Below are 60948 nucleotides of genomic sequence, written 5' to 3'. Positions count from 1 at the left end.
TTGCGCCTTGATGCTTTACGTTGTTTTTAGGCGCTATTCCCTCTTCAGATATACAATATATGCGAAATATTTGTATGTATATTTAAAAAGTATATATATACAGAACATAATTTTGTTTATCAGAATTACCTTAGTTTTTATATTCTGTTCTCACTTGTTTGTTTGAATTCGCTTACTTACCACTGGTCGCTATTATCACACGGGCAGCAACCAGGTAGTCAGCATCTGTATATACAGATAAGTGATTATATTTTAGAGAAGTAAGAATGGGACTTTTCTGTGCTTGATCATTCTGTAAGATAAACCAAAGCAGTTCGAATACTAAAAATACTATAAAACGGGTGACTTTGGAAATGTATAAACAAATACAAAACCTATCAATAAATGATTCTGAAGGATCGCTTTTGAGTGCATTATTTCATAGGTAGTGATTGAAAAGGGTTGAATCAATTCGCACATTTTCTATATTGATTTTAAAAAGTTGGAGTATGGTATCGTTTCGTATGATCTTAATTGTAAGCTTCGATTTGATTTGTTGACAGTTAAGATATCCTTTGTTGTTCGTAAATTCCTTCGCAATTCATTGGACACCTGAACATTAAAAATACTATCAACTGTCCTGCTAAATTTAACCGGGAATCACATGACTTAATTACGTCTGTTACCCCTCATGGAGGAGCATAGGCTGATCACCAGCATTCTCTATCCAGCCCTGTCTTGGGCAGTCCTTCCCAGTTGCTATTCATCCTTTTGATGTCTGTTTGCGATTCGCGATTCATTGTGTTCTTTGGCCTTCCTCTTTTCCGTTTATCTTGGTGATTTCATGTTAGCGCTTGCCTGGTGATGCACTGTGATGATTTCCGTAATGTATGTCCTATCCAATTCCATCGTCTTTTGAGTTCCATATGTTCTTCAATGGTAGGAATGTAGCTCTTGGTTTTCCAGTCCTCGCCTTTAGGTCTGCATCAGATCCTCCTTGTTCATCGATAACGCTGCTGTTCAAGTACGTGGGAGTTTCCGCCTGTTCTAGAGTTTTCCCATCAAGTGTGATTGAGTTGATGTTCTCTGTGTTGTATTTGTTGATATTGCTTTCTGTCTTGTGTATGTTGAGGCTTACTGATACAGAGACTGCTGCTACACTAGTTGTCTTCATGTGAATTTGTTGATGTGTGTGTATGGGATAAGAGGCGTAGGTCATCTTCGAAGTCCAAATAGTCTAGTTGCATGCAAGCTGCCAATTGTATTCTGTGCTTCCCTTTGAGATGTCGAGGTCTTCATAATCCAATCAACTACCACGGTTTTGTTTACAAGTAAGGACTACCATTTCTTGGCAAAAAGCTATATAATCTGAGGTCTTCCCAGCATTTTGTTTCATAAGTAAGGATGTGAAAATGTTTTTCGTAAAATCAAAATATGTTATTTGTTTACCATTTATTAAACAAATCAGTCCATCGTATTTTTAGTATAGAGGTTTGAAGAGATTACTGAAATCCCAGTTTTACATCACATACTGACTTTGATTAGACAATCACTGGAAACCAGGAAACACTGGACAGCTGTTCCACCTTAATATTGAACTCATCAGTCTGGACATCCATTACCCCACTAGATATCGAACTCAAGACCTTCAGATCCTTTGGATATCAGGAGAGAACTGACTGAAATCCGAAATATAAACAACTAAATGCTAACGTTTTGGTATGAAATCTGAATTCTAGCCAATAGATTTTTCGAATTTATGATCTCTTAACATTTAAATGTTATAAGTTGAATAAATATGAATTGTAAAGTTTTAGAGATCACCTAATTAGGCTGATTTCTTTACGGTTTCCACAAAAGAATTTCTGTCCTGGGGTAAAATAATTTTGATATTAATCTGAACGGATGTTTCCTTTGTTTTTTTATACTGTTATAGTTGGTTAGGCTTGTAATTTCTTACTACCACCGTTAAAACAACTGAAGATAGTCATAGGCTGGTTTGTTTGGTATTATTAGTGATATATTTATATTGTTTCATGAATCTACAGTATAATGAATTTTTTATTAAATTGTATTTACTTGACACTTGTTAAAAAGTAAGTTCAGGTTGTATGTTTATTACTACATAGAAGTTATCACTCGGATGCTTTCATCGAGACTTAAATACAACATACATTTGTTTAAAGCTATAACAATATTTCGATAAAACATCTTATTGGATATATTTCATTCATGATTGTAATTTGAACTTTCCACTGCTGAATTCACGGTGGTCGAAAAGATCAGCCTCTGTTAGTGATATTGACATCATCTAAATATGTCTTAATACTGCCTGTAGATAAGTTATCGCTTAATTTAATAGTATTAACCAATGGATTATAAGATGCCATTTAATCTTGTGTTCATCGTATGTTATTTCAGTCATAGTTTTCACTACATCCGTCAAATCATAATCTTTGTTGTAAAAAATCCAAACTTTTATTGCATAACATTAGAACACTGGCTAATAAATCGTTTTGCTTACTTAGTATTTTACAACTTACAATCCATCTACTTACAAGTAGGTAAATTCTAGTATTAATGACATGTTTTGATGCGTCTAAATTTCTAAAATTATTTCATCTTATCCAGTTAACGATATTTTGGGTCGCGGATACTCGCAAACAGGAAAGAACAAGTACCTGATTCCCCAAGGTTTCAAATGATTTTCTTACTGATAGCTGTCCATCACAGGAAACGTTTGCGAATTAATTGTTTGATGACGTTACTTCCTAAATGACATCAATCAATTGAAAAGGTACCGTTATCATTCCTCATAACCTAATCAGAAACTAATTCAAATGTATCTGAGAGTTGCTGATTTTTTATAGGATGATATTAAGTTATTGTCGATAAAATCACTACGTTTATGGAATATAACAACATCGGTTGATCAGTTTGTAAATATTTCTCGTGATGGACGGCAACTAACTAGAGGATCATTTAAATCCGCAAAGAAGTAGACGGTTGTTTCTTCTCTTTCGAAACTAATCAGTCTTCGAAAAGTCACTCATTTGGGTAACCAGTATGGAGGCAGTCTGGAAGTACACTAGGTATTACTAAGCCGAGACATGACATCAGTTCATGAAATCACTGACTGCCCATGTGAGCCGTTCTGTTCTTTGAAGATTTCAAAGTCAAGATCTATGAGATTACTATGATAGTATTCATTTTATTGAGTATCATATATTTGATTAAAGCAACGAATGTCCGGTTTAAAATACGAAAATTTGCATCAAGTCCCTTTTAAGTGACAGTATTTTCAACATATATACATGATACATGAATTTCAATGTAATCCGCTCTTGTTTCTCTGTAAAATCCATAAGAAGGTAAAAATGCTAACTATGGTAATAGTGTGGTGTGGGTTACTTATATCGACACAAGTAGTATATAACGGTGGTCAGGCATATAATATATTTTAGTGGAAGGTTGATGAGGAAAGAACGGGAACGGAACGCGATTGGTATGAAAACGCATGAACAATGAAATCTGAGGCAATGAATTGATGTTTGCAACAGAACAAACAAGTTTGGGATGATGGGTTGATATTTTGCAAATTAACGATTTACTATATGGTTCTCAGATTTTATTGAGGTGCTCTGTAATTTTGTGCTCAAATACATTCGATTATCCCCACTCGTTTTCTTGTTCACTACATTAGTTCCACTTGAGTTATTCAGAATGTAGATTCGCGATAGACTTTAAAGGTTTTTCAAAGCTCGTGACATCCTTGCACCAATAACATATATGATAAGCTCGTTAGATAAAATCTAAATAATATAAACTTTACTCCAATTATTGTACATTCGGAAAATGTATGGCTCAAAGGTTTCAGTAGGTCACCAAGTTGTTGAAGACCTTTGGTTATAGAACCTGAAACCGGTAACACTGGCTCGATTGAACCCAATATTTTTCTTCTTCCACATCTCTGGAAACCAGAGTAAGAGAAAAGATTACTGAAGAGTAGTTTCGTCCTGGTTTGGCATGTATCACTAGAAATCAAGACTACGATCTCTAGGTCTTGTGATGTGTGTATGTGTGCTATATTTAGACCATTTAGTTGGAAGATAGTAGTTTGAATTTTTATTTTCAACTAATTCATCACACAGAATGACGACCATTGTATTGAGTAACTGCTTTTTATTCCATAAAATAATAGTTGAACCAACTTCAATTTTCACAAAACTCTAAGCCAATCATTGATTAATGTATTTGTAACTCATTGAATTTTCTATTATTTTAACAAATTACGTTAACGAATCTCCAACAATCATCTCAGCTGATAGATGGTAAAAATTAGCAAGAAACAAAAAAAGAAACATACAATACAACTGAATCAACTTGATTCGGGAATATACACAATTTCAACCACCACTCTCTACTTCTATCCATTTAACTAATTTTGAAAAAAAAACACAATTGTCATAGTTAAACATGCATTATTTACGCAAAAAGTAAACACGATGTATAGGGGTGACAACTATGAGTTTCAACTGGCATAAAAAGTCCTATGATGATTTAAAAAACACCATGGAAATAAAAGATAAATCACACCATTATTGATTGAATTGATAAAATCAAATAAAGTGTGCTTTTAAATACGATCGAGTTTTATCGATTTACAAGGCTTCAATTTATAGAAAATTAACACCGTTGGATGCCGGCTTAGTGGTCTAATGGTTAAGTGCTCGCGCGCGAAGCCAGTAGGTCCTGGGTTCGAGTCCCGCGGGGTGCGGGATCGTGGATGCGCACTCCTGAGGAGTCCCATACTAGGACGAAACGGCCGTTCAGTGCTTCCAGGTTTTCCATGATGGTCTAGCTTCAACTGACTCGTGATTTCAATCTGTGAAAATTTCTAAAATCTTCACAAACCCCTTCTGATTATAGAGAATACACAAATAAAACCAGGTTATATATATATAGAAAAAGAGAGCTAGCAATTACGGAGGAAGTTCAGTCGTAGAGTGTTGATATACAAATAGAAAAGATGATCCGCGGCATGCATAGTTCGATAACAAACGTCATACGATTTAACTGGAGTTAGATATAGGACCCCAAAAAGCTCTCGAGAATTCTCGTAGAAAGTCTCCAACAGCTAAGAAAAAGCTGAAATTACTTCGTCCGTTTAGCATTCAATATAAATTTTATGAAGTCAAAAAACAATAAATTATATGTCATATCTTTATCGGATGATTACCAATTTAGTTAACAGTTTTAGAACGTCTTCAAAAGCTCCAAGAGTATCAAGATCAAGCATAAACCAATGCATACCCTTGTACCTAAACTGGTTTTAGACGTAAAGCTTGCCTTTACGCTTTCTCGTATATTCGATTTGCGATTCAAGTGTAGGAAATTTCTGGAGAGCTAGGATACAGTTAGAAATTAGAGTTAAGCGTTCAAATACCAGACGTATAACACGTAACATTGAGTGATTGATTTTGAAAATGTTTATAATCACAATAAGTGAGTAAACACTTTTGAGAAGTTCCATAATATGCAGAATAACGTGTCCAGTACTTTCTGGTTTTCAGTGATATTCTGATTGTTATTATTTTATGGTGAATACCAGCTACAGATCAGGTTTAGCGTTAAAACTATAAATTATACGAATTCAAGGTAAGAAGACCTATAGAATAGTGAACTTATTCATCATCATTTATCTTTATTATCTTCAAACATACAATGTAGAATCACTGAATTAGGACATCCAAAGGATTTAAAAAATAATAATAGTATTTTTGGGAATCAAAACTAGTTTTTGGAATGTTTTCATTCCTAAGAAGTTAGATCTCATGCACTCATATCTAAAATGTATGAATTGAAGTATTTTAAACTTGATCTGCAAATTTATTTTTAATTAGCTAAACTGCCTCACACAACAATCAAGATGATCTCCAGTGCTATTACAAGTATGTGGGCGGTTGACACTTCCAGATTACATACACTGTGGAAAAGTATTTCTTCTTGAAGCACATGAATTAGTAATAGCTATGATGACTTGATATCATGATCACAGAACTCAGGAGGTAACTACTAGAGGTCGGTCGCAGTGGAATTTTCAGAGAGGTTTTCCAAATGTTACTTCATCAATTTAAAGGCCTTATCACCTATAACAGAAAAAAACTTCCATCATTGTTTCTAAATTAAAATGGTTAAACGTTTTAGTATTTAAAGATGATTTGATTATTCTGGTTCTTTTCAAATTGAATTCTGTTAAGATAATGTATTGATGAAGATTCTTATACAGGGTGAACTATAGTAGTAAGGTTTATTTATTTTATTTTATTTGAACACATAAATATTGGTACAAGAGGACACCAAATATATATACACCACACAAAACAACGAGAATTTGAAGAGAAGGGAAAAAAAGGTGAGGAGCGTAAAAAAGGACAGTAACGAACAGATTAGTGCAAGGTAGCGTAATAATAATAATAATAATAATAATAATAATAATAATAATAATAATAATAATGGGGGAGACGGAAAGGTACAATCAGAAGAAATCTTTCAGTTAAGTAAGTTGCAACCAATTTTTGTGAAGAAAGTAAAAGAAGGTTACAACAGGATCGCCGCTGGCTTCTATTCTGAGCCATATCTGATAACGTCTCTAGCCACGGTGTCGCACCATCTCTCGGACCCCAACCAGGGAGTCGTGAAGGACCAATAGAAGCCAGCCCTTTGCAGCTTCCTTTCATGCCACGACACCATGTCATGCACTGACCACCTCTCCGCTTCTTCCAACCAGTCCCAGAGTCGGCAAATGATGCACGACGTGGAATTCTCTGGGACGACATTCGGAGAACATGTCCAAGCCACCGAAGTCGGTGTTTCAAGATGGTGACACCAATTGAATTATCATCTCTGTGCTCGAACACACGATGCCGAACCTCTGCATTACTAATGATGATATTTACTGAAAACTCTATTCTCGATTCGGAGTAGTAAAGTAGTAAAAAAAACTGTGTTTGATATAGGCTTCATGGTATTTGGCATTTGTCAATAAGGTGTACCTATAATCTTGAGAGGTCTGGTGTTCTATGATGATTGTGATCTCATGTCACCTAGCCTAGTCAAAGACGTTACCATTGATTTAAGAAGAATTTAATACGGATGACATTTGTCACTATTAAAAGTTTAAAATACATCACATTCAAAATTGAGTTATTCACAATGAAATATTTATTTATAAGCCTGATCTTTAATATTTAAGTAGAAATTTTTTTCATGAAAAATATACCAATCATAATGATCCGGATCATTGACTAGCTAATTAGAAACAATATGAATACTTCAAATTTATTTTTTTTGAATTCACAATTAATTATTATTGAAATCTATTAAGATAGATGATAATGATGATGATGAGACTGAATTTATGAAATTACAGATTGTTTGATTGAATCATTTAATTTTCTTCAACAATGACATAATCATATGCTTCTTTTTTTCAAAAAAAAAGAAGAAAGATTGTCTCATAGTAAGGTTATTGATTCATTGTGAATAGTAATTACCTACTTAAATCGATTATGTAAGTTGAACATAATTAAAACAAATTAGTTGAAAATTTTAAAAGAGAGGGAGAGAGAGTGTGTGTGTGGGGGTGGGGAGAGAGGGAGAGAGACAGAGAGTGAGAAAAAAAAGAAAGAGAAACAATTTTGAAATTTCAATAAATCAAAAGTGTAATCTACAATGTGAATAAAGTTTGTATAAATTAAGATCAAATTGAATATTCATTATTCATAAAATGAGAACGGAAAAAAAGAATTACGTATATGTTGCAAGTGAATCGTTGATCCTTTTCAAATTATGATAGTGACGAATTGTTTATAAAAAAAATAGTTTTTCTTCTTCTAAATTTTCAGTGGATAAACTATTTTTTTTTTTAAAAAAACTAAGTTGTCAGGCAGATTATATCCTATTGAATTCGATCAGCCAATTAAAATTACGTTGGGATCAGAACTATATTGGAAATATTACTTCTACCGATAATGTTGAGATAAGTAGATGATATCATTTAATAGTCAAGTTTTAGAAAATCAACAAAGACAAGAGAATAAACAAATAGTTGAAATTAAGTTGTTTTAAACACTAAAAGGAGTCAGATTTATTTCCTATTCTGTAAGGTTAAGCTGTATACTATAGTGATACAAGAATTGATAGGAGACTAGTTTTGTGCTCATATGAATTGTTATTTCTGAAATGTTCATTTTAAGAAACTTGAAACTAAAGGAGTGATTTCTGTGATTTTGTGCAATGTCAAGGATATCTTGTTGAAGAAACTTTGAATACACGAGTGATTTGTAGCATAGATCTTGAGTAATATATTCCTTTTTGTTGAGTTTCAAGTTGACTTCTAATGTATGTGGTTCTGATTATTGAACAAACTATCACTTTGTAATGCTTCATTGTTTGCCTAAAGTGATTAGTACTACGGTGATTTATCCGTACTAGTGAAGTAGTTTGTGATGGGAATTACCCTGAATATTAATTTACATGTTAACTGACAGGTTGATTGGATTTATATATATATATATATATATATATATATATATATATATATATATATATACATATATACAGAGCCGATCCTCTAAGTAAACGGAAAAATGCTCAAAAATGCTAGATATTGCACCTATTTTGGACATCAAAAAAGATGAATATACTGGCACAATTTATTCCTGCATAGTTAGCTATCAAGGGTTCAAGGCATATAAATTTTAAAATATTGAGATAACATTGAAATTAGTTTGATGGGAATGATAAATTTCAAGTTCAAGATTATTCAAGAATTACGCGATATAGCTTAAGGTTAATTGATTGCATAAAACATTTGCATCTGGGCTTGATTTTAATGAAAAGTTTGGAATATTATTCAAAAGCTGTTATCCATATTTATATATTCATTTTACTGTTGTTTTACTTGTAGAGTAGAAAAAGTACTTTCTGTTTAGCAGTAAACAAAACACTGTCTGAAATGTGTTAATTTATTTGGCATAAATTAAAGCATGAATTACATACTAATGTACGTAAGAAAAAACGCAACTGAATCGATGAATTGTAAAAATTGTGCATTTAATTAATACACCAATCAGTGGTCATAAACTTTCTTGTTAAAATGTCCATCTTGATGGAGTTTTGTTCTCTGAGCTGGATGGTTTGGTCGTGGAGCTTTCATTGTTATTATGAACGACATCATCCGCACAAACTTCAGACGCAAGAACACTTCACTCCTACCTGAAGTTTGTGCTGATGATGTCGTTCATAATAACAATGAAAGCTCCATGACCAAACCATCCAGCTCAGAGAACAAAACTCCATCAAAATCATCCACCTGAGATACAAATCTTCTCCACCATCTCAATATGTTCATTATCATTTTGCACTAATTCGTCACTAAAAGACAACATGTGACATGCTTTCCTGATCCTAATGCTGGTCGAATTCAGTCGATCGACTGTGGATATTTTTGATTCACGTTGTAGGGCTTCTTTGCAGATAGTCTCTTGTTGTAAAGTTTATAAATGAATGATTGAAAACATAACTCTCAATGTTATTTGGAAATCGGTGTTGAGTTCTTATGGCTTTCAGTAGGATTTAAGAGTAAAGATCCAGAAAAGTTACAAACAATTGTCGCGTCATATTCAGTAAACTGTTACATCCACTCCGTAATGATTGGTATAATACTGGAGTTCTTAGCGATATGCTTTGGTTAAGTTCTATGATGCACGAGGGCATAGAGTCAACACTGTTTTGTGTATGATACCTATGAAGTTTTTTTCCGTTACCTTCATGAATATTCACGTGACTTTATCCTATCAGTAAGTAAACTTACTTTTATTTTTTCCTCATCAAACCTGAAAAAAAAACAACTTTATAAGGTCCTTTTACTCTCGGAGGGTCGTCACAGTTCTTAAACAATAAAAAACACTCATTAAGGGGTATAACAAGAAATAGTCTTTCAATAATGATATCACTGACCGGTGAATGAATTCGCAAGTCTCCACAATCGCACATATATACTTTCGTCAACAAGATTACTGTATAAATTACTTATTAATAATTATTTATAAAACGTGGTAGCAATGAAGCAAAATAAACAAAAGCTGAATAGTGTTATTCCAGTCATGATATTGAAATTATAGTAGTTAAGAGCTTGAATATTGATAAAGGACATTACAGAAACGAGATTAAAAGGATTGCTTTATATAATAATATTTCTTGAGAATGAACTGTAATCAGAAAGAGCATGAAAAGGGGAATAAATAAAAGGTAAAGAATTAATATAGCAGGAGAGAAAGTGATAATCCTGAAAAAAATTAGTGGTTTCTATGTACATAGCTCTAGCTTCTCTAACTGTATGATTAAGGCTTTATCAACTCAAAGAAGACGGAAGTACACCATGTTTAGGTCTTTATGTAGTAAACATTGATTGATGAGCCTTTTTTAATCAAATAGTCTGTGTTGATATGATATGTAATTATTGACTTTCTTACTAATCCAGTACTAGCGCTTTTCAACTATCCAGTATTACATTCTTGAACACTCGTAGAAAGAATATGCTTTTAACCATCAATGTTCCTAGCTTTACAGAAGCAAATGAATTGATTTATGCATATTGAAGTAGTCAGATGAGTGAGCTTATCTTTAAGCTTATTTATAAACATAGTATGGTGTTTGAATGAACTAATGATTCCTTTGTACTTGTTGAATGTTTGATTACGAATTTCAAATACAGTACATTCGTTTGTGGTTATCTAGTACTTCTTGATCCAATTGCGTTATTTCTGGGATTCTTAATTTGTACTATAATTCAAATACTCCTAATCATCATACATAGATTTACTAAAGAACATTAAGCTAAACGTTGATGCGAGTTAAGGTCTTTTGAGGGGATTTAAAATCCCACTCTTTAATTAAATAGTGTCATTTTACATTAATTTTAAACTACCGATGTCTATTGTAGTTATCGATTAAGTTTTTTTTTATCAAAACAAATATCTTTTTTGGATTGTAGCTAGCACTGTATCCAATATGCATGTTTTGATTCTATTCTACGTCTGTCAGCTGAATATATATGCAGTTCAATTTCGACGTCCACATGCACAGATAGAATTGACTCCAGTACCTATCACTTGGGACTTCAAGTTGTTATTTAGTATGCTATTAGGTTTAGATGATCACCAAGTAAGTTCAGGTGGTATAAAGATATTAACCGAGATCCTGTTTTTTTCATTAGTATGATGCAATTGTACTTCAATCTAAAATAAATTTTTATTGATTACAGGAGTATCTACAACTAATTGAATAGAACAGTCAAATTTGACCAGAAGACAAATATATACTACAGATGATGAAAAGAACTAGGTAATAACGTACATTTTTGTTTATTAGACATATTGTTCATCCGATAAAATTCAGGTTGACAGAGCAAATGTTGACTCATTGTTCTACTGGTTGAAGGTAGAATGTTTGAGCAACTCATTAATTAGAACAAAACATATAAGCCTGGGAACTCAGTAATTAATTAGTGCTTTTTTTATTACACTAGTAGATTTCCAAAATTCATCGTTAGAAAATAAGAAAATTAATATGGTAACGAAAGTAATGCCACTGTTATTGAAGAAGAGCTTAGATCCAGCCGATCATGTTTCAAAAACTATCCGATTATAGAGATTAGAGAACTGCCTAACTATATATTACTTGACTGTTATACGTGTTTATTTGTACAACATTATTATGACTCTCAACAATTAACAATGAAGCATCTTTACTCGTGGATACAGACCTTCCCTCATGTATGTACCGAATCAATACTTTTGGAATAGAAGAAAGACGATTATTTATGTTTTCAGATAGTTCTACAAAAGGCTTAACGTTCCAAAGTACCACCAATTTACAATATCATGAATTAGAAATCAATCTTTTAAGGGAAAACATTTTCAATGTATTAACATCAACAGATTGTTAATATCACCTTTGAAATACATTTATGATGAACAAAATATAACAACAATAGGCAATCTCTAATTAAGTTTAGTGATAAACATTGAAATCATAATACCATTTAATATTCTTACATGGTATTTATTTAGATTTTTAACAAGTATCCACATTGAAATAGCTGCACTATGATTGGTTGAATTGTTATATAAGCTGTTATCATGTGATCATAGCGAATTCTTATTGGCTAAGAATGGATAATAAATTTGAATATTAAGTTCAATTCTTACTATTTTAATATTGAAAAAGAAACAACATATAGACTAATGAAACATTAGAAAAGCAAATCAGAATCAGAATCATAAATGAATGATTTATAACAAATAGTTGATTTGAATTTGTTACCAAATATACATACATATGTGTAATGTAATATGATGAAAATGGTCATTACTAATAATGATATGCTTATTTACAAAATTTAATGATTATTTGTTACTACAAACGTTACTGATTTAAAACAAAATACTACAAACTACAAATTGTGTCTCTTTTTTGTTTCTTACAAATATATTCAAGATAAGGGAAAAAAAGTATATATATATATATATATATATATATATATATATAGTAAAATCAATAATTAGAAAGATTACAGAATGAAATTGAAAAGTCCTTCAACAAGTTACATCTCTACTGATCCAGTAGTAATAGAGACATTGAAAAGAGCACAAGAATTACATTTGGACATGAATTCAAAAAAACATACTAGTCATTCGAATAAATTATCCTTTTTCATACATAAACATTCTAGTAATAAACCATCATCAACAAGAAAATATTCTTTGTCAATACCATCAAAGTTAAGTGATACAACGGGTCAAAATATTTCAAAAAATTTGGATACATCACAAAATCATCAACAAGTAGGCGGTTTTATATATATAATATCTTTTATATCCTTTCTTTCACCTTCCGCCTAGCAAATTATTATTTTTATTTACTAACGTTTTGAAAGGGTTTATTTATTTATTTGACAGAGTGAATTTTGATTAAATTTAAATGTTTCATATTATGATGGTGATTTTTTCAAGGTAGATTTTATGAAAATTTTTTGTTTTACACTTTGATATTATGTTTGCTACAGTCATTGGTGTGCTGGATCTGTAAAATCTAGGTCGCTCCTATGCTTTATGAATGTGTATTATCTAATTCTCTGAGTATCATTCTTATATATGAATTATTGATAAATATAAAGTTGGATTTTTTTATTGTCGAGTTAGTCACTGAGCCATAATCTATGTCAATTTTCAGTCCTCTTGCAAATAACCACACACACAAATACACACAAGAATCATTTATGATCTCAATTCATTCTTCGTACTGTTAAGTGATCTGATTTACGATGTAGCATCAATTGACTTATCAAAATATCCTTCTTTATCCATTATACAGAATTTGCTTGATACAAATGCGTGACAGAGAATTTTCACTTACAAAACAAAATAATGCTTAGATGAAGGAATAATCTATAGGAAATACGAAAAAAAGTGGTAATAATCAACATTGGTGGATACAGTTCTAATATGAATGAAATCACCAGAAATCTCCTTCATTTTAAGCGCCTAAATTTTATTCATTGAAAGCCACTAAAGCAAAAGACAATAGGTTTGTCATTGATTTCTATTATACGTCATAACTAGGACAATTTTATACACTGCAGTTACATAACCTATAAGATTTAATCTATAAAATAGCGTGCAAATAGATATTAACCCAAAAGGGGAACTTCAGTTTCTCAGTTTTACATCATAAACTATCTTTCATTCCCCTCGTTACCGAAACCCCGTATCACGTACTCAACATTACAATTAATTCCGCGAACATAGAATAATTTCGCCTTATTAACGAAGTGTAGATTTATGTACTCAGGCTTCAGATGATTTTTATGAACGTGATACTTAGTGGTTATCTGGAATGAATTATGCCCAGCTGAGTTTGAAGTCATGGATCGTTCTCAACTCTGAGAAGCCAGTTCTCTTAAAGATTGGACAAAATCAGTCACACATAAAACTTCGGCTTTTATGATCAAAATTAAATTACATAGGGCCGAAGGTGGTTCAGAATCGTATGAGTCATTCTAGCTGGCACCATACTTAGATTAATTTCGTATTTCATAACACAACCAGCACCCTCACAAGTGAAGAGATACTCAAACTTCCCAACCAAAACGATAAAACGATATCAGTTTTTTCCTAAGTTTTCATTTAGTTCTCTATTTCTGGGGAGTACCTAGGTGAATTGTCTGGACAGAACATCTTGCAAAATCTTAGGGTTTGAGATTACCTTTAGATATTTGTTACGTTAGATTGATTGCTGTTCACCAACCATGAGTCACAAGGCGATGCGCTTGGAGTTTCTGGATCAACAAACCAGCTGAAACGTTTTCAAACTGCTCCACTGTGCGTTTCAAGTAGCTTTTAAAATCACCAGTTAATATGTTCTAAACCTCACAGACTGGTTATTTGATAATAGGTTTACTACTGGTAACGGACCAGATGAGGCTGAACAGCTTATAATGGTTATTGTATGAAGCTTCTACTCTTATCTCATCAGATAACTCCGACCACCACATTTCTTGGTTCATGATTATACATTGTGAGACTTTCTTCTTTGGAAACTTACGAGTGTTGTTATTTTCACAATGCACTAAGTGAAACAAAGTTGTAATTGCATTAAATGCTTACATACTTCTTGACTCTAGCTTGATTCAATATTTCGTTCTAATACAAGATAGAGTAAGATTTCTTGGATCCATCGAAATTTATCGGCCCTGATAAAAGAACGATTTCAGGATATATCAGAGCGTGATAGGAATTCGGTTAATTAACTAGAAAATAACTAACAGTTCTGTTTACATCCGGACCATTATTAGCTGAACTGAATATTTCCTATTTGTTTCAATTATTGTGTTACAGAGGAATGATGTAATGTAATAAACAGATAATGAGTGTGATGGAATTCAGTGCTTTTCGAAAATAGTTTATGATCTGCATGAAGCTGCAGAAAACAAACTACGTCATAAATCCTGCGATTAACCATTCTTACTAGACATCCAAACGACAAAACTTCGTGCGAAGATATACAGTTATCTCTACGATGCTTTTCATTTGTGCTTATTTAGGAATAAGCGAATGCCTTTAAATTTTAGTCATTGTTTATTACATGATGTTATCAAATTATTGCTGAATGAAATTATTAGTCGAGTTTGATCAGGTTTAATAATTTCAAAATCACCATAGTGTTCAAAAACAATGTTTGGGTGAACAATTGTCTTCAAAAACGTCATCATTGAACTCCAGAGTTTTGATCTAGTTTACTTAGGGATAGTGTTCAGTTTGGCGTATTTCCGATTTCTGTCATTCTTTCAAATATATATTATGCTATATGTGCAAGATACTATTGAGTTGTACAAAAAATGAATACCATTCACATTTTCAAATAGGGTAGGGAAGACCATTGAATATCATTGAAATTATGAACCAATCTAAGTTAGACAACTATTGAAAACTTGGAAGCCCTATACAACCTTTTTGTCTTAGTATGGGACTCCTCATGGGACTCGGACCAAGAGGCTTCGGCATTACTCGCGAACGCTCAACCTCTAAACCACTGAGACAGCACTCAACCAATCAAACTAATTCGCAGTTGTTCCTGCCATCCATTGAACTGATTAATTTATCAAAATCACTTGATTTGGTATCAAGTGCATCACTAGTTGTATTATTGACTAGGTGTTTGTAAACTATGGTAAACTTTAATAAGATTTTTTTGGCAACTAGGAAATCACTCATCTATGAAAAAATATTTATATGGATAGTAAAATATGAATAATTTGATACTTATTCAACCAATTCAGTGTGAACGAGAGTGTATGAAATAACTGATTGCAAGACTGGTAATGACAAACGATCAGAAGAAAATGTAAATGAATAGATGTTGAAACTATTCGGTTGTTGAATTATTTACTTGTTCACTTATTGCCAATATACCGTGAAACGGGTTGTAATCTTATTATAATCTATTTACCTTTGAAATCATATGATTCCAAGGTCATCCAGCTGTACTTTTTATCATATGTTATTGGGGTAGCTGATACATACCATGTAAATTCCTTTAGTTATGAACTCTGTCGTTGCTGTAATTTATCATTCTTGTCTGATTTACTTTGTGAACGAGATTAAAGGATGATTAAAATTGAATGTAAACAATTCGTTTATCTAGTAATTAATTTTAGAAAAGAAACCCTTAACGAGGTTGTGACTTTTAACTTTGTTGTCATTTAAAATAAAAAATGATATGAAATAAAATGCATTACTGGGCCACAATCTTGCTTCCTTACCCCTGTTACTCCTCGTGGAGGAGCATGGGCCGACGACCAGCACTATCAATGCCTGTCCTGGGCAATCCTTTCCACTTGTTATTCACTCTTTTCATATCTGCATCCTATTCTCTACGTTGTGTTCTTTGGCCTTCCACTTTTCCGTTTCCCTTCAGAATTCCAAGTTAGTGTTTACATTGTGATGCAATTTAACTATTTCCACAATGTATTTTCTATCCACCTCAAAGTCTTTTCCTAATTACTTCTTCAAATTGAAGCTGGTTTGTCGTCTCCCACAGAAGGCTGTTGCTGATTGTATCCGGCCAATGGATGTTGAGTATCTTGCGTAGACAACTATTTATAAATACTTGTACCTTCTGGATGATGGTTGTAGTAGTTCTCTACGTTTCAGCTCCGTATAGTAGGACTGTCTTGACGTTCGTATTGAAGATTGTGACTTTGATATTGGTTGAGTTGTTTTGAGTTCCATATGTTCTTCAATGGTAGGAATGTGGCACTTGGTTTTCCAATCCTCGCCTTTAGGTCTGCATCAGATCCTCCTTGTTCATCGATAACGCTGCTGTTCAAGTACGTGGGAGTTTCCGCCTGTTCTAGAGTTTTCCCATCAAGTGTGATTGAGTTGATGTTCTCTGTGTTGTTTTTGATGATGTTGCTTTCTGTCTTGTGTATGTTGAGGCTTACTGATACAGAGACTGTTACTACGCTAATTGTCTTCATGTGAATTTGTTGATGTGTGTGTATGGGATAAGAGGCGTAGGTCATCTTCGAAGTCCAAATAGTCTAGTTGCATGCAAGCTGCCAATTGTATTCTGTGCTTCCCTTTGAGATGTCGAGGTCTTCATAATCCAGTCAACCACCAGAGGAAAGAGGAAGGAGTAGAGTAGACGGTCTTGTCTCACTCCACTCCTTACTTGGAATGAACCTGTCAGCTGTCTTCCATGCACGACTTCGCAATGTAGTCCGTCGTATGAGTTCCGGATGATGTTGACAATTGTCTAAGGAACTCCATATTGTCGAAGAAGTTTCCCTTATGTTATCTTGTCCACACTGTCAAACCCCTTCTCATGGTCAATGAAGTTGATTTATAATGACAAGTTCTATTCAACTGATTGTTCGACGATGAACCGTGGTGTTGCGATTTGATTTCTGCACGACCGATCCTTACGGAATTCAGCCTGTTGATCTCGAAGTTGGGCGTCTACTGAGTGAATCATACGATTCAGCAACACTCTGCTGAAAACGTTTCCTGGTACTGAAATTAATGTGATGCCTCTATAGTTCCCACATTTGCTCAGGTCTCCTTTCTTCGATAGCTTGATGAGGTATCCTTCTTTCTAGTCTGTCTGTGAAACTTGTTCTTCCTCCCAAATCTCCCTGAAAAGGACATGGAGCGCGTTTGCAACTATTTCTATGTCTGACTTCAGTGCTTGAGGTGGTATGTTGTCAGGTCCTACTGCTTTTCCACTTTTTATTTTTCTGATGGACATCCTGATTTCCTCGATAGTTGGTGGAGTAACATTTAATGGAAGGTCTATAGGTGTTTCTTCAATTTCTGGTGAATTCAATGGATCTGGTCTATTCAACAGTTTCTCGAAGTATTATGCCCATTTGTTCCTCTGTTCTTGGATCTCGGTGATTGTCTTGCCTTCTTTGCCTTTGAATGGTCTCTCTGGTTTACTATATCTCTTTGCTGGTTTCTTCGTAGTACCACATAGTTTTTTCATATTTCCTTCACTTGGAGCATTTTTCGCTGTCGTTGCTAGTTCTTCCACTTATTTCTGCTTATCGGCCTTAATGCTTTTTTTTTTCACTTGCTTGCGCCTTCCATTGATCTTCTGATTTTTTTAGTGATGCGAATATGATCAATTTAGCTCTTCGTGGTGTGATCCAGTGAGACACATGTAGCTTTGTGCATGCGTTTGTGCGGTAATGTTGTGCCGCCGATAACCATTTTTTTGAATCTACATAAAATTGCAAATCTGTCACCATTCTCGTTCGTTTCTTCCAGTCAGTTCCTGTCGTTCCATGATATCTTCATATCTGGTGTTGTCTATTCCGACTTTGGTGTTTAGATCTCTCATCAGAATGGTGAGGTCCTTTCTTGTACACTTCGCGATGATTGATTGTAGCCTCTCATAGAAATGATCTTTACTGTCGTCGTTGCTATTATTGGTTAGTGCATAACATTGGATAACATTCATTGTGACTCACTACTTTTTTGTTTTGAAGGATACTTTGATGATCATGGACCCATGAGATTTCCATTCTATAAATGTTTTACGTGCTTTTCTGGATAGCATCGGAATAACTCCTGAGTGTGCGAAGCATTTTCCTCTTCATGACCAGAGTACAACATCATCTCTCTCGGATATAATCTTTTCTGTTCAGCTTTGGTCCAATGGGTTTCGTTGATTCCGAGTTGTATCTCCCTATTTCCATAGCTATTTGGTTGGACATCCCGGTTTCACACATTGTCCAAACATTCCATGTACTTATATTAATTGTTGCTCTAGTTGTTACAATGGGCATTCACCTCACGAATTCTGAAGTATCTCGGCTTCACTACGAGACTTCATAATTCTTCTGAATGATGATCATTCAACTTCTAGTGCAGAGTTCAGGTGGGTTAAATTGTTTATTATGGTTAACCTTTTTTCAGCAAGGTTGTTTTCTACGAGATGGGTTTACCAACCACATATTCAACCCTCTTCCTTTAGGTGGGCTTGGGACCGACAGTAACCCTAGAACACCTACAGGAGGAGTTGGTTTACAAATTAGTAACTTGAAATTTGATATTTCCACTCCGATTCAGAACTACATTTAAATCCATCTTCAATTGATATTCTAGCGTAGGAGTTAAGGTAATTTTTAGTTGTTTACTGACATAAGTCCTATTCACTAGCCAATGAGATGAACAATAAATAATTACAAGGTCAGGTCAACAAAATAACCAATACAATGATGGACAAAGGTATTAATATCAGATCTATTATGAACGACCAATCATGTCCCAGGTTATTCGCTGAATCTTTTAAGAAACATGTGGAAAAAGTCTTGATAACTCACATGCTTTTTTAACGTCTATACTGGTAATTACCAGTTCAGAAGGCAATGGAAGATTTATAGATCAATAATAGAACTTAGCGAATATAATATTCATAAAATGTAAGTATATATTTAGCAATAAAATCTCATCATATCAGTTACATTTTATTAAAATGGATTTTTTTTCTATGCGTTTATTAAATTGTTTTCGATAATAAAACAAAATAGCAACTCCATTGAATGTTTGATTCTAATACTCGATTTTTCATAATAATGCTAAACTTATTTTCTGTTTATTTTCATCACCTTCAAAGTTTGGCTTTATACAACAAGAAAATATTTCAACATTTGACTGGTTTTGAAAACTTTTCTAGAAATATGAAGTTGATTGTTGATGAATTATTGGTGAACAATAGCACCGTTGGATGCTGGTTTAGTAGTCTAAAGGTTAGGCGTTCGCGCGTGAGACTGTTACGTCCTGGGTTCGACTCTCATGGGATGGGATCGTGGATGCTCACTGCTGAGGAGTCCCATACTAGGATGAGACGGCCGTTCAGTGCTTCCACGTTTTTCATGGTGGTCTAGCTTCAACTGACTCATGAATTCAATTATTAAATTATTGGTGAACTCCTTTTGAATATTTAGAAATAATCACAATTGATTGATCACTGGATGGTGATCAGTGTCATGTGTGTCAAGTCCTTATTAGTGCAGATCGAATGCTATCGACCAAGTTGCAATGTGGCCACCAGTCTAAATGACTCGACACTGCGTGCACTATGTCGAGATTAGATGGTGATTGGAGGTGGTCAACAGGAAACCCTAGACCCGGGTTTCGTGCTACTTGGCACTCGTCAGCAAGGTGTACCTGTAATCTTGAGGGAACTGGTGCTCCCTGACGGATTCGATCCCATGTCACTCAGCTTCACATTTTATTACAATTCAACGCTAATTGATGCAAGATGTGAGATACATTTCAGGCTGACTTGTACCACTGCTAAATACTAATTTTAAAGTAAGGTAATATTAAACCTGGAATTTTTCATTGATATCCGGCGTGGAGATCAACTTTTTTTCAAGTGTAATCCACTTATCCGGTACATGGCTGTTTACTGAGTTTTAAGTGATATTATCCAATGTGAAAACATCGATACTATCCACTTTACCAAACTGAAGTGGATGAACTGGTTAGAAGTTAAAACCGGTGATTCAGTGTCTTAAAGTCGATTGTTCTAAACAACAAGTCACTGTTGAACCTAAAAACTTAAAATTATATCATACCAATTAAACTGTATATAAAATAATTATCCTAGTTCCTAATAGTTGACACTGCTAATACTGATCAACTCATAAACTGACTGAGTTTATCTTTTGGTGTTATCTATCTTAATTATCGTCTTAAAGCACTAATTATACCGATAGAAAAGCCAAAATATTCCGATAAAACTTAAGCGGTCTATCATCAAAGTGGAATATAATGGTTTTCAAATACTTTTAGATTTTCATACTGTTTATTCTATAATAGTTTCTAATCCAGAATATGTTTAGTTACATCAAAATCATAGCATATTAGAGCATTTAATCTTCCTTTAAGTTAGGATTGACCATACTAAGTCATGGTATCATCCTAACTGATCGTTAAACTAATCTAATCAATATGGGTAAGTGAGGACCTCATGGTTGGAGTTTACATCATAAGGGTAATTGGTGTCTGATGATGTTGGATGACATAGTTTTTAATCGGTTGCAGATCCCGAAATCCATAATTATTTCATGCATTTTATTTGATAAATCCATTCCTCCTTTTTTCAAATTATTTTTCGCTGTGATAATTCACTTTCGTAATCACAAACATTACTGTTACTTCGACTACTTTACTTTCAATCTTCTTGACTTTTTCTTGGTGTGGTAGTATAATTTAGTAATTTGAATCGATGTATATTTGTGCCAGGTCTCACGTTGATTTGGCCGATCAACAGAAAAAAATAAAACATTTAATCATACAGTAAATTGTGTGATGTTAATTGATTTATGCACTTTCAAAATATGGTGCAGAATAAAAATACCAAGTGTTTATCAAGATAAAATTTAACAGATATTTTTCAAGGTAGCTATGATTCTAGTTTGGAGACAGTTTTCATCATAAAATGATATCGTCAATCAAATAATTACTAAAAATAAAAATACACAATAAACCTTGAATGTACGTTACTGTGGAATACTAAAGTATGATAAAATAGTTTACATCAAGGACTGATTTTAATAAGACAACTATTGAAAACCGGGAGGCACATCTTAGTATGCGACTCCTCGTGAGCGCGTATCCACTAACCTACTGAGGATCGAAATCAGGATCTTCGGTTGAGTTTGAGCAAAATGCTGTTCTAATTCATTCATATGATCAGCTGGATGTACTAATGTTTGATTGCTAATGTCCAGGTTGAGGCCCAAACTCAGTTCCCGTCACTTCAAGTGCATTATTTATTGATTTAGTGAGTTACAATAACCACATAACTTGTTCGTTAGATGTGGTATTATTATTTGTAAGGGATTGTAGTTTTACAATCTTAATATTCAAGACTTTACTTAAACATTTTACAACGACAGACAAATCCTAGGCAAGGTTACTACAAGCCATATGGAATTACCTAACCAAACAGCCCATATGCTAACAGAAACTTAGTATAGAAATTGGAAAACTTGAGGATACTTTAAGTTTCTGAGTTTTGGGTATACACTTCCACCATTAAGACATTCTGAATAGGCTTATTTTAAACAACAACGGTAATAACCAATAACTTTAAATACCTCCCCAAGCTTAATCGATGAGTTCAAATGTAAAGAAACAAAGGCTTAATACATAAAATAAATATACACTGACAAAATATTAAATCCATATTTTTGTTATTTTGTATAAAAACTTGTCTTGAAATAAAAAAATGTCTCCCAGTTACTCAAACGAAAATCAGGTTTTAAAAAATTTACTATACTCCAACGCTAACGTTTTTCTCTCCAATTATTTCCAGGCTGAAGTTGTACCCAACGCTTTCAATGTTTACTAAGTGTAAAGTAGCCAGCAATTTCAAACATTTTTCTGTCCGTTTACTGGTTGAGTATCATACATTAAAGTGTAGTTATCATTGAAGTTTTCGGATGGGTTCAGTGAGATGATGCATCGATATACTGCTGGTAGTAACATATTTAACTAAGTGTTTGGCGAATGAATGATAGTGAAGTTCTGGTTGTAAGTTCTGTTCAATTTTAGGCTCATTATTTGAATATACCCTCATCTCAGTAATTATTTCTTTAAACTCAAATTCATTGTCCATTAAGGTACCGAGTCACGATAACCAAACAACTTGTTCAACGGATATTATATTCATCATTGTTTAAAAGAACTGACTGATTCATATTATTAACAGACATTATTATTAATTTATTCTAATTACTTACTTCATGTATGTCACCTTTAATCTTCTTACAATAGTATTGTTCAACAGTGTTGTCATCGGTTCTAATTCATTACACATAGCTTCAATAAATATTATTAATATTTACGTTACGCGCGTGTACCTTTTAGTTTAGTCTAAAAACTTATATGAATGACTTGAAACAGAAGCTTTACTACTCAATTGTATACATTAGTACCAATCAATCAACCAATCAGTTGGTCAATTGAATGTTCAACGATTGATTTATTATTTTTTCTACAATTTTTGCTTTCCACCTCATTTCATCAAGAATAAAGCATGCAATCCAGGTTTTTTATTGTTTACTGCTTCTTATTCATTTGGAAATAATATGTTTTGTTTTAAAGTATTTATTTTTATATATTTCAACGAATATGTGATGATAAACATGCCCGTAAACTCAATATTCAGTTTTCCTATTAAAAATGGGCGTTTTCTTTATATGATAAAAATAAATAGAATGAAAAACGATTTTAAAAATAAGACGAACAGTTAAACATATTATCATTATTATTAGGTTAAGGTATACAGGAAGAGATAATCTCACTTTCACGGTTACTGTATACATATAATAGGTTACACTGTTCGCTATATATATATATATATATATATATATATATATATATTCAGCTTAAATTATAAGGCTAACTGCTATGTGAATAGATGGAAAAGTACATATTTAAAAGAGCAGTATAAAACTATCCATTCTATTATAGTCCTCTGATTAGCATTTTTTTAAAAAGGCTATTTTGTTCAATGAATTCACTGTAAAATAGGAAAATGGGAATTCTAGATCAAAGATGTATAAAATTATCAATTATTAAAATTAATAAAATTTAGGTCAATCTTAATTTATTACTTTTGATCACGTTACATATTCACCCTCATTATTATCTTTCATATTGATTTATCAAAAGAGTAAGTTTTAATTGATTTTCAAGTGATTGTATTGATGTTCAAGGTTGATATTATGGATGATCTATGAGATATAAATTTCTAAAGTATAAACATACTATTGTAAATAAGTAATATAGGAATACAGTATGAGAGAAGTCAAAAACAAAGCATTAATATCATGGATTAAGAAATAGTCATAACAAAATAGTTGATAAAGAATTTTGTTTACTCATTTGTCTCACCTTGAAGAGATTCATTAATCAATGTTACTAAAAGTAGTAGTCAAATGACATCTTTAATCCATAAGGTGTATTAGCCACATAAGAATGATTAAAATACAATGACTGCATATTATGTCATAAAATCTTGTCTTTTTTCTTTACTAGTTTTCTGTTTATACGTTATTGGATGACAGACTTGACTTTTTTTTCAATTAGATCATGTTATAACTCTTTTAAAACTCTCAAATCTTTATCACAATTTACTATAAATAACTTTTGATTGTTAAGGTAGATTACAGTTTCATTAAAGTTATAAACATACTCTACTTTTCAAAATCAATACTTAAAGGTAAATTTTATGAAATTCCAAATGATTATTTTTCCATTCTGTTTGTTCATCAGTCAAGTTATGGAAGTGACCTTCTAATAGTATATTTGTTGAATGAGGTTAATTTCTATCGATCCTAGTATTAAGAATTATCCTTTTTCGACCATGATCATGAATCCATTTGGAATTGACATTTTTATATCCATTCACAGTTGACCACATATACAGACCAATTTAATATTGTTCGGTAATTATTTGGAAGGACTAGTAAGAATTAAAGGTGTAGTTGAATAAAGGTTAATAAAGAACCAGGGTAGAGATGTAACATTCATTTGTATATATGTAACCTATTGTTTATTGAATAGTGACTAAAGTCTTGTTTGTCAGACCTTTTAATGTCGTTCGAATCCTACTAACCAAGTCCACACCAGCGACCTCCACAGTCAGATATCCTACCACTAAGCTATTCGATCTCAGATTATGAAGTTGTACGAAGATGATTCAAATCCCAAAGGATGCATCAGTTTAGGTAGGTCTTACTAAAGAGTGTCATCTAACACGAAACCTAAGTCTAAGAATTTCTGCTGACTATCTATAACAATCTAACACTTATTTGTATACTATTGTTACCTTGGTATAGAATTCGTTTAGTACCTGTGTGCATAATGTTTCCGTAAATAGGTTTTTCAGCTTCAAACATTTCCGGATATTGAAGGATCATCATCTAGAGAAAATATATTTCAAATATAGTTATTAATGAGTATTCGAGTATTTTTGCTATTATTTTGTCAAGTGGTTTACAGATATGCCACTCGATAAATTTATGAACTATTTTCGACGTCATACATTGTAATCAAGAAATCTGTAAATTGCTCAGTAATAATCTAACTGATCGATACAACAGTGAACAAATGACTTACCAAGGTTTTATAGTTATTATTATTTCATGATCTTTAATACACTGTTATTTTTTCTAATCAATGAATGTATTATTCCAAAAAAGATTCCATACTTTGAAAAGTTCCTAATTCGTATTGATCATTTACATTAAATTTAGGCTTAACTTACATTATTTTTCTGTAAGTCAGTATTAAACACTAAGTGTAGAATCATTCCCATCATTGTATTGAATTTTAAAGATTATAACTTTATTATCTTCTGTTTTTCCTCTCTTTCCCACTGTATTTACAATCTAAGATTGTTGACAGATAGCGCAGAAAAATTAATGTATATGATGTTTCAAAATAAGTTCAATCCATCATACAGTTTTGTTCTTTTCCAAAAAAAAATATTTTCAATTAAAACAGTGCATATATGTATACGTTTCTTTACGTAATAATGTAGAAATTCTTTTACTTAAAGATACATACAGTTTGCACATGATTTAAAAATGCATTTTCATACTCAAAAACAAAGAATATTTGAGCGAACAATTGTTTTCAGTAGATTCATCATTAGGCTCTACAGTTATAAGTCCATAATAAGACATGGATTAATAAGTTTAACAATGTTATTTTCTTTTTGATGGAGTTTTGTTCTCTGAGCTGGACAGTTTGGTCATGGAGCTATCATCGTTCTTCTGAACGAAGAAAGAACTATGAAAACTCCATGACCAAACCATCCATCAAGATCATCCACCTGAGCTACAAATCTTCTCCATCATCTCAATGTTATTTTCACACAATTTATAAATATGTTCAATGTTTTATTTGGGTTTTTTTCACGATATACGAAATTATTAAGACGCTCAGCGGAATGAAGAATAATATTGTATTACAATGATTACAGATATACGTTAAGCTTAAGAAATAAACTCATGGAGGCTTACAATACTAAATATAAACTATTACTTATCAATGTAAACTAAGTGATAATTGCTTCCAGGTAACCATAGCATTGTATAATCAGTGCGTATCTCATCAATGATAATAACGACGTTTGCTTTTTCATTAGAAAATCTTTTATTATTAAGAATTAAGCTGATGAGTAGCAAAGTTTAAGTAATTGTGGAAGTTGAATAAATCTATGCTCACTTGTTAAGCTGGCTAGCAATTCACTCAACTACAGATGGAATAAAATTATGTCCTAGATGGAGATACTGTTAAGTAATATTCAAAAAAGTATGAAACAAATTAAAAAGTTATTTATCACAGATGGTTTATTCGATTTTATCAAAGTTTCGTTAACAAAACATCTAATATTTTGGCCATGTTATAAAAAGTTGCATATTACTGATTTGTCCTGTAACAATTTTGGGATTATTATTAGATTAATGAAAGCTTAAGGCAATAAAGAATAAAACTTTAGGGTTAAAACTTTTTTATGATTAACATGTGATTCGGTACGGATGTGTATCAGTCTAAGTTGTTTCACCCTACACAAATGCAGCAATGCAGGTAGTTCACATAAGAAAAAAACTAAGGGGAGTTAATACAATCAACTACAGTCAGAGATCCTGACTAAAAAGAACAACTGAAATTAAAGGTTGGAAAGTTGGGAATGACACTCAATTCAAATCCCACAAAAACCCAAAGAAGGAATCCAACTATCCCATTGCAATCGATTTCGAGCCATTTCACTCAGAATCAACCATTAATTATGAGTATTGTGATGAACTCAAACAAGGAAATCTGTGGCATTTGATATGGATTAGATCAGAGTCAATGGTTTCGTGGACTGATATTATGTCTTGATTTATCCGAGCTGCTGTTGAGCTGGTCGAGTCAGACTAGGTGATGGCTAGGTATGATTAGCTTACTTCCTTATCAATCACTCAAATGTTTTCCACTAGGTCCACCAGCGTAAGGAAAGACTTGGAAATAGGTAGTAAGACACTCAATGAAATGTAGCATAAAGTTCAGTAGACGAAATTCATTTTGTAAGGAAAGTGCAAGTACTTAATACATAAAAAGGTGGAGACTGTGTAATCTCTAATAAGCCGACCACTGAACTTTACATGACCTATAACTTACTCTGTAATGATATCTAAAGTAACTATTCATACCACACGTTCAGACTCAACAGTTAAGTATTTAAAATAAATTTCCTGGATTAAAGATAACCGAGATAAACAATTCAGTCACTGACGATCTGTTGAGTATTAGAAGATGAAGGGAATTTAGTCGTGTTATTTCACTATTTGGCCCCAAAAGAGATTTATTGTGAAGTAATTAAATGAGCACTTATGAGGATGTAAAAGCTAATTTTTCATTTTTATCTAATGACTTCTTAGAGCCTGAAAGTATTTTTGTAAAAATGATATTCCCTTGTTCTCCTTGTTATGTTTAATAGATATATTAGTTTTACGGTGTATTCATTTATATTAAGTTTTTGGATTCATTTATGTCATTGTTTATCAAGCACCATCCTGAATTACATGGTATCATATCACGGTTGTATTGATTCTATTAAAATCCAAATATTTCACAAAAGATATATGTGATATATTTGTATGCATCCTTTGGTTAATATTATCTAATTATTGACTTCGTATTGATCGATTACAATAGTTTTTCTTAGCAAAACATTTGGCGAATAACTGGGTTAAGAGCAGTTATGTAAACCGGCATAATTTTAACCCGAGATTTATGTCGATGAAATAAAAAAATTATCAGAATGGGGATTTCTGGAGATTGTGGTAATTTAAAGCTTGACCACCATGGGAAGCCTGGAAGCATTGGACGGCAGTGAGCACCCACGATCATGCACTCAGGACTCGGACCTAGGACCTTTGGTCTCGCTCACGAACACCTAACCACTAAGCCGTTATCGAGCGGCGTTAATGTCTAACTTCAACCAATTCATGATATTGTGCCACCGTTCAAGAGGTACGTCCTGGAATTCTTGTGAGAAACCCTGACCGGTGAAGTTCAACCGTGTCCGTCGTGAGGCAGTTACTCACTGAAGACAGTGGTGGGCAGTCACAAAATATCATGGATTAGTCGAAGTTAGACATTAAAATCCGTTCGATAACGGCTCAGTGATATAGAGGCTATGCGTTCGCGAACGAGATCGAAGGTCTTGGGTTCGAGCCTTGCGTGTGGAATTGTGGATGTGCATTACTGAAATAAAAGACATCGCCAATATGTTTGTTATTTTGTTATGATTATTAAGTTGAGTTTGAATAATCATTATAATTTTTTGTTGTAACCAACATATTTCAGGTTTGTTAAGACAGTGTGTTTATTGAATCACTGGTACTGATGAAGCTGCTGAAAATATGATATGTATTTCCTTTTGCTAAATCCATTGTATTCACTGAATGCATAAGAAAGACTACCAATTATTCATGAGATGAATAAGAGTAAGCTCTTGATTAGAATATCTCGGAAATAATACTTTTTTTATTATAAAAGATGAAGTTTCACATTTACGCAGCAAAAATTTCAACATGTTTTGGAGTCAACGTTTACAGTATAAACCTTTGTTACTCTCGAATTGCCTACTCGTTTTTTATCATATAACTTTGTTCTATAACTTCTAACATCTTTCGTAAATTATACTTACAAATGTATCAGGGATTAATATTTTTAAGTTACTATAACAGCTCTTCCATAAAACAACAGAATTCCACCTGTTGAGCGTGGTAATTATGAAATCGTTAAGTTAGAGTCAACTCAAATCTCTTCAGAAAGCACCTGATAAGTGCCAATCTTATAGATAGCTTTTGGTCTGTGTTTTTTCCAACAGGAAATATAACAATATTTCGGGATTGACTTTTATGTTGGTGCGTAGAAGCTTGAATATACAGAGGCTAAAAAGCTTGAATATCTTTGATAAATTTATGGTGTCGTTTGATGTTTTTTCTCTTGTACAACAACATTTTTGGAACAAGGAATGAATTTCGTTTGCCAAAATTATGATACATCTTTATTAAAAGAAGAACTTATGTGTACTAAAGGTACACAATACCATTTCAATAATTTACTGTATTGTCAAATTTATGGAGTCTCTATAAGTGGCCCTTTGAATTTGTTTTTGGATAATATCTTTGTTGGAAAACGTGAACAGAGAAGATTGAAGCCTATTGACTTTGAGACACTGTTTAATAGTAGGTATGTTGACAATCCGTTTACTATTTCTATCAAACTTAAACATGCCACATATTCGCTTTTTCTTGAACAAACAATAAATACAAGAAACAGTAGATCAAAATAGCAAAGATATATTTCCTATGAAGATTTCTGAAACAGCCTTAATCTTGACTATGACAGTTTCTGTTTACTATACTGCAAAATAGAATTTATAAAAGCTCTTTACAGCTGAATTCAAAAGTTTTGTTCTGATGAGAAGCTTAATTAGAGACTTATAAATAGTGAAAGATATTTAATTGGAAATGGTTATTCGTAAATCTTCATTATTACATGTATAGTGGTAAACACTAAGAGTTTTAAGCATGATAGGGTTTATTCATAAAGGTAATAGGTTTATTATTGTGGCTTAAGTGAGCCATTTCTTAAAATAATCAAAAATTTCACATTCTACCTTCAAGTATATTTACCAACTTACAATACATATCCAAAAACACTGGGATCAGAAAATTAAATAAAAGAGTCCATCTGGAAATATCTGAATATGTCTCAATGAATTTATAACTGAAAACGATCAACATTTTCAATAATGCAATTTTCAAGAAAAAAATCATAATTGATAGCTGTCATACTATTAACAATTTAGAGTAAATCAAATTAATTGACAAGTAGACTAAATTCATTCTTATGATGATTATCTGCTAAAATAATTTTTATATTATTAAAAGACTTCAATTTAATTGATTAATTTAGAAAGAAAGAAATGCCACTCCATCATAATTATGTTAATCTGAATTCATTGAGGTCTATATAGTTCATTGTTACATTATTCACCTTGAGTTAAACGTTTTATTTTATGGTTTGAACTTACTTATTCCTTTAAATCTATATTATCAACGGAGTTGACATTTTTTTTCCTCATTCATTCATTCATTCATTCAAAACCAATGATTAACCCTTGTCCAATACATTTCAATTCAATTCATATATATTAGAAAATCCCTTTTAGAGTTTGTTAACAATAGTTGGGGGTTTTAGCTGTACACTATTGTGAATTCTTAAATTAAAACAAAACATATTGGGAATGTTTCCCAGTTTTTAATCGTTTCTCAATGAATAGAATTAATTTTAAATTTTAATAATCTCCATAATACACTAAGATTGATATCAGTATTATTTTACTGTAAAATATAGTTTACCTTTATGAATATATTTTTCCTAAAAATGTAGAAAAGATGTCAATCAAAGGGACTTCAATACAAAGACTGGATAACTAGGTGTTGACTACTCAGAAAGTTAGGGTTATTCATTCAGTCTCCTTAAACAATATGAACCAATCTCTGAAGCAATTACCCAAAACTAGAGAGTTTCAATCTTTGAATATTGAACTGGATCACTTCATTTCGTTTTACTAGTAATTCATACCAGATTAAACTCCGCCTTTACCTCTTCTAGGGCTACTACCGGTCGCAAGTCCATACATAAGAGAATGGTTGAGCGTGGGATCAACAACCTCATTCCATAGAAAAAACGTTGCTAAAAAACTCTAAAATAGATAAGCCTATCTATTATACATCATATTGTCAAGTGATGTAAGGAAACAAGTTATTGAAAATCATCTTATCTGTTCCTTGAAATATCTTGGATATAAGCATAAAGTGTTGTGGTTTCAAATGAAACTATTTAGTCCATAAATTAAGCTTTAAGAAAAAACAAATAAATTACATTTTCTTTAGAATTTTAATGTTTAAAGTACGTGTGTTGTGAACGAGAACTCAGGTGGGGAATACCAGTTTACTATTTAATACAAAATTACAGAACACTTTGGTAAAATATAAGAACCATACACTGAGTACTTCATTTGCAAATTTTTATCATATTTCCTTCACAATCTGTGTAACTCTTTCAGTTTATAATTCCTTCTTATTCTCTTCAACTTATTCTCCTTAACCTTCTAGTGTTACATACTACTTGTATCGATAAACATAAGTAGCATATACCATGCCCGTTCCTGTAATCAACTTTTCGATATTTATTTTATAATTAATTTCGGTCATTTATATACTTACTTACTTACTTACTTACGCCTGTTACTCCTCGTGAAGGAGCATAGGCCGCTCACCAGCATTCTCCATCCAACCCTGTCCTGGGCAATCCTTTCTAGCTCCGTCAAGTTGTAATTCATCGTTTTCATATCTGCTTCTATTATCCGACGCAATGTGTTCTTTGGCCTTCCTCTTTTTCGCTTCCCTTCAGGATTCCAAGTTAGGGCTTGCCTCGTGATGCAGTTCGACGATTTGCGTAATGTATGTCCTATCCATTTCCATCGTCTTTTCCTAATTTCTTCTTCAGCTGGAAGTTGGTTTGTTCTCTCCCACAGAAGGCTGTTGCTGATTGTATCCGGCCAATGGATGTTGAATATCTTGCGTAGACAGCTATTTATAAATACTTGTACTTTCTTGATGATGGTTGTTGTAGTTCTCCAAGTTTCAGCTCCATACAGTAGAACTGCCTTGACGTTCGTATTGAAGATTCTCACTTTGATATTGGTTGAAAGTTGTTTTGAGTTCCATATGTTCTTCAATTGTAGGAATGTGACCCTCGCTTTGCCGATCCTCGCCTTTACGTCTGCATCTGAACCTCCTTGTTCATCGATAATGCTTCCCAGGTATGTGAAGGATTCTACATCTTCCAGAGTTTCGCCATCAAGTGTGATTGGATTACTGTTCTCCGTGTTGTATTTGAGGATCTTGCCTTTTCATTTGTGTATGCTGAGGCCTACTGATGCAGAGACTGCTGCTACACTGGTTGTCTTCATCTGCATCTGTTCGTGTGTATGCGATAGGAGGGCTAGGTGATCTGCGAAGTCGAAATCGTCCAATTGGTTCTGAGCTGTCCTATGTATTGTGTGTTTTCCCTCAGATGTCGAGGTCTTCATAATCCAGTCGACCACCAGAAGAAAGAGGAAGGGAGAGAGTAGACAGCCTTGTCTGACTCCGGTCCTTACTTGGAATGCATCTGTCAGCTGTCCTCCATGCACTACTTTGCACTGTAGTCCGTCGTATGAGTTCCGGATAATATTGACAATCTTCTCAGGAACTCCGTAGTGTCGAAGAAGTTTCCATAATGTCCTCCTATCTACACTGTCAAATGCCTTTTCATAATCAATGAAGTCTATGTACAGTGTTGAGTTCCACTCAACTGATTGTTCGACGATGATCCGTAGTGTTGCAATTTGGTCTGTGCACGATCGATGCTTACGGAATCCAGCTTGTTGATCTCGAAGTTGGGCGTCTACTGCATCCTTCATCCGGTTCAGCAACACTCTGTTGAAGACTTTCCCTGGTATTGACAGTAGTGTAATGCCTCTGTAGTTTTCACATTTGCTCAGGTCTCCTTTCTTTGGAATCTTGACGAGGTGTCCTTCTTTCCAGTCCATCGGCACTTGTTCCTCCTCCCAAATCTTTTTGAATAGAAGATAAAGCATGCTTGTGGTTACTTCGATGTCTGATTTCAGTGCTTCAGCTGGTATGTTGTCGGGTCCTGCTGCTTTCCCGTTCTTGATTTGTCTGACGGCCATTCTAATTTCCTCCGTAGTTGGTGGATTGACATCTATAGGAAGATCTATGTGTGCTGCTTCGATGTCCGGTGGATTCATTGGAGCCGGCCTATTCAGGAGTTCCTCGAAGTATTCTACCTATCTGTTACGCTGTTGTTGAATTTCGGTGATTGGCTTGCCTTCTTTGTCTTTGACCGGCCTCTCTGGTTCACTGTATTTCCCTGCTAGTTTCTTCGTTGTATCGTGAAGCTGTTTCATATGTCCTTCTCTAGCAGCTTTTTCTACCGTCGTTGCTAGTTCTTCCACGTATTTCTTCTTGTCGGCTCTAATGCTCCTCTTCACTTGTTTGTTTGCTTCTATGTATTCAGCTTGTGCTTGAACTTTCTCTGCTCGTGTTCGGCTGTTGTTTATTGCTGCCTTCTTGTTCTTCCTTTCTTTGATCTTGTCCAGTGTTTCTGTAGAGATCCATTCCTTATGATGGTATTTCTTTAGGCCCAGAACCTCTTGACACGTTGAAGTTAATGCTTCTTTGATGCCTTTCCAGTTGTCCTCCATAGTAGTTTCTTCTTCTTTCAGTAGATCCTGTAAGGCTTGGAACCTGTTGTTGAGAGCTATCTTGAATTCATTGAGTTTGTCAGTATCTCGAAGGAAGGCTGTATTGAACCTTTGTATTGCTGTTTGTTCACTTGTCCAGTTCTTTTTTAGCTTCAGTTTCAAATTGGCTACAACTAGGTGGTGATCTGAAGCTATGTCAGCACCTCTCCTGCTTCTCACATCTTCCATTGTCCTTCGGAATTTTTTGTTGATGCAAATATGATCTTTCTGGTTCTCTGTAGTGTGGTCCGGTGAGATCCATGTAGCCTTGTGTATACGTTTGTGTGGTAGTATTGTGCCTCCTATGACCAATTTGTTGAATGCACATAGATTTGCAAATCTTTCTCCATTTTCGTTTCTTTCTCCCAGTCCATGTCGTCCCATAATATCTTCATATCCAGTGTTGTCTATTCCGACTTTGGCATTTAGATCTCCCATTAGAATGGTGAGGTCCTTTCTTGGGCATTTCTCTATGATTGACTGCAGCCGCTCGTAGAATTGATCTTTAATGTCGTCGTTGCTATCATTGGTGGGTTCATAACATTGGATAATATTCATTAAGATCCCCTCCTTCTTTGTTTTGAATGATGCTTTGATGATTCTGGATCCGTGAGATTCCCATCCTACAAGTGCATTTCGTGCTACTTTGGACAGCATAAGAGCGACTCCCTGAGTGTGTGGAGCATTGTCCTCTTCGTGACCGGAGTATAGCAGCATCTCTCCCGTAGCTAGCCTTTTCTGTCCAGCTTGGGTCCAGTGGGTTTCGCTGATTTCCAGTACTGCTAAGTTGTATCTCCTCATTTCCATTGATATTTGACTGGTCTTCCCGGTTTCCCACATTGTTCTAACGTTCCATGTACCTATAAAAATTTTTGCTCTGGTTGTTAGAAGGGGCATCGGCCTCGTGGCTTCCGAAGGAACTCGGCTTTCACCATGAAGCATCATAATTCTTCTAAATGAAGACCTCCTAACTCCCAGGGCAGAGTTAAAATGGTTTGGATTATTTTTTCTGGCAAGCGTTTTTTTAGCGAGTTAGTTTTCTACGGGATGGGGACGCTAACCCCATGCCCAACCCTCCTCCTTTACTCGGGCTTGGGACCGGCAGCAACCCTATAGGAGCTACAGGCGGAGTTGGTCATTTATGTGGTTACAAATATTTGTATGTTACGTCATAGTTTTAAAAATAAAATAATCATCAACCATGATAGATTATCATTATTTAAAAAAAATAAAATAAAGGGGTAGAACCTTATGCTAAATTTTCCTCTCATCTTATTTCATTTCAATCATTATAAATAATACTGAATATCAGTATATGGGTAGTGGAGATTATTAAGTTTTTGATTGAGATCATGAACCGATTGAAGTTAGACCATCGTTTGATACCTGGAAGCACTGGACGACCGTTTCGTTCTATTGTGGGACTCCTCAGCAGTACGCATACACGGTCCCCCTCACGAGATCCAGTAGGTTAAGCGTTTGTGCGCGAGACCGGAGGCCCTGGGTTCGAATCCCGCGAGCGGGACCGTAGGTACGCACTGCTGAGGAGTCCCCAATAGAACGAAACGGCCGTCCAGTGCTTCCAGGTATCAAACGATGGTTTAACTTCAATCGTTTCATGATCTCAATCAAAAACTTAAGATTGAATAATAAAATTAAATTTATCATTTAGAAAATTTTATAAATTTTGTTATTCATAAGTTTATGATATAACCTATCACGTAAATGACAAAATAAAATTTATGGATTATTTCCAAAATAGAAAAAAATTTTTCTAGAAAAAAAGAGAAACATTTTTGAAATTCTTTTTTCAAACTGTCTTACATGACCTTGTATACCAGATTGATTTTTTTGTATACGTGATTAACGATTAAAGAACCTAGATATTATTATTTTAAAAAAATATATATCTATATTTATACCAGTACTCGATTTATTTTTCAATTATTTGACTGTTACAACTTTCAATTGTTGAAAGCATGAGTCAAATTGAAGATAGACCACAATGGAAAATTTGGAAGCACTGGACGGCCGTTTCATTCCAGTATGGGACTCCTCAGCAATGCTCACCCACGATCCCACCCCCCGCGAGTGCTTAACCATTAGACCACTGGGCTGGCTGGCATCCAACGGTGTTAATGTCTAACTTCAACCAATTTTGATTCTGACCAAATTTTAATTTAATTTTTGGATTGTTGTAAATGATAATTATATGAATATTAGGGTATATGAACTTTTATAAGTTGTTGGGCTATTATTACCCGGATAAGTGTTCAATAAATGAAGTAAAATTACAAACTTAACAAGTAGATGGTGACTGTTACGTAATAAATAAAATATCACGTCCATTATTTGTAATCCTTTTTATGACCATAGTATATTCACAATCCTGAAGTAGATTTCTAGCACTTTTGAGTCATTAATTTTTCCTCGCGTTTTTTCCATCACCTACCTGTACGCGGTTTGTCGTCTAATGTAAGAGTTGACTATAAGAAAGCTAGTGGTGACGAAACCAAGACATGATGTTAGTCCATGAACTCACTGACTTCTGGGATAACCAATAATAGGTGAAGATTATCTGGTTGGAGTCGATGTGACTATCATAACCAGAGGTTAGAGAAATGGCTCAAGATTGTCAACAATACAGAAAGTGCATTCACTGCTTGTCTTTCCTTAGTTCTTGAATAACGAAATCCCCATATGCCTTTTTGTTACTTTTTTATACAACTAATGATTTCCATTACCACTGATACTTTTGCTGATCCTACTACTTTGGGATTTGTTTTGATAATTTAATTTTACTGCTCCAATGTGGAGTGGCAGCTAGAGCTGACACACGTGTGTCAGATCCTACGTTGCATATTATTAAATGACTAATTTTCACCACTTTAAAAAAAAACTTAAGATGAAAATCAAATTTGATGTTGTTTATAAGTTTATCATAAACTGTTGACAAGGCGATGAGCAAATGTTGATACCTAAATAAGTATTTAAACAAATGGCTTTTCATTATTCTAGTCGTTCTCCATATAATAGCCATTATATTTTCACAGAATGGATAGACTGAGGCTAACAGTAGGTTTCAGGAAGCCCAGTTCGTCCTATTTGGGACCCATCAGCTGGATGTATTTGCATCTTAGTGTTGATATTCACATTGGGACTTGAACCCAGTACCTTTTACTTTAAATTCTGATGTATTACCTGCTGAGCTACGGAGTCCCTATGAGTAATAACTGGTGCAACGAGTGTGAATTTGTTTAGTAAGGGTTCGAACATTTAACTTATATTCATAGTTAATATGTATTGTGAATCGTGAGTTGGCTACTCTAAATTCTACCGATTGACTAGCTTCAGATATCCCAGTTCGACCCCAATACTGTTCCCAATCTCCAATATATCAGAACACGAATCGTAGATGAAAAATCGTTATGGGGTCAGGAGCAGCAGAATAATGACTTACAAACAAATGCATATTTATACAGTTAGGATTACTATAAATATTGACCAACAGAAAGATGACACGTTAAATAATATTGACCAATAGGAAAATGACACGCGAAATCAATATTGATCAGTAGGGAAACGACCAATAGGGAAATGACACCATTTAACGTTCAAGGGTAGCGTTAGACTTAACCGGATAATTGTTTCTGGGATATTTTTCTGAGTATCCCAACACCTCCCCTTTGGAAAAGTTAATAGCGACGTAACCGAGGGTTTACTTGAAGTTTCTTTGGATGTCTTCTTTTGCGATCCGACCTCCGAGGCAACCACACAGAACCAGAAGGATGTTCTACTTGATTAGATGACTTAGTCGTCTCTGTTGGAGGTATTGGCGGAAGTTGAAACGTGTCCAACAGCAAGTCGAGTGGGACATGTTTTGTAATTGCTTCTTTCTCCTTCGCTTCTCTTGACCTGAGTTGATTGTGGTGCCTGGTCCAGATTTCTTGATTCACCTTGACATCATACATGACGTTCCCATGTTTTTGTGTGATTTCACCCTCTACCCATCTATCGCATCCGTGTCTATAATCTCGCGCATACACATTTGTACCAACTTCGTAGGGAATTCGAGTATTCTTCATCTGGGGGCTTTGCCGGGCCACTTGCTTGGGTTTCATCGCACCATGAACTGTCCGTAGTTTTCGCCCCATAAGCATCTCAGCAGGGGATTTGGAGTTTGGCAATAAGTCATGCGGGTTCGTCCGGTACGCAACTAGAAATCGTTCTATGATATCTTCTGTGGTCCCCTCCCCTCGTGCTTTAAGCATGGCTCGTTTAAATGTATGAACGAACCTTTCAGCTTGTCCATTAGATTTCGGGTGATATGGCGGAGAACGAACATGGTTGATCGAATTTCGCAGGCAAAATTCTCGGAATTGGCTAGATGTGAATTGTGAACCATTGTCTGTTACTATTGTTTCTGGAAGACCATGCTGAGCGAAGATCCGATTAAGGAGTTTGATGGTTCGAGTTGTAGAGGGTGGCGCAATCGGCAATATATCTCCGGCCATTTGGAGTATGAGTCAACCAGTATCAGATATGTGGTACCATCTAGGGGTCCGGTGAAGTCAATATGCACTCGCGACCAGGGTTTTTCTGACTTCGGCCAGGGCACTGGAGGCAACTTAGGAGGATTTTTCGCAGCTTTTTGGCAATGTGAACATCTTTTGACGAAGTCGACAATCTGCTTGTCCATATTTGGCCAATATGCATAGCTTCGAGCGATGGATTTCATACGGTTTATCCCTGGGTGTCCAGAGTGGAATTGGCGTAGGACTTTGGAACGTAGGGTTGTTGGAATTACTACGCGATCACCGAACATCAGACAATCGTTAACAATACAGAGAGCGCTGCGACGATTCGCTAATTGTTGCATATCACCACTCAGCTGCTTAACTGGCCATCTGCTCTGAACATAGGTGATCGCTTCTTGGATAATCGGGTCTTCTCTGGTAGCTTCCCGAACATCTTCAGCGGTGACAGGCATTGCTCGAACGGCATTCGCCAATAGTGTAGCACCGGAATCCTCTTCGGTTGATACTATGGCTATGAGTGTGTCCTCATCAGTGGTAGAATGGTTACTGATAAGTCTGGACAGTGCATCCGCTTGACCAAAATCTTCGGAACGTCGATACTGGATGTCGAAGCCGTACCCCAATAACGCCAACTCCCAACGTTGAAGACGATTAGCAGAATGGGCAGGAATGCCTTTCTTTGATCCAAAGATTGATAACAAAGGATTGTGGTCTGTGAGCAAGGTGAAACGGCGCCCATAAATGAATTTGTGGAATCGCCGGACAGCAAAAATTAGGGCTAACGCTTCCTTCTCTATCTGGCCGTAGCGTTTCTCAGCAGGTGTTAGTGTTCTCGAAGCGTGCATCACCGCTTTCTCTGACCCGTCGGGAAAGACATGTGAGATTACGGCACCCAGTCCATGTGTTGAAGCGTCAGCAGCAACCACAATGGGTAGTTTCGGGTTGTAGTGGGTTAGCAGAAGATTGGAACTTAGCATGGCTTTAAGTTTTGAAAATGCTGATTCACATTGTGTTGACCAATTCCAAGTAGCATTCTTTTCTAGCAGACGATTTAATGGATATCGTACGTCATGCAGTGATGGAAGAAATGCTGTATAGTAGCTAATCATCCCCAAAAATGATTGCAGTGAGGAGACATCAGTGGGAGCAGGCATTTGTTGGATTGCGTAAGTATTTTGAGGATCAGGGTGTCGTCCGGAAGCATCAAAGATAAACCCCAGGTACTTAACGAAACGTAAGAAGAATTGGCATTTTTCTGGGCGAAGGCGAAAACCATTATCCTGGAGGCGTTGCAGAACTAAGTGGGTTCTGGTATGCAAATCATCAACAGTTGAGCCGACAATGAGCACATCGTCAAGGTATGTAGCAACACCAGGAACATCTTCCAGAATAGTGTCCATGATCTGCTGGAAGATCGCTGGAGCAGTTTTGATACCGAAGGGTAACCGGGTATACTGAAAAAGTCCTCGGTGAGTGTTGATTGTCAACAACTCTCTGGATTCTAGAGCGACTGGAATTTGAAGGTAAGCATCTGCCAGATCCAGCTTAGCAAAATAGGTACCACCATTTAAAATAGTAAATAAGTCATCTGGGATCGGCAGCGGATAGTGATGCTGTTGTAGAGCCGCGTTGAGTCCTGTGGAACAGTCTGCACAGATGCGTATGGAACCATTGGATTTTTTTACAACCACAATTAGTGCAGCCCATGATGAATAAGGAACAGGTACTAGGACACCCTCAGTTTCCAAACGTTGAAGTCCAGCGTCAACCAGAGGTAAAGATGCGTATGGGACTGGACGCTTTGGGCGAAAAACTGGCGTAGCTTCTGGCTGCAGTTTTAAAACAGCTTCAGTTGTGGAACAAAGTCCGAGACCAGGCTTAAATAGTTCAATAAATCGTTTTCGAAGGTCTTCAGCATGCTGTTGTGTAGAAGCAGTAATTTGGACTTGATTGCAGACAGCGTTAATAGGAAGATCAGCGAGGCCAAGTTCTTCGAACCAATCTAAACCTAAAAGGTTGAGCGGAGAATTGGTGATGTAGCATGTCCCATTGAAGGTTGTACCTCTGAATGAAATACAGCAATAGAGTTCACCATGAAGGCGGAGATGACCCCCACAGGCACTGACGGCTGTTTGAGAGGATGGTTTGATGGGAGGTTGACCCAAGGTTCGCCAAGTCTTTTTCGACAGAATGGTGATATCTGATGCAGTGTCCAACTGCAAATGAACAGGCTGACCATTGATTGAGAGGGTCAGAAATTTGCGTCGAGTCGCGGCATGAGTGTGGAAGACTGATGCTAAACTCCTTGATGAGGTAATCGGCTTTTTGTGAAAACGACGCTGCGTCTGTGCATTTCGACGGTTATTGGATCGGTTGGATTTGCAAAAACCGCTTTTGTGACCAACTTTCTGACAGCGATCGCACACATGCTGTTTGAATGGACAGAACTTCACATAATGCCAGGCTCCACAGTGCCAACATGGCGAGGGGGGCTTCTTCTGAACCGGTTTAGAGTGATTAGAGATAGAAACACCGCTGGCGTTCGAAGGACTCGAGTTTGTCGATCTCGAAAATTTTTTCTGGTGCTGAACAGCATGAACTTCGGAACCACCCTGGCCCCCAGATTGAACCAAAGTGGTGTCACGCTGCAGATTGATGATACGCTGGTATTCGTCTATGATCGCATTAAGTGTCAGTGTTGGATCTTGTTCAAGGCGGTTGAGCAACCGAGTTCTGATGTCGGAGAATTTGGGTGACTGAAGACTGCATATGAGTATTAGGGACTTGAATTGGTCTTCAGTGAGGGATCTGAGCTTGAACCGTTCGCACTCACGGTTAACAACGCCGACGTGAGTCAGGAAGTCATCAGACTCATTCATGACCAGTTTTAGGCAGCGATATCGGGTACTGAAGAGTGAGTGATGATCACCAAAAAGTTGGCTAAGGGACTGAATAGTGGCGTCGAATGAACGGTCGCGTGGGTTCTGCGGTAGAATGAAGTTGCAATACTTATCCAGCTCGGATGGACCAAGTTTACGGAGAAGAAGACGCACCTTCCACGATTCATCTCTGTCAACAAAGTCAACTTTGAAAAGGTCTTCATAACGTCTGAACCAGGTATCAAATGTAATGTTGGCATCAGGATCATAAAGAAATTCTGAAATACCACTGGTAATACCATCAACTGATTCAGGAATTGTCGGTGCAGTTGGGACTCGAGAAGATATGTGCGTCTGAGTAATCATCTCCATCAGCTTCAGCTGCTGTTCGAACAATTTTTCTAATTTGGCTGGATCCATAGTTAATCACCAACTTGTTGCTCAATCTCCGTCGCCAAATTATTGTGAATCGTGAGTTGGCTACTCTAAATTCTACCGATTGACTAGCTTCAGATATCCCAGTTCGACCCCAATACTGTTCCCAATCTCCAATATATCAGAACACGAATCGTAGATGAAAAATCGTTATGGGGTCAGGAGCAGCAGAATAATGACTTACAAACAAATGCATATTTATACAGTTAGGATTACTATAAATATTGACCAACAGAAAGATGACACGTTAAATAATATTGACCAATAGGAAAATGACACGCGAAATCAATATTGATCAGTAGGGAAACGACCAATAGGGAAATGACACCATTTAACGTTCAAGGGTAGCGTTAGACTTAACCGGATAATTGTTTCTGGGATATTTTTCTGAGTATCCCAACAATATGATAATAGACTGATTCAGACAAATCAACTAGAACGCTAAGACAGATTTCATCTACGGTCATATTACTACTAAGTAATATCGAGTTTATTTTCTTCGGTATAAATTCAAACTGAAGGGACATTCTCTATGACACTCATTTTCAGTCATATTTATAATTTAAAAAACACTTTCATTTAGTTTATACTTAATGAAAAACAAGGATATTTAGAGTACAGCATAACTACATGTTTCATGAATAAAGAGTATCATGTTAATATTTCTGTAAAGACTTTCATAATAAACTTTGTTTTGTAAAAGGACTACCAGTAATCAATTTTGAGTTGAATATGTTTATACAAAGAACGAATCTTTATTCATTGACATACACACACTCTCTCTATCCATCTGTCTCACAGTTTAATAAATGTATATCAGTATTATTTTAATTAAATTAATCTTTTATTTCCGTTTCATCTATTTTTCACTTTAACTCAATGAGCTTACTGAAAATGTTTTGCTTTTCTACATTTCACATGTGATGAATAAAAGTTGTGAAGGCAAAGAAAATGGATTTGTTCTCTTTCTATTAATTTCTATCATACCTTTCTTTAATTTCAGTCATTAACATTGTATTAATATACATTTTTAGACAATTCTAATATGCATTAATTTCTTTTTTTCTCACAAAAACTGATTTCGCATTGCCATGATATATCTTATTGTCAATATGGTAATACCTTGATGTGTGTTGACAATCATTAGGTAACTAGATCTATTGACTGACTAGTCACTGTTGAGGAATACTTTCAGTCAGATTAATTGAATTTGTCACGATGCAAAGTTTGACGCAAATATTCCAATTTTAGTATTATAATTGTTTGCAACAACTAGAACATATGATGCTTGAGTTAATGTTTAACTGAGTAACGTAAACTGATATGAACTTGTGATGAAAATCATCATCATCATCATCACTGACATAATTGTCAGCCAATATAATCGTCAGGATACCCTAGATCTAGGTTTGTACCGGCTGAAACTTAACAGTAAGGTGTATCTGAAATCTTGAGTGAATTTAGATTTCTTGTAGCATCTGAACTTGCACTAGTCATTAGCGCAGTCAAAAACAGTACCATGGCGCTATCTGTGAATTAAGTGGCTTGATATAGGACTGAGATTTTTGAGTTTGTTCATCACTTAATATTAACCAATTGTGTGTTGTCTAATCTAGTTGGAATCTACCTATAGAATCTGTTCCTACCAGCTTGGTGTTTTAAACAATCAACGGTTTCTACTAGACTGGTTCATGTTTGTTAATTCACTTTGACTAAAAGCTCCATAAATGACTTGCGTGTATTCGTAAATAGCCTACTTATGCATAAAAGCTTTTTCCCAAATTTACATGATTCTCAAGGTTTAGTTAAACTCGATATTGATTTGCAAATGAAGCTCATTTTAAGGATAAGAAAGTTTTTAATATCTTTTTAATTAATGGAATTATATAAAAATATTAAATTCTAATGAAAATTCACTTCGTTCATTTCGGCATTCACTTAAAGTGAAATTTTATCCTCGATAGATTGAGGTCAGTTTGCTTTACTGGTAGTAGTGCACGAAAGGTCATTGACTGAAAAATGTTTTAATCAAAATAACTGTAATAGTATATGCTATAATATACGGATGAAACTATGTTTTTTAAAACGAGAAATGAAAACTTTATTCAAATAACTATTGTAAAGTAAAGGATTATGAAGATTGATGAATTTCTTGATTCAACATCACGAACTCACTCTAGTAAACCATTGAAAAATAAACAGGGACTAGGCAGCTGTTTCGTCCTAGCAGAAGATTCCTTAGTAGTGTAAATCATTAGCTTGACATGGATTATATTGGTGAGGTGAATTATTGAAGTTCTGGATTATTTATGGCACCCTGTAGTATACTACAAAACATAAGATTGGGACATTATTACCATGTTAGTCACAACTAAATCATCCAAGTGGCATGTTTATTTCCTAATACAGTATGTTATGACACTGAGCAATAATCGAGGATAACTTCATACACAGACATCATTTGATTTTCAAGTATCTGAACTGTAACTTTGGAATGATTCTCGTGATAAATACTTTACTGTTAGTAGATCAGCTAATTTTTCTTTTCAACTGTGGTTAGATGAGTGCTTCCTTGATAAATTTCACATGTTACTTCACAAGTGTATTATGATTGTTAAGTCCTTATGATTAGTATAAATCTTGTAAAAATCCTAGCTCTTTTTATTGATAACTCTGATTCTTGTTATAGTGAATTCCAAAAAATTGATTTCCAACAGAAATTCTTTATGAAAAGTTGTGTTTATATATAATTTGAATTTAAACAATCAGCTTATCTTCAGTTGATGACAGACTGCAGTTAAAAGGAGGAATATTTAGACTTTTTCCAGATGATTAAAAGGTTCAATAATAAGATGAATATATTTTATTCTATGAATGTTATTATTCTTTCTCTGTTCAAATCTATCAGTGGAATACATTGTTGGGAATAATTTAAATTATTTCAACTTTTATCATGAAATTCATTTCATCCATTCAACTTATTCTCATTTTGTCCGTTTCACTGTGTAATTCCTCATCAAAGAATATTTCAAATTCTAGAATATACTTGTAAACCAACATCAGATGATATAACCAAATTGACTTGTATTATTTTGACGATAAATATTCATTCTAAGTCAGTTTAAAAGTTGCCGTCAAAAAAATGGTTATGAATAGTTTAATTTGATCAATATTTTATTTTTCATTATTTTAATCAAATCATATGTTCTTTCTTTCCGGTAAACCTCAACTTCTGTTATTGTGTTATTTAAGTAAACTTTTGAAATAATGCCATACCTGCTTATTTTTTACGGACTAACATGTTTAAAACAAACTATAAATACAATTAAACAACTTTAGAAAATAATATTGTTGGGAAGAATGTTTTCTTCGCTAAATTATCTTACTTTGATATTAGCTTAGAAATGTTGTTTTCTAGACGGTTAGATTTTTCATGAATAAATGGTAAATATAGAACGGATTCCAAAGTTTATAAACTTATAAATGTTCACCTTAATGTCATTTAGAATTTTTCATCGATGTACTTTTGAATGTTGAGTGGAAGTGTAGTAATTTTATTCGACATATACGTATGCTACTGATTAGTGAAAAGTAGACTGAGTATTCCAAAGATTTATTCGCTTGATCTCATGTGAACAATACGTAAAGAGATATCATAATAAAAGTATTTCAGTTGACTTATTTTAATTAAGAGGAAGGGTTTTGGGTTCTCTTCCAAATGATAATTGAAGCTTCGATTGTTAAAATATTTCACAGTATTTATACACCAGGTGGATAGTTTGGGAGGAGTTACTCTATCTGAGCTTGATGATTTCATCATGTACATTTCGTTGTCGTTCTGATCGACACGGCCTACTATAAAAGGAAATGATACTTTTAGAATTAATCTAAATACATAAAATCCATTCGTTCTGATTATATTATTTGCCTCTGGTGTTTTTCTCAGGTTTTTCATCTTTGTTTGTTTTAACAGTGTCATCAGTCGTTTTATATCTTAACTACTGACCATGTAACCATTTCTGTCTGAATTGATGGATTAGGTCTAAATGGTTATGTCATTTAATAACTGACCTATCTGAATGCAGTATTTTCGGATATTTTTTAATAAAATTAATACACCTAGTTGTCTGTATGCATGGCAGATCGTATTGTTTCACCATTCACCAAAAAAAGTGTAAATTAGTTTATATTTTTACAGTTTTACATATTTAATCTATAATGCAGTATGATCAAAGTTGATTAAAAGTACTTTTAAACCAATTAAAAATTAAAGTTATCGAAAGAAATTTCACTTTACAAAATTAAGAACAGTTTCAACGAAGTTGTAAGTAAGTATGTGGTTGATAAATTGACTTCCGATATGGTTACATATATTGCTGTCTTTGTTTATAGATAATTATTCTTCACTTATCGATACATCAAAGAAAGAGTATTTAAAAAAAAATTAAGCAAGTCAACAGTTTATTTCCTCTTAAAAACAAGTAATTGATGAAAGGCTAGTACCTAAAAATCGTTAGTGAATGATAATTCTCCTACTTCAGACTGACGAATGTCGATGGATAATTATGTTTGAAATCTCGCATTTCTTACAATCCACTACTGAAGCAGGTCAGTCGCTTTACAGATATCTTGATTAAAGTGTCTATAACCACTGGTCTATGTAAATATCGATTCTAGATATTTCTCATAGTAATGTCTTAAAAATAACATTTGACCAGAATTAAGCTGATTTCATCCAATTGATTTCAAACGTTTCATATAAAACAAATTTATCTGAGCAACGAAGTGCTTCAGTTAATGGATATTTTGTATCCTCTGTTAAATAATCTTTGATCAAAACAAGACAAGATTGGCTTTTAATTTAACATTCTAAACTGATTTACCGTTTTATTATGCAAAACACAAATTTTTTAAGTCGACCACTTGATATAAAAAAGGTTTATTGATTTTACCATTCACAGACAGGTACAAATTAGTTTTGTAGGATTTCAGAATACTGAATAACGGGAGAGGAGATCTGAGCAAATGTGAAAACTACAGAGGCATTACACTACTGTCAATACCAGGGAAAGTCTTCAACAGAGTGTTGCTGAACCGGATGAAGGATGCAGTAGACGCCCAACTTCGAGATCAACAAGCTGGATTCCGTAAGCATCGATCGTGCACAGACCAAATTGCAACACTACGGATCATCGTCGAACAATCAGTTGAGTGGAACTCAACACTGTACATAGACTTCATTGATTATGAAAAGGCATTTGACAGTGTAGATAGGAGGACATTATGGAAACTTCTTCGACACTACGGAGTTCCTGAGAAGATTGTCAATATTATCCGGAACTCATACGACGGACTACAGTGCAAAGTAGTGCATGGAGGACAGCTGACAGATGCATTCCAAGTAAGGACCGGAGTCAGACAAGGCTGTCTACTCTCTCCCTTCCTCTTTCTTCTGGTGGTCGACTGGATTATGAAGACCTCGACATCTGAGGGAAAACACACAATACATAGGACAGCTCAGAACCAATTGGACGATTTCGACTTCGCAGATCACCTAGCCCTCCTATCGCATACACACGAACAGATGCAGATGAAGACAACCAGTGTAGCAGCAGTCTCTGCATCAGTAGGCCTCAGCATACACAAATGAAAAGGCAAGATCCTCAAATACAACACGGAGAACAGTAATCCAATCACACTTGATGGCGAAACTCTGGAAGATGTAGAATCCTTCACATACCTGGGAAGCATTATCGATGAACAAGGAGGTTCAGATGCAGACGTAAAGGCGAGGATCGGCAAAGCAAGGGTCACATTCCTACAATTGAAGAACATATGGAACTCAAAACAACTTTCAACCAATATCAAAGTGAGAATCTTCAATACGAACGTCAAGGCAGTTCTACTGTATGGAGCTGAAACTTGGAGAACTACAACAACCATCATCAAGAAAGTACAAGTATTTATAAATAGCTGTCTACGCAAGATATTCAACATCCATTGGCCGGATACAATCAGCAACAGCCTTCTGTGGGAGAGAACAAACCAACTTCCAGCTGAAGAAGAAATTAGGAAAAGACGATGGAAATGGATAGGACATACATTACGCAAATCGTCGAACTGCATCACGAGGCAAGCCCTAACTTGGAATCCTGAAGGGAAGCGAAAAAGAGGAAGGCCAAAGAACACATTGCGTCGGATAATAGAAGCAGATATGAAAGCGATGAATTACAACTTGACGGAGCTAGAAAGGATTGCCTAGGACAGGGTTGGATGGAGAATGCTGGTGAGCGGCCTATGCTCCTTCACGAGGAGTAACAGGCGTAAGTAAGTAAGTAAGTAAGTAAGAATAACGGGAGAAATTGAGTCAGATGTCTTCAATTTTATGGGTCAATAGTTGTGAGGAAATGTAGTTTTGAATACGGAATAGATAATTAGTGTTTATGATATTGTGGATAATCTACCGTTCATATGAACTGGATGTAGATATTTTACAGAAAAAGTATTTGAATTAACAGTCTAAGAATCATTAGGAATGATATCTAATTATAACTTATCAATAATTTACTAACACACAGGCCAAGGAAATTGAATTTATTAGTATTAGTTGTAAGATAAATAGGACAATTTTTAACTAACAGTCTCAAGTTACCAGGATCTACTAGTTGACATGACCGAAAATCAATGAATGAAACCTATATGAATAGTCTTTATTCTTAAACTAAACATTTTGTTATTTTATTCTCGCCAACTTTTTTTAAACAATTATTTTCTCGATTCTGTGCTTTTTTTAATATTATGTAGCTCTACCACTTGAACTGATAAATTATTGTTTCATGCTCAACACTATTTTAGTTAGTCAGCTAATTGTGGTCCATGAAACTTGACAGCTTTTTGCTGGTTTCCAGCTTCAGTGAAAATATGTTTTAATCCTAGATGTACAGTTGATTTAAAAAAACTTATTGACAATATTAGCCCATTAGTCAACCATCGACCGGTAAACAAATGACACACATAGTGATTTAGACCTAGTACACTATATATGGATACTTATATCCACAAACTAAGTAGTTTTAAACCATTTTCAGAAATCATTATTTTCGAATTTTAACTGAAGATCCTCAAACAAATAAGCTTATTTTAGAACTAACATATTCTTCTTTCTTTCCTGGAAACAGTTAAGAATGAACACTATTGAGTCGTAAAAACGAAAATAGGACGATTATTCAAATTTCTTCGACTATTAAAATTGTTTCAACTAATGATTAAAACATTTGTAGATATCTTTTAGTTTCATAACAGACAGATCTATCAGAAAACAATCTGTGTACATACAAACAGTGGAGGGTAATAATAATAATAATAATAATAATAATAATAGTTGAAATCAATATTGTTAGAGATTTTGTAGTATTTTGTTTTCACTAAACTAAAACTGTGATCATGTATGTAAACCAACTGAAAAAGATATTTAAGTAAACAAATGCCTTAAATGTTTTTTTTTAAAAAGAGAGAACTCATTTATAAAACAAAAGTTGATAAAATAAAACAAATCAGATTTCTTTTTCGTTATGGAAAAAAAGAAACTATTATTTGTATTCGAATCCTATAGGGGAAGTGTATATACGATCTGGGCGTTGAAATTGATTGATTGGTTGAAAAACGGAAATATCTATTTCTATTTTAATTTGTGTGTAACCAATGAAAATGACCGTTGAGAAAAATTCCTCCCATTTTTATTTTATTTTTTTTCGTTTCTAAAATGTTCTAAGTAATATCGAGTTATTAATATTATTATTATCATTATCATTCATTTAATTAACTTTAATTTAATGTGGGAATGGATTTAAACGATTTAAGAAAATTCTATTTAGAGGTTAGTCTAAAGGTTTCAACATGTAAAGGGGCTAAATTTTATTAAGATTAGTTTTAAATAAATAATATATTTTGTATTATCCCAATGAGTAGAAAAACTAGATTTTTTTGACGTTTCATGACTTAATGTAATCCATTTCCATAGAGAATAAATAACCAAATAAACCAAATTTAGATTAATTTTAATTTGGTTATTCTCTGAAGAAATGGCTTATACTAAGTCACGAAACGTCAGAAAACTTAATTTTTCTACTCATTGAGATATTACAAAATATAATAAATTTATTTATAACAATCTACCCAATGCTCAATTTATTCAAAATTATCAAGTCAAACCTTGGTAATGATACCTATAGGATTAGTTCGTTTTTTTATTATGACAGGGAGAACAGGAATAAATTATTTTTTAAACTAATCTAATCTCGATGCATTGGTAATAATTAGTTCAGTTTGACACATGTAAAGTGGCTTTACAGCTGTTTAACTTTGACAATCCAATTTTAGTTGATAAACTATTTAAGTCATATTATTTAAATATTTCTTGTTATATTACTTAAACCTTAATGAAAATCAACAATTTCAACATAGATCATAATATTTTCTCTGTCGTATATTTAAGTCATTATGAAGAATTTCTATTAGATTAAGGTTTTCTTTTGTCTGTCAACATATATTCATATGATTCAGTTAAAAGGAGATTATAGAAACTTGTTTCTACACATTTTTCAGGGAAATTCATGTCTACGTTTTTCAATATCTTAGAAAAAAGTGTTATTATTAAGACTCTTAAACAGTGGGAGTATTGGTTTTAATTATATATTCCAGCTTAGTATTGACAAATTATTGATTAAGTTTCTAGGGTTCCGATAGGAAGTCCGAATAAGTACGATTCAGATATATGAGTAGTGAAAGAGTTGTTTCAAATGACATTCAACAACCATCATGCTAAATTGCTGAGTGAAGTTAAAAATTCATACTGTAGGATATTAACCCAGAGGGTTAGTGGTTTATGACTGGCTACGAGACCTGAGGGTCTTTGATTCGTCCCCTGATGGATTCATGGTTCAGCACTGCTATACAGTTCTGTCTCAATACCAAATCGCTGTCCATTGCTGATTCTGGTTTCTAACTATTGACGGGTTATTTATTCTGTGACGCAAACTGTAAAACGTAGTATACACTTGAAACTTTCAGTGAAATACCTTTGTAATTTATATCATCAAATGACCTTAAAGAATCAAATTATAGTCTCATCACTAACGACAACATTGATTGAAATAAATCAGAATAATAGGAGTGTATATAAATGCAATGTTCACAATTATACACACTAGATGCAAACAATTTTTGTTTTGATTGTGATTTATTGGTTGATCAAAAGGATAATAACTATTGACTCAGCTATATTTATCTTGAGTAAAATCGGACTCACAAACATTTCCTAGTTATTGTAATATTGAAAATTTTGAACAATACTGATAAATTGTAAGTTTTTTTCCGACATAAAATTCACTGGTATTATATTAATAAATTTAATATGGTTTTCATAATTTAAATCACAAACTGATCCCCCAGGACGAGTTCCATACTAGAACTAAATGGCCATCCAGTGTTTCTATATTTTCAATAGTTGTCTGGCGAAGGTCAGTTCATGATGTAAATTATGAACATTCTACAGTATTCACGGAATTTAATTATAACTGATTCATTGCAATCTAGTCGAAAATTTCTAGAACAGAAAATCTACTGTATTATTTTTGTAATACACTTTGATGAGTGAACTAAAACAGGTTAATACAATTGGATATAAAGTGAATTGTATGATAATTTTTTTCTCATTGATATGGGATATGATTATTCATTTTCTATATAGAATAATTAAAGTTTAAGAGTCAAACAGATACTGGTCACGTCAGTTCACATATTTATTTACTGTATCAAAACCATGAAACAAAAATTAAAATCATTTTGAGTAAATGAGTTTTTATATTAATAAACTTATGTCTGGGTGACTAGCTAACCATTGACAGTACATCTGATGAACTGAATTTTAGGAAATATTGATCCAGGAATCTAAAAGAAACATTTTTTTTGGATATAAACATATTGTACTCTAAATATTGCAACTTTTTGTTATATTTTCGGAAGTATTTTTTTCAAAATAAACACAACAAACATTATTGAATTCAATGTACTCATATCTAAATAACTATTGCAATTGTAAACATGAATGCACTGAAATTTGAAAATAAAATGTTCTATTTAGCCAGTATGTAGCTAGGATACTCGAAAATAATAGAATGATCATGTCCAAATTGTAGTTTATTCATTTGTTATTGTAATTGAATAATTTAACAAAGTAGAAACTATCCAATGCAAAAAAATAAACAAATTCGATATTTGAAAAATCAATACAACTCATTTCCAATTAATGTCCAATGATATAACAACGACCTAAATAGATTTAGAAAATAAAAAAGAAACCCTAACAAAACCTATAACGTAAAGTAAATAGTACTCACAATCTGTTTCTGTTGGTAAGTAATCAAAATGAACTAGATAGAGTTAACGTAGTATTTGTCTCGATCGATAATTCATTTCTCTGCTTTAAATTACTGTCATACTATAACTTCTGTTTGAATTATCTTACAAACTTAGTGAGTTGTATAACTTTGCTAGATCTTGTCAAAAAGACTTGTTAAATACTGAAATCGTGACTGATGGATGGAATTGTAATTTTGAAAGAAAGGTTATTTCCATTTGTCTGCTTATCTGGTGCTAAAAGAAAAGAATCATGTATTAAGTAGAAGAGTACACGAATACAAAATCAAAACAAATAGGAGTGAACCATAAATGCTTGGAAGAATATTAGAATGTTCAGAGAACCTTTCACTTCTTACTGCGCTTAGGATTGTATGGTATTATAACTGGTCTAGATGAACAATATGGTTTCAAGTTGAGCACATAAGACGGGCAAAAGGTCTACGTAGTGTATTTAATTTAGCTAATGTTTTTTGACATCAAGCTTAAATAAATTCGGATGTCAAGAAGATTGTGCAACTCGACTGTCAAGTATATTCTCACTTATTGTATTTTCCACCACATAAATAATTGTAAAGTTCAGAAATACTACTCACCATTAGGCTGCTCAAATCCAAAATAGGTGGGATTACGTTTGAATCTATACTCTAAAATTTGTAAGTTGATTACTTGAAACACAGTAAACCATAAAATATTGCGTTTCTTGAGGTCAAAATGACTTTTTAAGTTGTATTTATCACAAACTAATCTCAAGTGGGTGTATGTACTATTAAAATCAAATAGCACTGGAGAGCTGTTTCATCCTGGAAGGGGACTCTTTAGCAAAGCTCACCCAAGACCTCAAGAGGGATTGAAACAGTGTCTATATGTTTCTCAAAGTTGCATTGGATTCTATTCAATTCATAGTTAACTCTGTCTATGAAGCTTATGATATGGGCAATTAGAACCAATTTATTTAAGAGTTTTGTTTTTAATTTGAATAGTTGAAAGTTGTTGCTGTAAAGCGTTTTTATCGAGAGCTAAGTATTGATCAGTCCAGAGAAAATTAATGCTAGTTCCAAGATTCCGCACGTTTTTTTATTTAAAAGCACCATCTAAAGAAATTGGGGCCATCCGATTCAGTGATTTTCGGATAATTTTTCACTTCATAAATAGTTCTCATAATGATATAATTATCACTTACACATCAATAACTACAGCTCTGAAATTATTTCCCAAAATCGTAGATGGGAAACTATGATCCGTGAAACCAGTTATATCAGGAACGAGGCTGTTACTCATTGATATCATTGTATGGTGGTCGTGTCATGTTGCAAATCGATTAGTCGATTCTAACTCAGTGTCTAAATAATGCCATCTTCGCCGCACGACATATATGATTCAGTGTATTCATGGGTTTGTGTTTATACACTGATTAAGTTTTCTGTTCTTAGCATCGATAATTTGCAATATGAGAAGTGATTTCTGTCCATCAAGCTAATTTATTTTAATTGGTATTTATATTGTGATTTACATAAAAGATTTGATGACAGTTATTATTAAGCTATCAGTTTCTGTTTCTTGTACGCTTACCAAGCTAGATGTTTCCTCATTCAAAGACAGATTCATGAAATACATTTAATTTATTGTGCTATTCATATTCATTATCACATAGATTACTAATAAGCATTTGAAAATTTCCCTAACATCAAACGTAATTTTATATTTGAAATTAAACAATTTCATAACTTCATGTGTTTTTCTCGAATCACGTCTTTTATGCTTGATTTTTTCTACTAATACTGGTGCTGTTGCTACTTATACTACTCAAGCATATCACTGTGCTGATGTAGTGTGGTAACTTGAATCAGTGAACATAACTACAGGGATTTATGTTGCTTAAGACTGATTGTTTGATCAAACCGTAAATACTAAACGGTGACAATATTTTATATTTACATAATATTTTGAATGAAAATAAACTATGTATAATTATTTTAGTCTTAGTAAACAGTCGTTACCTTGCCTTCATTTTTGCGCTTAACCGATTATTTTCTGTATTTGTTATTATTTATTTAGAAAATGAAACAGAAGAAAAAGTTCTCTTTTCGGAAGCTGATTGGTAAATGTAAGCGATTATCTCATATGTATACGTATACAATGGTTAATCATTATTATTATTATTATTATTATTATTATCATCCTTATCTGTGTTATTTGATTATTTTTACCAAGGTGTATTTAATGAGTACCTGCTTATAAAAATAATACTGCCTTTTATTATATTAATAAATGATGGGGCTCTACATTCCTGAAAAAATATTCGGTCTATTAAAATTTCATGTACATTTTGGTACGATCACTGAACGTTTTATTAAATAAGTAGTAGGGATAGGTCAGAAAATTCTCGACTTATGACCCCAGCTTTTTGAGACCTGAAAGGAACCGTTCTATTTTTGGATAGTCAAACTTAAGTTGATCGACTCCACGGTTACAGATATTACTACTCTGGTATTCACATGTTGAATGATGTTCCATATGGCTAGATTATTCGACGAATTAATCAGTAACCACTGTCATACAGGTATTTAGTACTTTTAAACAAAAATCAAATTGATCTGTGACGTCAGATTATTTAAAAACTATAGTGACAATTACAGTGCATGATAAATAGATTTTTACGGTTTAATAATCCCTATAGAATATTTTAAAAACAAAAGAACATTTGAGCAAACAATTGTTATCAATCACTTTGTTATCAGGCTGTATAGTTATTTCACTCAAGTCAAAATAAGGTATGTATTAGTGAATTAGACAATTTTATAAGTTAAAATTGGTGAACCTTTGCATCTATGACTGAATGTATACTTCATTCTTAAATTAAAAAGGTCATTTACTAAAGGTTGATAATCAAAAATAAACAATTTGATACTGATCACACTTGAGTAATTCATATATTGGTTATATTTTTTCAGGTATGCATTTACTTAGAATGTACAGCTTCAATATAGAATAGTTCAATAAATGAGATTATGTTTAAAGTATATCATGGGGACACAAAATGCATTGCTATTAAAAAATATAGGAGTTCATTGCGATATACTCATCAAAATTTATCGGAATTATCATCATACACTGTATGTGACGTAGCTAACTAAGATGAGTTTGAATTTCTTAGATACATAGAAGAGTATTTAGTGTATCAATAAGTGATATATATATATATATATATATTTCGTTGGTCGGATATCATCAGCAACAGCCTGGTATGGGAGGGTACAAACCAGCTTCCAGCTGAGGAGGAAATTAGGGAAAGACGTTGGAAGTGGATAGAACACATTTTGAGGAAATCAAACAGCACCACGAAATAAGGGATAACTTAGAATTCTGAAGATAAACGGAAAAGAAAAAGACCAAAGAACACATTGCGTTGAGGAATGAAAGCAGATATGGAAAGGATTGCCCAGAACAATGTTGGTTTGAGTATCCTGGTGGGTGGCCTATGCTCCTTCCCGAGTGGTAACAGGCGCAAGTATATGTATAAATATATATTTATATTATGACAGGGGATGATCTATGTTTATTCTTCGCTTTTTTTCTTTCTTTTTTGGACAGTTGAAGAATCATCAAAATCACATGTAAATGAAATGTTAAATAAATCTCATTCCGATATACAAATTGATTTAAATAATCAACAAATAGAAAGTGAACTAGAATTTGCACATAAATTAATGAACTCACCAGAAGAAATGGGTTTAAGTTTAGAGGGCAGAGATAATGAAATTGAATGTTATGTACAAACAATATGTGAACCATGTACATTAAGTAAAAATGCAATAAATTTTGATCGTTTACTACGTCGTATTGATACAACTAATGCACGTGTAACAACATTGATCAATTTATGCACTACAGCTATTTTAGCCTCAGATAAAACTGCTATTAATTTTCTAGTGAATAGTTTAAAACGTATGCGACGCAAACAAAATTTATTAATTAATGAAGCAGATGATACAATGTTGACATTTTTAAAAGATCCTCTGATTTTATTACGTTCAAAGAAGAAAAAAGTTGGTAAAAATGAAAGTGGTGTTAAATTCAGTATTCATTATCCTGAAGATGACGACGATGAAGATGATGATAGTGATGATATAGAAAACGATATTGATGGTAATGGTAATGTACGAGAAGGCAATATTGAAGATAAATGTGAAAATAGTAAAAAAAATGAGGAGGCACAAATTCGTTGGGAAATGAGTAGTAATCAACTAAGTACTGATTATTCCACAAGTGATAGTGATAATGATGGTCCAACGCCTGAATTTGTTTTAAATTTATCTAAACAAATACGTAAAACAGAAGGTACACGATTAAAACAAAATTTACGTTTAATCAATCGTAAAAAATCATCAAATATGGGAAGTAAAAAAGCATCATATAATGTCCCACCACCTTTGAATCCACTTGGACATAATCGTAATGATTTATTACGTTCACATGCTACAGTAGCAAGTGGTCTTTGTCAACAAAGTCATAAAATATCATCATCATCTATGCTATCAACAAATGGATTACATAATACTGATACAAAATATACACCAACATTACCATTTAATTTATTAAGTTTAACTGGACAATTATCATGGTTAATTTCAGAATATATTGAACGTGGTAGTTCAACATATAAATGGGCTACAGAATTAATTAATTCAATTGGTAAAATGTCTGTTACACGATCTACATGGTTAAATGTACATCAACAATTAAGAGAAACAACAGAATTATTATATTCACATCGTGATCAACAATTAAAATTATATTATTCAATTAATGAAACACCACAAGGTGAAATTGCATGGACTAAATTACAAGCAATACATCAAAATTTATTAAATGGTGATTTAAATGCTTCGACAATTACACCAAATAATTTAAAAGTATTATGTCAATCATCAAAACAATTAAACAATCATAATAATAATGAAAGAAAATTAGTACAACTATCTTGTTTATTAGAGAAAAAATTACATTTAGCTTATTTATGTGATTTATTATTATGGAAAGCGCATAAAATAATCTTAACTCAATTAAATTATACTGATGAAGATATAGTGAAATGTCAATCGATGGATTTTCAAATACGTTTATTTGAATTACAATTAGATCAATTAAATGGACAAAATTGGTCAACAAATTTAATGAATTATATGTTATGTTGGTTAAATGATATATGTGAATGGAAAAATCAATTTAATTTAAATTCATCTGATATTGATTATTTTATATGGAATGAATTTTATGTATTTAAAAATTCAATTGAAAATTTATTCGATTTAGTTCAATCATTAAATGCTTGTAAATTAATAAGATCAGCATTAGATGAACAAAATAATAATCATATTAATGATATGAATCAATCAATTTATAATTATCATTTAAGTAATAGTTTAAGTAATATAAATTTAGATGATAATCAAAGTAGAATATCATCATCAGATGGATCATCATCTAAAATACAATCACATAATCGTTTATCACATAATAATTATCATCCACATCAATCACATCATAGTCAAGGTGATTTTCGTATATTAGATGCTGAACGTTGTTCAAGATCATATTCAGCATTAGTTAGACAAATACAAGAGAATGCTATGAATAATAGACCATTAGCTTATTTTGCTGAACGTGCTTTATATGATATTGCAGTAGAATTAGGTTGTACAGTAAATTGGGATGAACGATTTGATAGTTTAAGTAAAGAATTAAAAAATGCATGGCAAGAATGGGAATTAATTATACGTGAAAAAATAGATCGTGATTTCTAGTCGTTTAATCATTTTATCATCTAATATTTCTCTACTTTTTTTTCTGTCATATTTTGAATTTATTACTAAGTGAGAAAAACTAAACACAGAATGAATCAAGAAATCAAAAAAAAAACAACAGAAAATAAAAAAAACAAATCAGATCCAATAGTATTTTTGCACTCCCCTCTCGCATTCATCTTTCATTATTTTTCTCTTTTAAAATTGTACATTTTTGAAGAAAAAAAACTAAACGGCAGTTATAACTATTTTTTAAAAACAACAACAATAATAATGATCACAACGACAACAACAACAAAGATTCGGTCATTTGTACTATTGAAATGAAAATATAAAAACAAAATGTTATTTACATCCTTCATTCCCTCACTCTCTCCCTCTCGTTCCTTCTCTCCATTTGTCTATTTCATGATCGATCGTCATTTGAAAGTTTAGATGTTCTGCTGACATAATACTATAGATTATTATTATTATTATTAGTCTTTTGATCTTATTTATATTAAAGTTGACTTCATTACTCTTTATGATTTGATCTTTTTTTACAAAAAAAAATGTTTTTTTTACATGTTTACGGATGTTTTTTTATTTTGACTGTGTATTTTATTATTATCACACTGAATTGTTAATCAACATAAAGAAAGAAGAACTAATGACATTGAAATTTCTCATTTATTTAATTTACATATTATCAGTGTTAAAATTGCATATTTGAATGTTTAATTATGTAAAAAGGGTATTTTCAACTAATCATATAAGATTTATAAAAATATGTCTGTGATTGATTTAAATAATGAGACTATAATAAATATATAGACAACCTTTGTGAGATACCAAAGTAACTGAGAATGTTCACCTAATGACTAGAACGAAATGAGAGTTATAAATCAATGTGAGGAATTACAATTAAGATTTACAGTTGATTGTTACAGTTATGAATTATATTTATGGTTTTCATCATGAACTGATAATAGCTATCATGTCAAAACTCTATTTGGTTAGATGGATGAATGAATTTTGCGTCAAAATCCGAGACCTATTATCTCATATCTGATTAGTTCATTCAGAAATTATAATCTCCTTAGATAAGGTACACAAACTGTATATAATAAGTCGCTATCTTTTAAACTCATAGTATTAATAAGAGGGAATTTATATTTCCCCGAACCAGATAATCTTCAATGAAAGTGACGAATCAATGGCATGGATTAATAATAAATTGTCTTATATTTCTTGTAATGGAAGTCGATGAAATTCATTCTGTTTGTTTCTGTTAGCTTTCTGTAAAAAGTTCACTAGATTAAACATAAATTAAATTTGTTTTAGGTTTTATAATTGTTTTGTATAGTTGAACAATATGATAAATTTTGGTTGAGTAAACTGATTCATGTATATACAAACAACGTTTGAAATTAAAGAAAACCTAAAGTTAAAGGGAAATGCTAGAAATTGAAAATGGATCCAACCAATCTTATCCACCACATTGATTTAATAAGTTCGTTTTAATTTCTACAATATTCATTAACAAGGTTAGCTGCACACTAGATATATTTAAAACATGGATTAAAATTAAATGTATTATTATGTGACACACTAGGTAATTCGTGACCTTCATAGGTACAGTAATCTGATAAAAATCAAACTGACTGAGGTTCCCAGATGATGGGTGAAACAATACACATGTAACTTCTTTACTCCTTATTGTGGTGTAGCTGTCACTTCAGATGTGTGAAGTCTTGTCAAGCATATCAATATCAAGTTTTGGATTGATAACTTCAAATAAATTGAGAATTGCATGGAATGTTAATAATAAGACAATTATATGTTTATGATGTCCCAATGAGCAGAAATTGCAATTTCTGGTATCTTTTAAATTACTTTGTGTTAATTCTTCAGAGAGTAAGTAAATAAATAACCTAATTAAAGTAAATTTTAAGAAGTAAAGAGAAACAAGGCATATTATTTAGTTCAGTTCAAACCAAAATAAGTTTGCTTATATCAATCTCATGTCAATTATTTGGTCAAGGAGACTGTGCATTACTGTGTGTATTTGTGTGTATGAAGGTGGGTGCGATGTTCGAGGTATTAAGATATCACCTAGGACCGACAGATGGAACAAAAGTCAGCAACGCAACAACAAGACAAGGTAAGCTATTGCAATGCGCCCCAGCGCTGCTAACTAAAGGGAGAAATCCAGATGCAACCGGAATATATATATATATATATATATATATATATATATATATATATATATATATATATTCCACAATCAGTCTGAAAGAATGAACGAACAAGCACAAAACTCATATGTATATATACTACATAAAAGTGTCCGTTAAAAAACTTCACAAAATAACCTACTAAAGGAGGAAACAAACCAATGATACATAAGGTCCTTTTAGTTTGGAAGCACAAACTGGGGGGGGGATAAAAATGAGGCTTTTGGCGCGAAAATAAGGTGCTCAAATTACCATAATACGATTACAAAAATGAGGAGTTTACTAAGTAATTTCCAAGGATCTAGTATCCTCAAAAGTGAGTACGAAAAATGTGAAATTTTTCATATGAAGTAGAGGTTAAACGTTAGTTTGTGCGTAGTAATAGTGTGAGAAATGAATAGAACTAAGCGTGTTTCTTTGAATAAATTTAATCTCGGAAGAACTAACTTAAACTGATTTACAAAATGTCAAAAACTGAAATTTCCACTCGTCGGGGTATCATAAATATATCACTATATTGCCATTCTTGTCGAATACTTTTGATATTCTCTTCAGTGTATTCAAAAATATCACATCTCGCTAAGGAATATGTCATTTATATAGTCTAATTCAAATGGTGAGTTACTTTTTCGATAAAAGATTGATCGTTAAATTATTGAAAATGAGATTTCTATTTAAATCTCTAATGAATTTCATTAAAGATTGAGAAGGTTATCATTTTCAGTGGGTTAAATCATGTAATAGTTCACAAAGCATTTTGAGGAGAAAATCATCATTTCATTACAGCACTTACAAAAATGTACTACGACTATACAGTATTTCGTTCAGTAAAAACAATCATTACGAGCTATAGCAACAGAATAAACCGAGATATTGATTTCAGATCAAGAAATATCTGTATAGATAATGTATCATCATTCCATTCAATTCATTGTTGAAATTATGGTGTTTCATACTTCAGTTATGTATTCAGTGAATATCAGTTCTAACATTTTGGCTTATTTTCTGTGTGTTCATTATACAAGAACTAAAAAAAAGCCACAGAAAATGTATATCACTGCAATAAATAAAAATCCTTTTATTACTATTCAAGATAGAAGGATACAAAGATTGAAAATCAGTAGGTGGTCTGATTACTACTTTTTTA

The 60948-nt window shown here is 33.3% G+C and overlaps 1 protein-coding gene across 2 annotated transcripts; it reads left to right on the top strand.

Moving 5' to 3' along the window:
- Nucleotides 1-285: 285 nt before the first annotated feature.
- MS3_00004361 (uncharacterized protein) lies at nucleotides 286-58822 on the top strand (the record flags this gene model as incomplete). Of its 2 annotated transcripts, XM_051212279.1 has the most annotated exons (4): nucleotides 286-1193; nucleotides 17124-19531; nucleotides 53837-53885; nucleotides 55373-57585. In XM_051212279.1, the coding sequence occupies exons 3-4, from the start codon at nucleotides 53840-53842 to the stop codon at nucleotides 57583-57585; spliced, it is 2259 nt and encodes a 752-aa protein (XP_051072440.1). In that variant the 5' UTR covers nucleotides 286-1193; nucleotides 17124-19531; nucleotides 53837-53839. The 2 variants fall into 2 exon arrangements, with proteins under 2 accessions (XP_051072440.1, XP_051072439.1); XM_051212278.1 differs by lacking the exons at nucleotides 286-1193; nucleotides 17124-19531 and adding an exon at nucleotides 11893-12890 and having other exon boundaries at nucleotides 55373-58822.
- Between the last annotated feature and the right edge of the window lie 2126 nt (nucleotides 58823-60948).

Source organism: Schistosoma haematobium, chromosome ZW (assembly GCF_000699445.3).
Source record: "Schistosoma haematobium chromosome ZW, whole genome shotgun sequence".
NCBI lineage: Eukaryota > Metazoa > Platyhelminthes > Trematoda > Strigeidida > Schistosomatidae > Schistosoma > Schistosoma haematobium.
Note: the sequence above shows the minus strand (reverse complement) of the source record. Positions and strands in the feature narration are given on the sequence as shown.